Below are 65,000 nucleotides of genomic sequence, written 5' to 3' on the forward strand. Positions count from 1 at the left end.
GAGAGCAGGAAACAGGTGGAGGAGAAGCTCGAGGCATGGAGGTTTGCCCTGGAAAGGAGGGGAATGAAGGTTAGTCGTAGCAAGACGGAGTATCTGTGTGTGAATGGGAGGGACCAAAGTGGAAGAGTGAGGTTACAGGGAGAAGAGACCAAGAAGGTGGAGGAGTTTATGTATATATATTTTTTTCTTTTTCTTTTTTCTGGAGAGCTCAGTATTGTTCATACCGATTTGACATGTCATCATCATTGCTCTTTTTTTTTTTTTTTGTCTGTGGGTTTGTGTACGTGCGTGTGTGTGTGTATTCATTAGTTCACCTAAAACCTATTAAAAAAATCCCAAACCTAAACCGAACACTTCCAGCCAGAGTCGTGAGGCCGTCAGGAGACCCGAGGAAGGACCAAAGAAAAGAAAGGATTGTAAAATCCAGCACCGACTAGACACCACCCACCAGGCCACCAACCAGAGTCCTTCACCAACCCCAGAAACATCTAAAATCCAACAAATCAGGGAGACCTCAAGAGACCAAAGGAGAGACTGAGGAAAGGAAGGAAGGACAGACTAGTTTATGTATTTAGGGTCAACAGTCCAGAGCAATGAAGAGTGTGAAAAAGAAGTGATGAAGTGTGTGCAGAGATGACGATGCTGAGGTTCTCTTTGGGAGTGACCAGGATGGATAGAATCAGGAATGAGTACATCAGAGGGACAGCACGTTAGAGGCTTTGGAGATAAAGTCAGAGAGGCCAGACTGAGATGGTTTGGACATGTCCAGAGGAGAGATAGTGAGTATATTGGCAGAAGGATGCTGAGTTTCCAAATGCCAGGCAAAAGGTCTAGAGGAAGACCAAAGAGGAGTTTTATGGATGTAGTTAAAGAGGACATGAAGGTAGTTGATGTGAGAGCAGAGGATGCAAAGGACAGGGTTAGATGGAGGCAACCGAGTCGCTGATTATTATATATTTTTTTTAATATACTACTAAAATGCATTCAACCTAAGCAGACAATGACAAACGGCTTTTATGTAAATACCACTGACAACGTGTACACTCGAGCAGCAGAGAGCAGATCAGGTCAAATATCGGATTCAAAGGTTTGCGAAAAGTGAGCTCAGGCACTTCTCATTATGACCCTTGGAGGGGCATTTAATCTAGTTTCTGCACCTACAAGGTGAAAGAGTATTGATCCTCGGACACGGCGTGTGTGTTGAACGGGCAGTAATGAAAGTAGCAGTGGGGGCTGAAGCTGTGTATTGTATCAAGGATTGGTCTGTAGGCCTCTATAAAGTGCTTTGTTTGGTACAAAAGCCTAATTAAAGAGCCCCAAACCTTGTTTTATTGCTGCTGCCAAGGTCACGTTTTATGTGTTACATCTCTGCTTGTTCGTTAGTAGGGCTTCACATAGACCCCCCTAAAAAAAGCAATAAACTTTGCTGCAAATCAGGATTCTTTTAACAATGAGAAGCACTTTAAAAAGAAAAAAGAAAAAGAAACATAATTTTACACTGGCAATCTCAATTGTGTATGCTTGGACTGGAGTCTAAAATCAAGTCTGCCAAAAGCCAGAAACATCTCACAAAAAACAGCAATACACACATTTTAGTGTAACGGTTCTTAACAATGATATGACTTAATGACATTAGCTAGTAGCATCAGCACAACGTTATGTAACATTATGATCATGCTAACTGATGTAGTTTCGCTGAACTAAGGGGAAGAGCTTCATTTAGTCAGGTCATAGCTTTGGCTAATAGAAAAAAGTGCTTTGCCGCCATCTTGTGGCATCCGTAGGCAATTACAAACCTTGTTGCGTCGGCGTTAATTCCTTGCCGAGTTTGGCTATTCGAGCCAGAGCTCAATTCACAAGACAGTGGATTCACTAAATGTGTTAACTGTCTTATGTAGAAGGTACAGGTAACACATATTTACAACAAAAGATGATTTTCCGTCCACACAGTGGAGTCCCCACTTTTGGTCAATGTATGACGTGATGCTAGCCAAGTTGAAATAAGTTTCGTGTTTTAGTTTTTTTTGCAAACTCTGGCTAATAACGCCATACCAGATGTGACAATATTGCTATTTCTGTGCTTATTTTGATGCATGCTCCCATAAATTCTGTAAATCCACATATAGCAAGTTTACTTTTTTGTGCTCAAGTTCCTGTGCCATCTTTCATGTCCTGCTGGCACACCGTTTATACACTGCATCAGAGGACATGGAAAATTTGCAACAGATCATTATAAAATATTAAATTGATGTGCTTAACTCCTTGATGTCGCACGAAGCCGCCTCAGAGGAATACCAGATGTTGGACTAATCCAGCTAATTGTTACGAGCTCTGAAGCATCAGCGGTAAATAGGATGCTAAATTTGTGGATAAAGTCGGAGGAAGCTGGCGAAATGGTGCATTGGATGCCTTTAGATGTAAATTATTTTTAGCCAAGCATCAGCCAGATGTCTTGTCTGACGATGTCATCAATCAACAGCGTGACTTTGCGGCATGAAGAAGCTGGGGTGCCATCTTGGGAAAATAACTTAGCATGTGTTGATTATTAATTCTCCTTCGGGGATTTTTTTTTTTCCAAACCAAACACTTTTATGTTCTTTCTGGGTCATAGTTTTGGTATTTTCAGTAAGAAACAACGTATTTTTTTATTTAGCTTCTGTGCCCACGTAGCCGTGGACAGGAAATGGCAAAAATTAACACATCTGCTTTAGCTTACCCTATTAGCAACTTGACACAGCAGTATTATAAAGCACATTTTCAGTAGGTTACCATCCCATGTTGTATCATGCTCTAAATCTAAATAAAAACAATGGAGTGAATATGAATTTGTGAACGTGGAAACATTCTATGCCACGGCTATATGCTATGAGCTACAATATGTCAAATCATCTTATATATGCGTGAAAGAATGCTAATATGAAATGAAAATGACAATGTAATTTCAGCATTCAGAATTCAGCAATCCGCTACCAGAAATGACTCACTTTGTCTTTCAGAAAAAGAGCCTCAAACAGAAAGTGTAATGTAATCTGTGGAATCTTTTGGAATTTGATTGATGTTATTATTTATCATTATTCTACATTTGGGTTCACCTACCAATCTGTATTTGGTATTTCATCTAATGTAAAAGTGGAAATTACTTCTTTTTTTTTTAAAGTTCCGATTATCGTTAATGTTTTTATTGAAAAGGACATTTTGTTTTTAATTTGACACTTTGATTGCATAAGGCCTGACTGGCCTCAATACAGTATATTGACCTTTGACTCATTGAAAAATATTTGTTGCCCCTTAAGATTTTTGTTCAGACCATATTGAAATAAAATGTATAAACAATACCATTACTAAAAGTCAAAATTTAGCAATTTACAAAATTATGCTCCTCCGTCATTCGTCCTTCCGTCATTTTTTCAGATCAAACCAAAGTCTAATTATAAGTCCATTTTATTTTAACCACACTTCCGTCATCATTATTTTAGGACCGACACACTGAGGTGGGCATTCCGTCAGTCGTCAACAAAACAGGCGTCCGTCAATGATCGAGAGGACCGTCCGTACTTGACCGGTTAGTGACGAATACACTGACATACGAAAACCCACTTCAGTCAGTTTCTCGTTATTCATTTGCTAAAAATAAGAAATATATTACATAAAATATTTTCACTATGATAGCTTACTCATTTACAATGGTTTAGTAATTTGTAACTATCGGGAGTGCCCTACAGAACAATTAGTCAAGAACAATCATTCCTACCCTCTACTTTAAGATTTAAGACCACTTTTTTATAATCACACTATTTTTCCATCTTGTCTAAAGAAAGAACAGCAGCTTAAATAATCATAAGTTGTTCTTCATTTACAAAGCTGTCATAAGTTTTAAAACTTTTGGAGGAATTGCCATAATCAAGTGTATAATTTAGATCCTTGAGATTAATCAGCACTTTCAAAAAGGAAACTCTTAGAGGATCCAAACTAATTTTAGTTCCATCGCACAGAGTTAATGTTAAATATTTATAGTGCTTGTCAGGAAGGTGATGCAGCCACTGTAATTTTCATAGCCGCTGTGCTGTGTATTGTTTTACCGAGCATTATGTCCGGCGTTCAATATGTTCTCTGTGTGCTTTTAGCGACCTCAAACACAACAGTGGCCACATTCTCACACATAAACATCGAGTGGCAGCATTTTCTCATTTGAAGAGGTAATTTGTGAGATTGCTACGCCAAGGGCAACGTACATTGTTTTGGAGCTGAGCGGTTATTGCAGCAGCAGCAGCAGCAGCAGCAGTGTTTGTTGGCTCTAATTTTTGGCAGCAAAATTACTCATTTGTCTTATGCCTTAAACTTTAATTTTCAAGGCTTTTTTTTTGTGTGTGCCAGAAATATCTCGAGGGGGGGGAAGATGAAACAAAAACTTTCAAGAGCTGTCACTTCATGAAGCTTCACCAAAAACTAAATGTTTTTACAATTATTTTCACAGTTGAGGTAAAGGATGCACCATTTAACCTTGTTTAGCTCAGCAGTCGCAAGTCATCAGGCGAGCGATGGCGGAGATAAATGACAAGCTTAATGATGAGACAAAGCCAGCCGTTTTAGGTGTGCCAAGGTTAAGATTAGCCAGCGTCATTCGTTTCCAGGCCGTCATTTTTCACCGGCAGCAAGCGAAATTTACCGCCCTGCATTAGGAAATAAGTAACCTCGTTTGGATTTTCAGTTGGAATTTGAAGTTCTTTTATGTTTTAGGATAAATGTAAGGTTGATTTGTCAAACATTTGTGCATGGATAAATGGGGTGCGAATGGAACTGTCACGGCACAATAATAAATTGATGGTCCAAAAAAAAAAAAAAGCAAGGTTCACAGTAACAAAGGAACTCAGGGAATAAACTGAAAACTACAGGGAACATTAGACTGGTCATTGTTAACCGTTAGCCGCCAAACATAAAGCGATGAAGGACCAATGAGAAGTATATGATTCCTGTGAACAGCATGCAAAGAAACAAATACAGGAACAGGAACCATCATTGTCCTCCATAGGGGCTTTTACACCGCAAGAACCAATGATGGGGTTGCACAGCCATTAGCCTAACTGCTAGCATACAGTTGTTGTTTCACTGCAAGCGTACAGTATTTACAATATTTACTAGTTATGATGTCCTCAGTCGCAATATTTTTAAAATGGAGAAAAAGCGAATGGATAGGTGGGGACAGAGGTACAGGCTCTTCTAATCATTTGGGTCACCGATTAGATTAGAACTGCACACTTTATTATGAATTGTAATCGCTTTTGCCTCAATCAAACTTAAAAAAAATTAACGCAACTCTACTTAAATCATTGTAGATAGTGATGAGAAAAAAAACACCACATTTAGCATTCTTATCTGTCTTTGAGAAATGCCACTAGCATTGAGCTGTGCAGACTAACAACAGCGGATGTGATAAAGGTCCATTTCCCTTCCATTCGTAACGTTGTTCGATCTAACTCCGTAATAAGACAATCGGGGTATAAATGGGTTTCCCCCTTCTTCTATACCAACAATCTCTTAAGAGTCTGCTGGGGGGGAAAAAAAAAGAGTGTTGGGATTAGGATGACAATGCACTTGCACATTTTAAAGTTTATTAGCTGTATTATTAAAAAATCATTCCTGAATCATGTTTTTTTCTCATCAACCAATGATGTGTAGGTCTTTGATAATGGAATGACTGAGGAATAATAATTTAGAATATGACTTATATAAAGTTTGCCTCTAAAACCTAACCCAAAACTTAAACCGACCACAACTTTAACCAACTCGAAACCTAACCAAGCCTATATTTGACTTACCGTGTGTTTCCATTTACGTCCCCTGGTTGCTCTTGCGATGAGTGCAGCGCCCAACGTGGCCATAAACAAGCCCAACTAAGCATCCAACAAGCCCGCCAGCAGCTCTGTGGGGCCCGCGCTTAGGCACAGTGTGCATTTATTGCATTCCTCGGGGCACCACGGGTATCTGGACTCATCGGTGTAGGCCATCCATCTCGTCTTTGCTGAGATATTTCAGTCGTCACCAAAAGGATTTACAGGTTGAAAAGGCAGACAGGCCGCACTATTGATATAAATAACCGTATACAAGTAATGTCAATTCTAACAGGTCCCGTTGATATATAAATAACCGTATACAAGTAATGTCAATTCTAACAGCCCCCGTTGATATATAAATAACCGTATACAAGTACAGACGCTCCCCTACTTGCGAAGATTCGAGTTACGAACAACGGTACATACGAACATGTCTGCGCGCATGTCAAAAAATGTTCAGAAAGAGATGCTGTAAGTTAGATTTTTTATTGCGCACCTTTTTCCGAGTACTGTAGTGCTTCTTTCCGCCGCTAATACCGACGCTTGGCGCTGTGAGAGCTCACCCAGCATTGGAGGCTCAGCAACGTGTCGAGGAGGAGGAAGAAGAAGAAACGCCTGTCGCTCATAGATAAAGCCATCGCACTCTTCGAGCAGCAAGACTCAAATATTGAACGTTGCACAAAGGTTGCAAATCAATTGAATGATGCCATACAGTGCTACCGCATCATTTATGATGAAAAAAGAAGAAAACTGTGCAATCGTAGTTAGATCGCTTCTTTCGGCCAGTTTCTAGTAAATCCTCCAAGGAAGATACTCATCAACCCTCATCTTCTTCTCCGTGACCCTCAACTTCTTCCTACATTGAAGTTACGGAGGAGGAAGTAACTTTTGAAGCCCATTCCAGCGACGACGAAGAACCTCTCATGATATAAAATCCTCCTCTTCCTCCTCCTCCATCAAATCCTTAACTCTTTGACTGCCAAAAACGTTAAATAACGTTTTGTAAAATCCTATGGAGGAGTGCCAAAGACGTTAAAAGACGTTTTTTTCAAAAGAGGTGAAACTAACCATTTTCTATTGTTGATTACTGAAAAACGGAATAAGGTAGAAACCAACTTTTTTTTTCTGATGAAAGATGAGAGTCCAATCTTTTGGTAGTATGTGTGTTTCCATAGTCCAAACACATAATTTTCTGTGGACCTTGAAAGATCAGTCAAAAATGCTTAAATCGGCTGGCACCCACGGCATCCCTTTTCTGAAAACGTCTGGCAGTCAAAGAGTTAAGCATCGAGTACATCTTCCAAAAGTAAGTTAAACTTCATTTTATTTATCTTATTACGTACATGTACATACTGTGTGTGTCTCTCGCTCTCTCTCTCTCTCTCTAACATACGTAGTACAGTACTGTACATATTCTCTTTAAACATAAATTATAATACAAAATATAGCACTGAAGCAGCTTACGAACAAATTCACCTTACGAACGATCGCTCGGAACGTAACTCGTTCGTAAGTTGGGGAGCGTCTGTAATGTCAATTCTAGCAGGCCCCGATGATATATAAATAACCGTATACAAGTAATGTTCTAATGGGAGTTTGTTTAGAGGTTCTTTTCCCATGTATTGGTTAGTTAACAGTCTCAGTGGTTATGTAACAGTAATGTTGGTAACATATAAATGGTGGCACCTGGTTTGTTTGTTTCGAAGGTGAGATGTGAGCAAGAATATGTACGAAATGTACTCTTGACGTAACTCCCATCAGTTGATCAAACTTGGTTTTGGTTGTGTGTATAGAGGCTTCGAGAGTGGAGCTTTCACACTGTTGTTATTTTTCATACGTATATTTATTTCGTATTACACTCATGAGGATGTATTGTCATAATATAATTCCAACCAGGATAGAAGCTCTTCATGTCCCTCTACAAAAGTGGTATCTCATAACCTGGTATTTGAATGCTAAAAAGCGAGATTTTACAAATCAGGAATTTTTAACGGAGGTTAACGCAGTCATGCAAATGTATTATATTCTTTTGCATTACATTGTTCTAAATAGGTTGATCAGAATTTCAAAATTAAAAAGCGAGATGCTCCAATTTGAAAATGAAAGACCGGTATGCAATAAATTTTCACCAAATTTAATCGCTAATCTTTGGCTATGAAGGGGGGGGGGGGTCTTATTCAACAACCAAGTGGGGTGGGATTAGCAAAATCCGCCGGGACTCGGGACACTTGGCTCAATGTTATAAAACATGACACTAAAGCATCTTGCGAGCAAATCATGCTAGCCTAGAATTATTAGAAAATTAATTTTTCCTAAGAATTTTTGTTTTGTATTAGCATGATATAAAATGTGAATTGAAAAGAAGAAAAAAAAGATGGACTAAGCACTGAAGAAGTGGGTTTTCATCTGTTAGTGTAACCGTCACTAACGAGGTCAAGTACCGACGAACGCCCGTTTTGTTGACGAATGACAGACTGACGGAATGCTCACCTCTGTCTGTCAGTCCTGAAATAGTGGTGACGGAAGCGTGGTTAAGAATTAGTGTTGTTGTCCCCGTAGACAAACAATTTGATGAACGATTCTTTTTAATGAACTGATTCTAAAGATTTAGTTCACTTAAAAGAACGGTCATGCCCATCATTATTACGAATGATGATTACATTTTGGTTCAGGTTGAAAAAAATGACAGACTGACGAAAGTTGATGGACCAGCAATTGATTCATTTTTAGAGCGTATGCTGACCTCAATTTCAATTTTTTTTTTTTTACTGGAACGTAACGATTAATACTTACTAAACATCCAATTCAATCACACATCCGAGTATTGACATTCAATTTAAGTTGTAGTTAACCATTTCCATCTATATATTCAAATGAAAAGTTTTGATCATTGGGTACGTAGCCAGAGTTACATTTATTTAGGAATGAAATGCATATACTGTAAATTGTAATTTTTTTTATTCTGGTATGGTGTTAAAGGAAGGAGCTAACTACTTGTCATCTACCCCTCACTGGGGCAATGTGACTATGTTGTCAAGGTTTACTGTTAACAAGCCACCAAACCATTAACAACATCAACGAGAAGGCCCTTCATTGCAGCACCTGTCTCGTATTCGTCAGCTTTGAGTGTGTGCAATGTGTGTGTCTGTGTTTGTGTGCCTATGTGTCATGATCCACAGCAGCTGCCCCTCCAGCACAATGACAAGAGGGCTCTTTGTGTAAATTGGAATACAATCAAATCTGGGAGCCAAAGCCTATTACTTTTTTTTCATTTTTCACTCACGACAATACTTGCTCCAAATTACGTTAACCAATTTGATTAGCATAAATCATTTGAATTTAAATGTTTGTTCTTAAATGACATTCAGGGGAGGAGGTTTGCGATAAAATTCCCTTTATTAAACGGGTGTCCAGTGTATCTCATTGGCATTTCTTTACACATTTCCCAAAAGGAAGCCAGTGCAGGTCTCGTGGCTGGTGAGCGCAAATGTTAAAATACCGGTCCACGGTGACGGGAATTGGTAGAAGTCTCTCTGATTTAGCGTTCATCCGGAGAGAATATGCTTCACGAAGGAGGCGTAGCTGATGCACCCGTTGGCGTCCTCCTGTCCAGCCATGAGTCTGTCCACTTCGTCTTCAGTCATCCTCTCCCCGAGCGTCGCCAGGACGTGGCGCAGCTCGGCGCCCATGATGGTGCCATTGCCCTCCTTGTCGAACACTCGGAGGCCCTCCACGAAGTCTTCGAAGTTGCCTTTGTCTTTGGCACGGGAAATGTGCTGCAGCATAGGCAGGAAGGTTTCAAAGTCCACCATCTTGCAGCTCATCTCCTCCGGCCGAGGCTTCCCGAGCACCTTGAGCACATCGGCGTTGGTCGGGTTCTGGCCGAGCGCTCGCATCACGTCCCCGCACTGGGCGTACGTGATCTTCATCTCACCCTTCGCTGTTCGGTCGAACAAGGTGAATGCCTCCTTGAAGTCCTCGATTTGATCGGCGGTGAACTCAAGGGTGATGCTCTTGGGATCGAAGTCGGGTTCCTTGGGTTGCTCTGGCAGCAGATCGGGAGTCGGAGCCATCTTGGATGCCAGAGAGGTCTTGGGCTCTGGCTTTTTCAGCTCAGGTTTTTTCGGCTCTATCTTCTTGGGTGCCATATTTTACGGGGACTGAGAGGTGAACTGTGAAACAAGAACGTCTGAAAAGATTGACGAGGGTCTACAGAGCACAGAGGCCCACACAGCCTTGGTCCTCTTTTATATCAGTCTTGTCCAGGGGAGCCACAGCACAATTTTCTCCGGTGCACTATAAAAGGAAGGAACCCTAAATAGATCCCTATAGCAAGTGATGTCAACATTAAGTATTGTTCTCAGCTGTTGTCATCTGGCCGGCGGTGCTATTTGCTGTCATTAGCCAGGGTCCAGTTGCATTAGGCCAAAAATGTTCTGTCTCTCTGATGGACAAAGGGATCAGAGTACGGATAATATATCAAGCCACCAGGGAGAGCGACTAAAATAGCTCTTCTCGGCAACTGTTAAAAGTCTGGGAATCAGGGCATTCTGCTGGAACATTGTTTTTTTTTTCTTCTTCTCCTTTTAGTTTAACTTCTATGGCTGGTAGCATCCTGTTTCAATTAAGCTTCAAATTTATAATGATTGTGTAGTACACCATAATAATCTGCTTAGTGACTTGCTGGTGCTTTTAAAAAATAATATTAAATGCACGGTTCCTATGTTGGCATTAACCTTTATTCCAAATAATTCTGAAAAAAATTGTGGGTTGTCATTTCATTATATTTGCTTTTCGTAAATTTAATACAGATGCAGTTTTTTTTTTTTTTTTACTCAATTACAGAAACAATCCGATGTCATCAGGGAAAGCCCTTTATTGGGGTGAGGTCTTCTTAGTAGCACTAAATAATACTTTATTTTGAGTATATTTCTACAAATGGTTTTACTACAACTCCCTGTAAAGTAGAAACAAAAATGTCTCGTACGTTTGACAAACTGGGAAAAAAAATGTGTTGCTCACAAGCCTGCCAAATCTGAATGATTAAAAATGATGCCAAGTATATAAAATTAGGCTTTGAAATCGTGAAAAGTTAAGCTATCGTTTCTGCTCTCAAACCCTGTGAGAGTGTCCGCAGAATTCTCTGAAAACACACCTGCTCAACTGTTAACTGTCAATCAAACACAACTATGTCTAGCATCTTACTTATGCCCACACAACCCTACATGTTTCAGCTGCGAAAATAAAGTTTATCCACTTAAAGCCTTTGGTGGCTGGGATAAATTCTACAAAGTCGTTGCGGTGGTTTCCACGACCAGATGAGAGGCACTAGCCACTCGCTAGCTCAAACGCTAACAAGGCTTCCAATGTAGGTACCAGATCTGCTTGGGTGATCAGATCAGCTTGGGGGGGAGGGGGGCTGGCTGTGCCTGTTGATCACATCACGCTATAGGATTGGCTGGAAATTGGCCGCATGACGTTGAAGAATATGATTGGTCCAATCTACCATTTTTCGCAGGATCGGATTTCGTCTGAGTTTAAAAATAATAATAATAATTTAATGCTTTATTTAGGAACACAAAAAATTATAGCATATTGATGCAACAGCCAGGGGGAGACAAACAAAAGGTTTCGCCAGAGAAGGATAGAAATTTGGAGAAACTAACAAATTTAAAAGATAAATAAACATTACACTCTCAAAATGCTTCTAAGGCTTCCAAACGTCCTAAAAGGTGCTTCATATAGATTTTTGGTATACAGGGAGTCACGTTCCTAATTTCGACTTAAGTCAGATTTCTCCCGATAAAGTCGATATTTACATCAAAATACTTTGTGCAATATATGTGAAAAAAAAACATATTTGTACGACCCGGAAGATCCGGAACCAATATTGTGTGTTTCCGCACGGACATTGATTGCCGACGGACGGCAGAGCGGAGCTAATTCAAACTTAAACACAGAAATGCGATGCGCCTGATGGCGAGCCAACCTGCTCGATGGACGTCCGTTGCTGGAGGTAACAACAACACAACTTTATATAACTTAAAAATTGCGTAATTACTGCGGGAAATTAACGAAAAAGAAGGTGCTATGGGTGAGGCACGGGCGCTGTAAAGTCTAAAACAACGTAGGTTGTGTACATTTTAGAGTAGCCCAAATAACACATCGCTGCAATTCAGTACCACATTGTTCTCAGTCTATGTACTTCTTCAGCAATTATCTTTAAAAATGTATAATTTATTTAGGAACAAATCTCTGAATTCACTTTACATGGTCTTTAAAATATGCATTTTATTTTTGTAATAAATCAAAAATCATTATGCATTATAAAATGACCAATTAACTTTTTAAAACGTGTATTCCAATGTACTGTATGTATAATGAATATGAAATAATACATTACAAATAATCATGCAAAAGCCCACTGGCTGGTATCCCACAGGGGGGTGGAATGTTTGTGAGTGATTCCTTGCGACAAGAAAAAAAAAACGTTAAAAAATTTAGCGAACGTTTAATGAAAGTTTACCGATTACCGAATCTTGTGACCTTGAATGAATCCTGACCAGAAATCAACATTCGCCACCTTTGCAAACACTCAAACATTTGCCCCCTCAGTGGGTTACGAGCTTATATTTTTCATAAATAACGATGTGAAAAAGTATCTACTTATGTGTCTGGTTAATCGATTAACCCCACCATAAACCTCAGCTTTAGAGATGCCCCTTCTGTTCAGCATGTATACATGTACAGTCATAGCAAATCATTTTTTTGCTTTCAAGGAAAGGAGGCATCTTTTTGGGGTGCAACGTTTAATTATTCAAGTTGAGGACACGTCTGCAGCCAAATCACTATTGCGTGGCATCTATTACAGTGGCCGCTCCTAGTTCTCCAGTCCACAAAACACCATTTCAATTACAGTACAATAAATATTCTGCAGATTAAAAATGACAAACACCTCTTTTTCCAGAGATCTCCAACCGCGAATGAAACTTTCCTTCGTGGTTTGGCATTATTCTGCTCATTTATGTTATCATTTTTATGCCTGCAAATACATCATCCCGGTGTATTGGCTACATGAGACGCCACTTACTGAAGCACTGGAAGCAACTAGTCCACTAAATAGCATTTCTGTCACACAAGCAGAGCTCATCCAGTTATGTGGCCACATCGACAGATGAACACAGTCGCCGACCCTGCAGGAAGAAACCCAAGATCTGTCCTAGAATGGCCTGTGTGTGCTCCCGCTAAAACAGTTGCCCGGCAACAGCCTCGGTCTCATCATGTATGCCCAACCTGATGCGGTGATTTGTGGCGGACCTGCAAATGCGACATTTACGGTCAACAGGCAGCACGGGGCTCTGACTTCTTTCTTTTTAGCGACAAGCATATTCCAGGGATGAATTGTGGCGAATTACAATTTGATAGCCTTGCAGAAATATCAGAATGTGGATGATTTGAACAGTGAACGTTAATTAAATGAGGATGCCTGGGGCTGTTCGATTCCTCCCTGGCATCATTGAGTTCAGGTCAACAAATAGGATAGAAGAAGTTTTACAACTAATGCGGAACTTTTGGATGTGTTTGGGTTGTGGGAACTATTGTACATATAAACTAGACATTTGCTATTCTGGAGAAACTGCGTTTCAGGCTGAAAAACATTAAAGCATGTGGAATTATTTGGAGTGATGTGGAATGATATTGAATTAAAAGGAATGATATACCGGGTCAATGTATGTGGAATTTGTAGATATTTTTTAACTTGTGGCTTTTCAATAATTTGTGATTTTTTTGAATAAAATAATAAATGAAATGGTTTGAATCGGTCAGGTGATGTTGAGGAAGAAGTGAATAATGGTGAATATGTTCTTTTTGGGGGGTTTAAAAATGTTGAATTTTTGGTTTTGGCATGCTGAGAATCATTCCCAAAGGTAAATGAGCTGAATAATTTTCATTCCAAATGGGAACGATGTAAATGTGTAATATTGAACGTGCCATTGGGAATGAATGAGCAACAGCTGCAATGGGAAATTTGGCCTCATTGGAAATGCATGGGAAATATTTGGGTGAGAAATGAAGAATTGAGTAAAAACTGTGAATATTGGGAATTAAAAAAATATATATACTAACCTCCTTGGCATGATTTTTTGGAATGCGTTGAAATTGGAATAAAGTGAATTGGATTAATTATGTGGAAGGAGATACAAGTCAAAAAAGTGGGCCAAATTAACAACAGCAACTAGAAAAATTCCTGCGGAAATTTTGAATGGGACTGCTGACTCTTGTAAATGAGCTGAACAGTTTAAAATTTAAACGACTGGAATCCGTCAAGAAATGTGGAAGTTAACCATAATCAACATCAACTAAAAGTATCTCACTGTCCCTGAAAATGTATTTAAAAAAATGGAAATGAGCTGAACAGTTTAAAATTTAAACGACTGGAATCGGCCAAGAAATGTGGAAGTTAACTATAATCAACATCAACTAAAAGTATCTCACTGTCCCTTTAAGAAAAATGCACTTTCACGCACACACATTTGACTTGGAGACGCCACGCACCCACATTCCATTGATATTGTATGAGAGACGCACACCTTGAACAAAAGCCTCTCACGACCTAACGGTTCAAGATACAGATTCAAGAAATGGCTCGTTAGAACGGCAAGGGTTTGGGGAACACGAGCATGTTCTCATTTTTTTAATCGGATGAAAAATGACCAAATGAGAGCAGGTTGAACTTGACCAATATTCGTTTAAACATAAAGGGTGCCCAGGGCGCTGACAAATGATGGGCCGGCAAAGTTTTGTAATATGGCCACCTGCATATTTCATTGTTATCAAATAAAGAGAGTGATGCTTAAAAAAAGAGTTTCAGCAACCTTCAATGGGAGATCTGCAGCACTGGAATGCAGTTCGAATCCTTAAGTATCAGAAGCTACAAATATTCCGACAAGATGTTGATGCTTTTTTTCCGGACACAATGGAAACAAAATGAGGAAGAGGTCATTTTAGTTTGCTAAAGTTAAAGTTTTTGTGTTATGGCTCAAAGCCCAAAGTTGGTCAAGGCAAAATGTTATGTCCACGTTCTCGGTCTATTTTTTTCAAGCATCAATCATTTGGTTGGATTCTTGTTTGCTCATCAGGACTTATTTTTCTTACCAGTTGTGGGTTCGTGCGAAGTGTATTTTGTGCAGTGGATTAAAAAGCAGTCGAGAGCAGATGCAAAAGTTTAGAGTCTGCATTTTTTTCGGGTGGAAAAGGGGCCTCCGAAGACATGTTTGGTCCACTTTCTCGGGGATTAAGTGTCTGAATTAAACATACTGGCATTCCAGCTGAGAAAATCACCTGGTAAGCTCCAAGGAAAACATCTTCTAAGCCTGTGTGCTGCTGGGATAAACAGGTAAAAGCCATTCGGAGACACGCGCCAAAACAGCATCACAGACGCATCAGAAATAGACCGGTCCGGCTAAACAGGAGAGGATTGGACCACCAAGCCAAGTACTCCAAAGAGAATTGAGGAGTATGAATAGCCTGGAAACTTCTCTAATCTCCCTGTCAGAATTCCAAGTCAAGCTTGGGAGAAATGGGCATAGTGCTCATTCCTAGCCTGGGAGATGAGGCCATTGTGCTGTGTGATCTCCCAGCTATTGTCTGACTCACAACAGGCATGACTACCTCAAAGAATTGATGCCAACCGAGAATAGACAAAAAGTTGATGCCGCGCAAAGGGATCATAAAATTCTTTTTGGCAAGCAGTCACTGTGTACTTGCTCTTTGTATCCATAACAACTGAATACAAGAAGATATAATCAAAGAATAATTGGAAGACAGCAACACTGATCCCTTGTGTTTGGGGAAATAAGTTTTGTGATGACATTCCTATGGGAGGAGTCTCTTTTGTAGTGTGGTTTAACCCAATGAGTATTTATCTTTTCCTAATTGCTGTGAGAAATCATCATGATCACTGACTGTCTTCACATAAATGAATACTGTAACATATAAAGATAATTTGAGCAAATTTCAAAATTGTGTATCAAACTAGAAGACATCCCTTTGCATTATCTCTAAGTATCTCTGAGTTTCAAAAACGTTAGAGACTCCTGACATACACTAAATCACAGGTGTCAAATTCAAGGCTCGGGGGTCAAATTTGGCCCGCCTTTTTTTTTTGTGGTCCGCAAAGGCAATTAATGTTTTGCATATCTACTTCAAGTTTCTTGCTAAAACATCAACATTGCAACTTGTCATGTTGATATATTGCTAGTATATTTATCTACAATTTCGCTTTTAAAATAAATGTTTGTTGTTTACTGGCTTTTTTGTTGCGTATGCAGTATGTAGTAATATGAGGTCATACATTTATATGGGTTGAGACTCATAACGGCCCTCAGAAGATAAACAAAATGACACATAATTACAATATGATGAGTGGGTTTGAAACCCTTGCAAACAATAATACTAGCTAGCAGGAGATTCCTCACTGGTAGCATAGCAACTAACTGTTAGTCAGAGAAAGCGATCAGAACAATTGGCTTTCGGTAAGTTACTTCCTTTAAAAAAAATTTTTTTTTTTTTAAAGTAGAACGTTTTAAGTAACTTGGTCACAAAAACATTTGAGCTTATTTGTAAAACTCAAAAAATTATGAACAATTACATTTTTACTTGGTCCTCTGGCATTATACATCTAACCAACCATAAAACAAATGACAAACCAAATAAACTATTTTTTTTGTTTTTATAAATCACACACACAAATCCTGTATCTGCAACTTCTACATATTTGTACCTAAAGTAAAGGTTCAGGCATCAAATCATTAAAGTAGATAAGTTGAAGAGCAAAAAATGTCAGAACCTACAATCTCTGGAACTGTAAACAAATTTAATTTCATGATCACAAGGATTGCATCACTTCCACTCTGAGTTTTAGAAGACCTTGTGCAGCACTCATCTGCTGTATTGGTATGGGCGGCTGTAATTCATTCTTGCATAAAATTTGGCAGCCAATTTACCAAACAAAGGTGGGAGGCCGTCTTTTGTGGAAACAGTTTTGGAAATGATTACAAAAAATTATAAAAAAATCTCCCTTTAGTGAAAACCCCATGAATTCCATGTTTTTTTCTTTAATTAGCACACACTAGCACACATTTATAAAAAAAAATAAAAAATAAAAAAAATCCACACATTAAGTTACACACGACCGCATTAGCTATTTGATTATCAGCTTAAAGACTACTTACTGTAAACATATGAGAAACAGCCGAGTTAGCATTTTGTCATATGAGTTTGTTAAAAAAAGTTTATTGTGGTCCATTCAGTTCGAAAATGTTCTTGTGAGTTTCAGTAATGCATGTAAGACTCTGGTGCACAACCAAACATAGAGTATGAAGCCTTTGTTTGGGAATCAGAAGTTTCTAAACTTGTAAATAAAACGGAAAATTAAATGTAATGTTCCCTGTTCACTGTCCAGCACGACTAAATGATTATCTCCTCATAATACCAATTGCTGTCCGGTGTCACTGTCCGGCGCTAACATGCAGACATTCACTCGTGCGCTTTTTCTTTTTTTAATCCCAGATCACTTCTATTTTTATTGCTGTATAAATGAAACGCACTAAGAGACTTTCTCTTTAGGGAAAACTTAGGATCGTTATATAATTGTTTAATCCAAACAGTACTTTGCAAGTGGCAGCGTAGCTGAGGTATCAGATATCTAGAGTGGGCATCTAGTAAATGGACAGTTGCTAATTTGACAGCCCCGGTCCACCACAACTGGCCAAGACCCTTGATTACCTGCGATTAAGGGATACTTTTGTAAAGTTAAAAACCTAAGTTGAGTCATCTAATAAATTGTCTTTTTAAAAATTAATTTCTTATTGCTTCTTATTGCATTTTCCTGTTTGTGGGTTTTCGATTTGTAGCGCTGCGAGCAGTGGGGATGATGACAGCCGACTGACTGTGAAGCAGCTGAGGGCAAAGAGTAAAAAGAGCAGAAAACATGGATGTCTGCTGTAATCAAGCAAGTGAAGTATTGGAACAGACAGTGCCTTGGCCAGCTCTAATTCCTCAAACATGGTCTTGATTAAACTGTTTACGCAGTTGTAAACCGTGCAAACTGTTTCCTGGAAGAGTCATCCCATTTGAACAATTCAATAGCATTACTGCTCTACAGTATTAGCCCATTTCTTTTTTGGTTAATTTAAACATTTGTCCTTATTATCAAGTTCTGTGCTGTTGCAGATATAGTGGAATCCTCTCATAACACCCCCACCTCCAAGATTAGATTTTTGTTTATTTTTTTAACATCGTCTTCAGTGATAATAATTGAACATTGTGACCTAAGTGAGACCAATGAAAAATCTGGCTATTTCAAATAGTGTGGATTTTTTTCTCATTACTGCCGGTATAATTTTGCAAGAAAATATCATCCAATATTGGGGGATTTAGGACATGTAGGATTGGAAATGAAATTAATCCAATGCTGTGTCAAACTGTAGAATACGGGCATTTTTAAAGTTAAATCATTTTAACTCAATTATCACTCACAACTATTATTCAAGTGTAGAACGAAGTAAAACTAAAGCTAAATGTCATTGGGGATGGATTGTTGTGGAAGTATTGCTTTCTTTGGCTTTTTGCATCACGGTGTAAATAATTATGTTTTGAAAATTCTGGTTTATGTATGAGGGACTGCACAAATTGGCTCAAAGAGCTACGGTACGATGCAAATGAGTAATGTCATTTGCACATGGTCCCTACTCAGTAAGGATGTAAAGCTATCCAAACTACACAACATGATAATTATGGGTGTGGTAACCAACGAAGTATGTCTGGTTAGAACATGTTTTTTTTCCATGTGAGCAATAATCAGACCAGGTTTTCCCTTTGGACCGTTTCATTTGCTTGTGTGTGGATGTGTGTGTTTAAGGTAGAACAAAAAATAAAAATAAAATAGACATGAACAATTGCATGTAAATATCTTGGCTATTCAATGCTAAGAAGCTGAGGTTATAAATATACATATAGTTCAAATAGAACAGGTAATGTTAACCTCAATGTATATAAAAGACCTCCAATCACTATAACACCTAATAATGAGGCACTTACTTGCTAATGCATGTACACATTGTCAATCAAGTCCATTTGTGGGTGAACTCAAACGTGATATGTTCCCTTTCATCTGGCTATTAGCGTGGGTCTTAAACGTAAGTGGCCAAAACATGCCTAATTAAAATAAACTGCACTAATAAACCAACAGAGGGTTCTGGAACTGCACAAATGGACAAAACCTGTCCTTTTCAATACATGTGCTGCTTTTGTGATAAGACGACGACGATATTGTGGCAATGTTAATTTTGCAATATCACATACTGTACCTACTGCTCAGTGAATGAAATAACCTAATAAGAAAACAAACGCTTTGCCTTAACTAATGATGAATGAGGACAAGTGAACCTAACCACTGAAACATTACAACTTTCCTTCTTATAGTCTATTTTTTTCCACATTATTTTCTAAATATGCCTAGTTAAAGCTATCCCTTCTTTTGGAAGTTTCTTTGAAAAGCCAAAGAACAAGTAAAACTGACAAGTTAATCTTTTGATGCTCACTGAACTTAAGTCGTGCGTGATTGTCAGGCAATTTTTACGGTAACTTTTTGAAGTATATTTTTGGATTGAAATTGAATTTTATTCTACATTTTATCACTTGATTCTTTACATTTCCATTTTTTTTAGGCTCAAGGTCCCGGGAGAAAGCCATGGAGCCGCTGACTGACGTTAGGACATTTAGTGTCTCCCTGTAAAAAACAAAAACAAAACTGAATATTTTGGTGGCTGACCTTGTAGGTCTTTTCGATTTGACTTACATGAGCTTTGGGGCTCCTATTTTAGCAGGTTACCTAAAATCAGACCCGGTCCAGATCCATCAGTGAAATACAACCGCTGTCTCAGTAACAAACCCGTGTTGGCTCGGACCAGACCGTCGGGCCGCCTGCAGCCATTCCCGGTGTTATCTGCCGGATTAAAGTCTGGCCCTCTGTACGCCTCGTCACACAGATATAAACAAACACAGCACAAAGATCTCCACAAAATACACACTCGTTCAGCCATGCATGCAGTGCAAGGCAGCCACTCGCTGAGTCCAAAGGGACTGGCACACATCAGTTGGAGATTTAGTGGTGGGATTTGAATGCCCCACCCCAGCAGCCTTCAAATACTGGATACCTCAGAATAGCACAGAATGCAGACAGCTATACAAAGTACAAATAAAAACTGACTACTAACAGTTCCACTGGATTGTCAGAAAAGTATTTTCACGCTGTGCTACCCCCAGTGGTGAACAAGCTCCAATTTACACCTCTAGACCCTATTTGCAAGCACACTGAGGAGGTATATGTATTACAAAACACCTATTTGTGTCCTTTTTTTTCAAGCTGATTGTTAACGTTTCCTCAAGAATGATAATGTGGACACTTTACAGTGTTTGAATATGAAGAGAACCAAAAAGAAAAGCAATGAGAAAGTGATTGCTTGATTTGAGATTGAGGCAGAGGGAAGTAAAATGTCCTTCCGTTTATTTTCGACAGCACTTTTCTTCAAAAGGGCCACGGGTAAGCTGAAGCCTATCCCAGCTAAATTTGTGCAAGAGGCAGCGTAAACCTGTGGCAATGGGACCTAATTTGCATGTTCTTAGAATGTGGAAGGGAAGCCGAATTACCGGAATGCCAGAAAAAAACCCACATGAGCGTGGGAGAACATCCACAAATCCACACAGGTAGGAGAGTAGATTTTAATTTGTTTGGCCATTTTCTTGTTCATTGGGAATCATTTAAGAAGTTTTTGTGCTATAACAAAAAATAGAATGTTTTTTGGTACACATGACAAGAACAATTTAGCATCTTCAGTCAATCTAGCATGTATGTTTTTGGAATGTGTGAAGAAGCCAGAGTAAGGGGGTACATGCTAACCCCTCATAGCAAGATCAGAAACTGGATTCAAAACCCCAACCTCAGAATTGTGAGACTGTTGTGCTACCCGCTTGTCCATGGTGCTGCCACCAAACAAACAGACAAAAATAAAATATAATTGTACTTAATGATAAATAGCATTTCAACTCAAGTGAGGTAACCACATAACAAAGGAAATCTTAAATGATTTTTAAAAGCACACGTAAATGTCTCTTGCTCTCAGCCAGATGTCTGTCGAAGTTCCAGGATGGACCTGTGAGAGGCAACATAGTGCTACAGGAAGCCCAATTACCAGAAAGTACTCAAAAGAAGAAAGAGTAGTCGTGGAAGAAGAAATAGCATCAGCATTCTATGTGAACTTTTTTGCAGCATTTCTTCATTGTATCTTTCCGCAACACAAGCGTAGCGACTTAGCCATCAGTTTTGCCATGTGACCTCCCAGGTAAACAGAAGGGAGAGATATTGATCTTAAATTAAGGTCAAACACTCTCACGCAGCCACTCTTCAATTACACTGTCCAAGGACTCCAAGCTGGTTTGAGATTGACAGATCTGAGAAGACTAGATTGAGATGGGGAAAAATGATTATCAAGACGACGGATGCCAAAAGCCCTTGCCAGACTTGATAAATATTGAAAGTGTTTTTGTGTGTGTGTGTGCGTGCGTGCTTGGTTGACTATATAACTGTGACATGCAGTCAACTCACATGTTTTTAGTTTACGATAAACATTTCCAATCACCAAGCGATTACATTGCATATCAGTGATAAACAGAGTGTGGAAAAGGAAGTGTGATAATATTTAGACAACTCTGTATTAGACACAAACAAACAAGTAAATTAAGCAAGGGGTGAAAAGTAGCCAATCAATATACCGCTAAATAGATATGGTAAAATTCAGCGAGCTAAACTAGCTAAATAATACGTAGGTGTGTGTGTGTGTGTGTATATATATATATATATATATATATATATATATATATAGATGGATAGATAGATAGAGATTATATAATATTTATATATTATCAAGTATATATAGTGTAATTTAACACAATAGAAATAATGACAATAATTAAACCCTGTAAAGTAGACTGCATACATTTTGGGTTTTGCATGTGAAAATGTGTGCGCCAAATACTCTGAAGCAGACGACCAATTTATTGCATACAATTCCGTAAGTAAAGGTTAGCGTCAATGCTAGTACTACTAACAAAACACATGAAATGTCCTGGATGGCTCACTAAAGTTTGATTTGCTAATGGTAAGGATGCTGTATCAAAAATAGGGATTAGGAATTATGTGTTGTCGTACGCTTTTGTGCTATAATGCAAAACAAGTAGTTCTTGTGTTGGTAACATTTTCTTATTCAAATGGCAGATAAGGACTATACAGTAAAATATCTTACCAAATCTTACTGCCACACAACTACTCGCGTTTATTGGATGTGTCGTCGTAAACACAATGAATAATTGAGACTCCAAAATACGTGCTGGAAAGTGTTGATCTGGTTTTAGGGTTAACCCTAACCCGTCTGAATAAATAATCTCTTATCCTCAATTCAACATACTTGCTTACCCCAAGATGGCGCCAAAGTAATATTTTTATATTGGACATTTCTTTAGCCCAGTGTTTCTCAAACCCTGGTCCTCGCGGCCCACCATCCAGCCTGTTTTCCATGTCTCCCGAATCTCACGCAGGTGAAGATCGTTATCTGGTTTCTCCAGAGTTTGCTGATGAGCTGTCATTGGAATCCGCTGCATGTCGAATAGGGAGACATGGAAAACAGTGGGCTCCGAGGTCCAGGGTTGGGAAACACTGCTTTAGCCCGAGCACAAAACGGGGAAAGATGAGTTTTTCAGCAAATATCAGCGGATAGTTTCCCAAAATAACGTTAAGTACAGCAATCTGGTTTCCAGGCTACACTGCCTTGTTTTAGCAAGAGTTACTGAATAACACTTTTGTCAGTAAGTCAAGTTTTTTTTGCCAAGGTTTCTCTGTCAGGTCTTATCGTCGTTATCTGAATCCAGCCCTACTCTTTGTTTTTGTATTTAAAGACCGTTTCCTAACTCCCATGTCTCGTCTGCATTTAGGTCCTAAATCCGGACTTCACATTACAGTCAATCAAGGAGTTGGCCTTGTGAATCACCAGACCTCAACCACTGAGCATGATTCATGTGTGAAGACGTAAGCACTCTCGTGTCATTCTTCTTTATTTTGCAGCAACCGGTGCGACAGTACAGTTGAGCGCTACAACAGAGATGACCTTTTAGGCCCCACACTCCGGTAGAGCTTGTGTATTTGGGGTTTATATATGGGGATGGTGGGAATTGAGGGGGTTGGTGGGGGAGGTCATTATAGTCCGTCAGCCGTCAGAGTGTGGGTCTCCATCTTGCTGAGTGATTGAGCGATAAGGCAGTCACAAGCCATGCAGGCGAGTCGTACATCAAGCAAATACAAGCCACCTCCGCGAGCCCCGCATTCCCAAGGTGATATTGACTCGGGCTTGATAAAGAAGGGGGCGAGAGAGAAATGTCTGCGCTCGGCATGCTAACGTCATACTTTAATTAATCGAAAGCCCGTCTGAGGCTATAACTGCACTTTTGTGTGCGCCTGCTTACAAATAAAATAGACTATAGTCAATTCACAGAGACTATAGCCTACTGTATTGGATTTATCGGATATCTTAACTCTTTGACCGCCAAAAACGTTTAATAACGTTTAGTAAAATCCAAATGAGTGCCGCCAAAAACGTTAAAAGACGTTGACTATGTTTTTTAAGATGCTTTGTGTGTTTGTTTACACACTAAATTGAGGCTCATCTACAGTTAGAGGGGAATTTGTAAAGTCTCATTTAGTAATATCCCAACTAGTGGGTGCTAATTGCCTGTTCAGTCGCTAACAGATTGCACCCGCTGTTGTCAACCGTAAAAGTGCTGGAGACCGCTGTGTTTAAAAGAAGCTTTTGCGCTTTAGGTAGTACTGATGGTTTTCACCAGAGCCCTGCAAGCGCAAAATGGGCTCAACTCAAATGTATTTATCGAGCACTTTAAAAAAACAGCCACAGCTGAAACTACGTGCTGTAAATAAAATCCAACGTGAAACATAAAACAATTAAATACCTATTTCCACTCAAAGGTTTGCCCTTGTGCTAGGGAGGCTAGCGAGCGGTGGGGCCGAAGTCCCTCGGCAAGCCAGTGACATTTGGTGTGCAGGCATCAATGGGATCCGGAAAACCAAGTGAGGGATAAAAAGTCACGTCCTGGAAGCGCCCCGAGGGGACGATGTTTTGAAGCACAGTAGTTCCACTACAGTTGTAGGTAAGCGCTGTAAACAAATAACAATAATAAAAAGTCTGCCAATACATTTCACGGGAAAAAGTAATAATTGTGTGAATAGTTTAGCAAAACACAATAAACAGTAAAACAAAAGGAAGGGGCGAGGGGATAAAGTTTTTAGTGATGGAATTTAAAGTGTTAGTAGAACACAAACAAACATATAACTGAGTTACAGAGAAGAAATTGATCATGCCGATAATTTCAAGTTCAAAAAAATTAATTAAGAGCTGCTGGCGGCGCACGAGGCGGCCGCCTGCAGTCGCAGCGCTCTGTGATTACGTCTCAGCACATTCAATAGGAGAGATGGAGGCGGAGTGATTTCAGAGGGACTACAGCAAAATACTTTGGCAGACTTTAGTAATGACTTACTTTACTGATTATTTGACTTGAGAGTAACTTAATTACAATACTGAAAGTATTTAAAAGTAACTAAGGTAGATTTCAAGTTACTTTATTACTTACATTCAACAGATGCTGACATCCCTAAAATTAGCAACTGTTAATTTATTTATTTTTTAATTAAAAAATAATATCCAGACAACTGTTTTTGACTTAAAAGTAATGACTTTAAGATATTAGTTTTTCTGGATTTCAATGAACATAAACAGATTACTGGTATTTGATTTGATTTTTAAAAAGTACAATAAAATAGTCTTTGGAAACTTCACTTAAATGTTTTTAAGGCAGTCTGACATATTTAACTGTTTATACTGTCATAACAAAGCAACATTTATAATGTACATTGTTAATAAATATAGTCCAATGATAAAATTTGGGGACATCATACAGGCACACAGCCTTAAAGCTTGAATGTGCTATATCTTTTTTTTGTTTGTTTTTACGTAGCCTACAGGTAAGGTTTTGGAAGCTAGATATCACTTTGTCAACAGCAGAATGTGCATCGTGCCTTAAATATTTTCTTTAGCTGATACAAAATCTAAAAAGTGACTGTCTAGTTGTCGGTTGTATGTTATTCACCTTTATATCCAACAGACAGTCAATATGAGATAACATTATTAATTGCTCTGCAGTAACAAAATGTGACTTTACAAAGAAACTGTACTCAAATTACTCAATTGAGAGAAGTAGCTACTACTACTACTAAATTGTTTTAACTGTCAGTGTAAAATAATTTAACAATTTACAAAGTGTTGTTTTAACTATATCTAGTGTGGATCAAATATACACTTTCAAAGTGTTAAATTTAACTCTTTAGGTGTTGAATTAACACTGCCAATTTTGTTGTGCAGCACCCCATATTTGGCACTGTTGTGTTGTGCCACTGTAATCCTTGTGCTAGAGAGCACCGCGAAAATCAAATGCAGTGTGTAATAAGGGTGTGAATTTCCTAGTACCTGGCGATTCGATCCATAGCATGATTCAAAGGTCACGATTCGATTCGATTCGATACGATTAATCCTGGTAAGAATCTATAAGTTGATTATTGCAAAAAAATACTCAAATTTAGAAAATACTAATCAGTAAACTTGCACATGTACACTGTAAGATTTGTATGAAAATGTATGTATTCATCTGAAACTTCAGGCTTATAACTGTCAGCCACTGTATTTAACAAACAATCTGTTGCGATCAGTTTCATGTTTGAACAACATTGAAATAAAATATTAAAGCTTATTGTATCATTAATATAACATTCTTCCATGGTTAACGTGTGAACTCTAAACTAACAATAAGGAAGATGTTTTGTTGAATATTTCCATTAAAAAAATTATGTTTAAATATCGATTCGGCCGCATATCGAATCGTTTCAAGAATTGTGCGCTGTAATATTGCCGAATCGATTTTTTTTAACACCCCTAGTATGTAAACATCTTTCATTTCTGTAAAGTAAAGATTTTTGATGCAGCTCCTGCATTGGATTTTATTCGATTTTGCTGGTGTACTTTATGAAAATCCAGTGAGCATACATAAATACCGCATATATTGATTTTACGACTCAAATTTCTTATCAGCCGTAGAAGTCAGGATGTGTGCACAAGTGTGTGAATGTGTGTGTGGTCCAAGTTTAATTCCAGCATGCTTGCCAATCAAATTCCTACCCATCCGGACTCTCGGAAACAGATCTAGCCAAACGATGTCCGAGCCTTTGCCACCGTGTTTGTTTGCCTGTAATTGCCTGCTGTCAAAATGTCTTGAGTGAGACGATAGCAGGAAATACGACAGGGCATGCGTGAACCTCATTAACCCGTCACTCAGTGCCGCAGATGTGGCAGACTGAAACACAGAGTTACACGGGAAGATATTAGATGTGTCACTCGTGGGTTTTGATGCTTGATAATAATTGTTCATTTTGACAAACAGAATTGGCTGGGGTAAAAAATAATCACCGGACACTTTGAATAAGAGACAGGCAATGTACTATTTGGGTCCCAGTCTGCACTTTGCTTGTCAGTGTCTGTGTTTCAACAAGCCACAAGTTTTGTTGTTGGATAATAGCTGTTACACGCAATCAACTTCCGCATTGAATAGAACAAGTCGAAGCACTTGCTCCCGTCTCTGGTATAGGTGACAACAGCAAAGCAACTGTAGAAATATTAATCGTCTACACCAGGGGCGGGTTGGGGTGGCCGTCAGCAATATCGCAAGTTTTCAGGTCTGTCGTACCCCCATTCAATGAATAGTAATCGGCGCAGTTTGCCGGTTGATGGGCGCACTTTCAGCCCCTTCGTCTTGTTGATGAATATTTTACCAGACCTAATTTTGTATATAATAATTATTATAATAATAATATAGAATAATAATACAAAAAAGGACAAAATAGCAATATAATAATTTTATGATGTACTCACAATTGAAAATGGGGGTGGAAGGGATAATCTCTAAAAAACAAAAACGTGAAATATCAAGGTACAACCTATGGCTGTGCAATTAATCGAAAATTCAATTGCAATTTCAATCATTACACTTCTCAATTACAAAATCACCATAATAGTAAAAAAATAATAATAATTTAGACCTTTTTAAATTTTAAAACAATTTAATAAATGTGTCATCCAAAAGGAACTAGCATATTTATAGTGTTTCAAAGAATTGTATTTTCTTAATATTTTTTTTTCTTTTTTTTTTCCTTTTTTGGGGAGATTAATAATTTAATTTAATAATTTTTAACGTTTAAACTTTTTCTTGTTTGGTACCAAAAAATAAATGATCGTCTTAATTGTCCTTTCAATCATTATCAAAATAATCGTGATATTTCTTCATAATCTGGCAGCCCTAGTAAAATCTGAGGTAACGCAAGCAATGAATAAATTATGGACCCAAATAAAAATCCGTGATCGAGTGAATGCGCAATAAGTGAACCGAAAAGTAGCAAGGGACCACTTTAATGGCATATACATGCCTTTCTTTTAAATTATTTGTCATTGTTTTGTTTGTTTTTAAGAAATGTTATGTATCTATAGTACTAGTGGTATCGGTACATGGTATTGGTATCAGCTAACTATATTTAAGTAGCCTAGTCGTTGTCTATCTAAATGAATACCTCAGTCAAATATTTTATTTTAAATATGACTGATGATTGAACAAGGATAATCTCATTTTTTGCTTTATTGTGTTCACTTTTTTTTTTATGTTTGTGCTTTTGAGAAAGAAAGAAATGTGTTATGCCTGGTCCTCCATATAAATCTTTATAAAGAGCAGCAATGATTGGTGGTGATGCCACTCAGTGTGTATACATGAACTCATTAGTTTTGTATAAAATGGTTAATTCTACAGGTCAACCCTATGGAGGATTAATGACTGGTGGCGCTGTCACTCAGTGTATATATAGATTTCAATCATTAGTCACTGTTCAATGGCCGGCTTGCAAGTCAGTCATATGGAGCACCAAGTGATCGATCTACGGGGACAGACAGAAATGTTGAGAAGGCATCATGTGAAAGCAAAGTTTTTATTATTATATTTATGTCAAATTATTATATCACTCTGTGTCTCCACAGCAATTGTCCGTTTAGAATACCTGCATGATCTGACTTAACAGTCATTAGCTGTCGTTTCAATCAGTGTTCACCGGTCAAGCTGTTTGTCAATCATTACACAGATTAGCGCTCCCCTCCACTTGTTTTTTTTTCCTTCTTCAACTTGCCACAAAGAAATGAAAGAATTTAAATGTGGGGAAGTTAGGTGTCACCTCATCACCCACAAGTCCAAAGTCAGCCATCAAATTCGAAACCCCGGAGCCACAGTAGCAATTTACGGAGTCGCTGTTATGGCCATGTCGGAATGTGAAATGTGAATCGTGCAGCCTAAATGAGTCCTAGCGAGAAAATGAGATTCTTGGGGAGAGCATTAAAAATACAAAGAATATACAACGAAGGAACCCAGAGGGTGCATATCACTGAGATGTGGGCTATACATAATGCACAAGGCTGAAGATGCCATCTCAAATATGGTAATAAGACACTGGAATTGGGGGGGGGGGGGGGGGGTTTAGCTAATGGATCAGCACTTTGAGTACACTTCTGCGAGATGAAGCAGCATAAAATAAGAGGGTAAATTTGCTGGATTGTTAATGTCGCCAGACTGAGCTATTTGAATTATGCTTCCATTATTTATCAGGAATCTCTTCATCCAAGTCACAAAAGTCATGGAGTTTAATTTACAGTAACTAATTATATGAAAAGATAAGTTGAAGAAAAAATACAAATTAAAAATGAGAGATAATTGAACAAAACGTCAGAACAGAAAGCGTTCCAAATCGCCTTTCCGGTTTTGGTGTGCAGTATTAGCGAGTTGCTGTTGTCAATCACAGCCAGACCACGCCCAACCCTCTCCCCATTCGCAACCCAACGGTCCTCCAGGCAACGCCCCCTTTGAGCGCCAATTTCAAATCTTAGTGAGGGGTGGAAGCAAGAGTCTGACTTCCTGTTGCGTTATCCTTTAACAGGGTATCAGAACGCATGGAACCGCACTGCCACTGAGTGGCCAAATCGTGTACAACATGAACAGCGCTCCCGATAAAGGCACACACACAAACAAAGGCAAGACAGTATTAAATGATTTAAATAAAATCTTGAATCGTACAAAATGAGAATTGCGATTCTTATGAGAATAGATTTTTTGGCACAACCTTAATTATTATTATAGCATAGTATAGTAGTATAGTCGTAGTAGGAGTATAGTGGACCTATACCTCTAGCACTATTGAATCCATAAAATGCCCCCCCCAAAAGCAAACAATGATAGATAGATATATTTTTTTTAAAGACCTATATATCCCAATATAGCATTTGTCTTTAAAATTGCATGAAATGAATGGCAATTTTCTTCTACTTTCCAGTTCCAGCCACAAGAGGGCGGCAGATATTCGTATCGCACTCCGCCGCGAGTACCAATACCTTGAAATAAGGCCTGGTATCTGCCCAATACCTGGTATCTGTACTCGCCCATCCCTAAAATTAACTCATTAATTATTCATGATAATGTTCATGTTTAGAAATGTTATTAACATAAGGTTTGTTATATTTTACTATTTAACAGTTATTTTACATTTTATTATCACTCTTGTACCTAAATTTGCTTATCCAAAATATTACAACCTCCAAGGATCTTATTTAATTGTGCTGGTGTGAATGCATTGAAGTAAAACTTGCATCTTCGAGTGACTTTACATTTGTGAAACGGACTGCAGATGCTTATAATTCTCCCAGGGGGGAGTTTTAGAAACGGCATCACTGTTGATCATAAGGAGTTGAGATGCTGCTAATTGCCTCTGAATTAACACGTTTGCAACTCAAGTGCGGCCAAATGCTAAGAAAGGATGAGCGTTTGTTAAAGCGGAGAATCAATACACTCTTCCTTTTCACAAATCCCTTCTCACCTTTCCTGAGCAGATGGCTTACTCAAGAGAGAGAGAGCGAGCGACAAAAAAAAAAAGAAAAAAAAGATGCCAACCAGCAATCATATGTGCAATAAATGGTGCTGGTTATGTTCCTGTGGAGTGACGACAGATGGCGTGGTGATGGTCCTGCTTCGGAGTGCGTATGCCCATTTTAGAGACACCCTCACGTTGCCCCTGATGGGGACTTGTTAAGCACAGTGGTTGTCACCACCTATCGCCAAGGCAACTATCCAAAAATCACACTGAAAGTGTCTTTCATTGACATCTAATTTTCTTGGCGTGCAGATGCTATCTGGTGAGAGTTAAAGCCAGTTAAAAATTAAAGTAAACAACGTCGACCTCGGAATTAGTTTGCCGTTCGCTCCGACGATTTGTCTGGTGTTCGGCGATTAGAATTGATCATGTGAGTGGTGGTCTCGACTGGCTCATGTTTGAAAACATAGTTGAACAAAAATCCTATAATAAAGTCAAAGCCGGTCTGTTAATGAGATTTTCAAACATTTTATTTAGCACCAAACACAAAGGAGTAGGGACGAGTGCTTCCGTATAAAAATTTGGACAGACAAATATATTCACAGTTTTCTCTGTTTAAGTCAGGAGGGAGGGTTCCTCTCCGCCTCGGAATTCAAATGGTAGAGTCCTTTTAGTCTCATCCTAATTGTCTATCGACATTTATATTAACTGTACATTTAAAGAATAGCAACCGTAAACTAATCTGTCTTTTGTTTCTTACAGTCAATGGCAATTAAAATCACTACTTACACACTATAGCAAGCAAACAACATGGCTGAGAAATCTTTGTTAAATAATAAATACCATACACAGTCATGGCTTCATGCAATAAAATACACACATTTACTAGTCCTTCCCAACACCCACTCATAATACAAGCAGGAACAAACTTAAGTTAAAAAAAAAAAAAAAAAAAAAAACTTTTTGTGTATTCTTTTGGATATGATTTGAATGAATGAGTCATCAATCACAGTATGCAAAAAGGTGCCGGCCGTCTTTGACAACTCACACTGATTGGTGGTTAACTCGCGAATCTGTAATGCAAGTACACTATGAGAAGTAAGTACGGTAAGCAAATAAATGGCATTATCTAGTAAATTAAGCTCAGCAAAATGTTGCTATTTACTGTTCCTGTATTATGAGTGTGTGTGATGGTATGAAAAACAATGACTTCTCTGTCATGTTGTTTGCTTGCAGCAACTGAGATGTGAGCAATGAAGACGCCATCTTGGAAATTTTTGAATTATCAAAATGTTGGCACCGTATCCTGTCATTGTACAAATTGGATGCAACATTGTTTTACATGGCCTCAAATACTTCAAAAATCATGAGATATGTTGATATAAAAAATAAAAAAAAGTACCAAAACATTTCAACGCTTTTTCATTGTGCATATGAGAAACATCCAAGTACTTCATGCAAATCAAAAGCATGGCATTAGAGGGAATTGCATTGTATGTCATATACAACACACTCCCTTTCAAGATGTCGATGGCGACGCTAAGCGATTGACTAAAAAGTAGAGGTGTCAGGCAATTAAATTTTTTATTCGGAATTAAACTTTTAATAGTTAAGTCATGATTAATCGCACATATATCTTTTCCAATGTACAATAAAATATTTTTATTTTAAACACAACTCAATTTAAACCATCATATCCTGTCTGTCAAAAATAACACGTTAAAAAAAGGCATGAAAACCCAGTCACAAGTGTTAATTGTAACTGCAATGAAGCATGCTGGGTAATGTCTCAGACTTGTTAACATAAAAGTGGAAAAAATGGTAAACAAATAGAAATATTAGTGCATATTTTAGTAATAGATTCATTAATTTCATAATAATTCATAACATTGAGTTAAAATTAAAAAGAAGTACTGTAAAAAATAAGTGTGATGTTGATTTGTGTTGGTCATTTTTAAGACTGTGACAGCTCAGTGCATTTTTATGTTAATATGAAGAGCTATCTAATCTTTAACATAAAGCAACTTGTGAAATTCTGCATTTTTAAAATTGTAAAATACAACTTGACCCCACTCTCCACAAATGTATGCATTATTCTTAAATTTATTATTCCTAAATTTGGATGTGGACTGTGTCTGCTGTGTTGCGACTGGAATTCCCCAAGTACAGGATTTTCAGAGTTAAGGTTAATCATGCCTTAAGAAAATTTGTGGCGCTAAAGGAACTTTAAATTAATCAATGTCAATGCATTAGATAAGCTTTATAAAAGGCATGTGTTGTCACATTTTTGTTTATAATTGAATTTTCTGGATACGTATAATTGGCCCACTTCAAAACAAACACCTACACTTTTTTTGGGTTGAATGCAGATTGGAATCACTCCTGAGTTTGGACTGGTTCATTTATAGCCGTTGGCCTTATATGTGATATGATCATAGCAATCATTTAAACACAGAATGCCGGATAAGTTGAGCACATCCATTAGCTGATTGGCATCAGCAGTTCCATTCAAGGCCCACAATCAGCGGCTCATTGTTTAGTCGCTTGGCTACCAGCTAGTCATCATCGGTCATACCTGTACCAGTGCGATCCCACCTTCACAAATAGAACACAGCACGCTTTAATGCCAGACAAAGGCGGCTTGCCATGATTAAATAGCCTCGTTTCTGACACCTTACATTGTGTTGCCTGCCAGCCAAATCTGTGGCCCAAAGGAATCGTGACTCAAGTTGTGTTGATCACATATGCTTCACCCGCTTGTTTTTTTTCATGTGGATCACACGTCCAACTGTGTGCAAACATATGGGAGTGCTTGTGTCTCAGATTGTGTGAAGTCTTGCTTCTTTGTTTCTGCCTCTCGACTCAAATGACGATCTGCCAGACAACAGGCAGGATAAACATCCAATATAATAAATTTAGGACAAAAAACGTCCGCTTACGTGAACAATACTGAACTACTGTAAGAAAAATTAAAAGGATGAATTGACACAAAGTGCCAATTCCGATTAGTGTGCCTAGTATTTTTTCCTAGCATTTCTTTGGCCTGACCATCTTGTTACACCTACACGTCATGAAACTTCAGTAGGCCATTATTTTATATTCATATATATAGCACTGACTGCACTTCCTGAAAGTGTCACAAAAAGTAGCAAAAATTGTTTTTTTGGTTTTTTTTACACATTTATTTTGTCAATATCCTGAAAGCGAGGGAACAGACGGAAGCATCACAAAGCTTCCTAGCGGACGTACGTGTAACCAAACTAATGGAGTGACAGTCATTCAAGAACCTGCTTCTAGCCCCAATTGACCCCTTCAGTGAAGAAAGCTCCTACTCTTGATCGCGTCCCGGTGTGTCCAGGGTCCAACTCCCGGTAAAGTGCACACATTCAGTCAAATAATAAGCACCTAAATAGGCTTAACTGTCGTGTCCTGGCAGAGGGTAGTCAGTAACGACATGCTATTCATGTTTAAAATAGATTTGATCAAAAAAACATCAACTTTCCAACTTTGAAATGGTCCAAATCTGCGCTTCCCCAGTTAGACTCCATTAGTTTTCAATGACAGGCTACCAGCCAGACTACCCATGATGCACCGCGCTGTAGAGACGCGCACTTCACTTATGGGGTAGATGCCACGGACTTCCGACTTTTAATCATAAGTGCCGTTTCTGGCCACTGCGCCCCCGCTCATCAGCGGGAGGGCATCTCTGCTATCTTTGGACACTGAGGCAGACACTACACACGCGCAGCCTCTCACCTGTCGACGGGAACGCACAGCCGAGGGGCACAAATGCAGAAGCGCAAGTACTGGGACGCGGCCCACACGTCACAAACCGGAAACGTAAACAGAATTGATGGGTGAAAACCCGGAAGTCAGAAGTCCCGCCTCCTCCGTGGCATATAGTCCATAGTGGACGTCGTGATACGAGCAAAGAGGGACAAAACGTGCAAATGAGCACACTATACTTAAGTGCACTGATCTCCTAACGCATAACATACAGAAGAGAACACATTTCTGTAGTTAAACGGTGTTTTAGATCCTTAATTAGTTACGTAGCGAACTTCAACGAGGTACTCAACGAGCTGTCAATCAAATCGGCGTCGACGCTTAATAAACCACACAACGACAAAACGCACGGTAGTGAGACAAATAAACACAATACAACGTAAACTAAAACACTATCTAGTGAACTCACTTTTGGTCAAAGACGCACACAATTACCACAACTCACCGCATCTTGTCAAGGTTGCGTCCAACTGCACAAAACCCGCTGCGCAAAAAAGTAATGGACCCAGAATGCAATGCGCTCATCACGAGAGGTTAATATAATAAGGTCACTCTAAACTCTTAACAGGAAAATAGACAAATATAATAATAATGACCATTAATATTTGGAACCTTTCTAACAAACTATGTGTTACTTACTCTATTTGCTAATATACGTGACACGAATGTACTGATTTTTACTATTTTTAAATAAGCATTTACATAGTGACTGTCTGTGTAAACGCTTGTGGATATAAATACATTAAATTAATATTTCACACAATTGAGGTTAGCATCCTGCCTTGCTAAAGAAAAACCTGTCTTGGTCACACACTTGACAGATTATGTTATCAGTTAAAAAAAAGAAAGAAATTTATCCATGGACATATTTGGTCTCTATACCAAAGAAGTTACAACTGCCATAACCTGTACTAAAGGGTGCAACTCGTTCCCACTCTCCCATCTCAGCCAGAGTGTGGATCGATTGCGGATCGATGCTCTGCGGGTAATTTGACAAGTGCTTTCATCTGGATGCGGCCCAGGCTTCTGCTTTGTGTCGTCATTACCGATTAAGTCGATGCCCCCAGAAGCTGACCCGCAATGGAAGGATTCAATGACAACCTGAACTACAGACAATTCCCCTATTATCTCCCAATCTCTTCCCTGTCTTACCGCAAGTTGATGTCCCTAACTGATTCATCATTTTCTCCGCTTCAGCTCCCGGGTCTTTTATTTTCATTTGAAATGTCCAATTTCATGAACTGATGGTGATCGGATGTCCAAGGTGTGTGGACATTAGAGATGGGAAGTGTAACTTGCACCACATTATCTCAATTCTACCAACACCAATATAGCGATAAACCCTTGTATATTGTGTACAGCAGCAAAAGAGAGACCACATCCTGGGTCAGTCAATCACAATGCACTGACGTAACCATTCACGCTTACATTCACACCAATAGACAATTTAGGACTAGGGTTCAGATCTAACAAAAAAAAAATGTTTTGGGAATGTTGACCAAATGCACCAAAATCGCGTTACACCACCTGCGCCAAACAATAGACCTCCTTTTAGTAAGTCAAGAATTCGGTCTACTTTTGGTCACCAAATTTCCAGATCCGCTAAAACGCCGCGGGGGGCGTTGTGTGTCTACTAAATTCACAAATATGCTAAACTAGATTTGCCCCGGCATGAAAATTAAGATGTGCCCGTTTTTAGGTTGAGTGCAAAAATAGAAAATAGAGCCTTTGAAGTTATGTGATAAAAGATGACCTAAAGAAAGATAAATTATTTTTTTAAATGATGATAGAAAATAAATGAATGTGTCCGCATTTTTATTGTGATTTGCGCCAAATTTGGCTGTGTTTTTACTATACCACCTATCCGCTAACTGTTATAGTGTCCTTCCATTTTTCCATGTCGTTCGAACATACTGCAACAAAGGGGTTCAAGTGTGTTAAGTCTTTTGAACGTATTGATAAAGTGGTTTGAACGTATTGTTAAAATGTAGGATACATGCTAGCATGTTTTCCCCATAATCTCACAAGGCATTTTCAATACAATATGGAACAAAAAAAATTTGCTTTTACTATTTTACCGGTATTTCAACATTCCGACAGTTGCTGTATATGAAAAAGCAAAATACATTTTAGCTTCAGCCTACATTGCAGTAATATTCAGGCTATACAGCTTCCACCCTCCAAAGCAGCTAGTTTATTATTCTTTGCATGTCCTTAGAGAAAACACTTCTGCCTGCTCCAAGGTCAAAGCTGAAAACTTGCGGTGACTAAGCAATTATATTGCTGTTTCTACATCTTTCAAAACAAAGGTTATTCCTGCTTCACTGTTGCTTGCCGTGGCCTTTTCTTGATCTTGTGGATTTGTAAACAACAACTATTTTAAAACATTCTCACCCGTGAATGAGAAGTGATGATCTTTGAGAGCTTTTAGGTTGTTTTGAGAATAATAAAGATTAAATGCTATCCATCATCAGGTCATTCAATGCATGTCTGTTTATGCATTTGTGAGTATTTTCTATATGCAACTACTGTATGTTACCAGAGAATACATTTATTCTATTTAACACATTTATATGTTTAACACACTGTATGTGTGCTTTGCTCTGTTTGCATTTTCAAAGCTTTTTAGTTGATTTTTCATTGTTACAAAACTCATATTTTAATTCATTTTCATTCGTCTCTGTATTGGTTACTGGGGGGGGCAACTGAATATTTAGTGTCCCCGGCGTGCTCAGTTCTCATGTAATTCTTTTCATTCTCATCCCTGTCCAATAGCAACCAACAAATGCTTGTGTTGTCATGTAAGTTACAGGCATTAACATTTCTGACAATAATAATGTCTTAGACATATTTGTTTGTCTTAAATGTTTAACAGATGTGTTTATTTTTGCAATACATTATACCCATCATTTCTAGAATGTAAATATGGACTGATTGTATCATTAAAAGAGCTTTTAAAACACTGATCAACAATTAGAAGTTACTATCATATATTTAAAAAAGCATTTATATATACCTGCGTTAAAGGGGAGGTCAACTCAAAAAAAAAAAAAAAAATTACAATGACATGTTTGATGCAGACCAAACTAGTCTACAGTATTCTGATTAATATTGCATTAGGAGGCAAAATCCACCCATTTTTACCCAGTCAGTGGGCGGCCATTTTGCCACTTGTTGCCTGAAAATGACATTACAGTTGCTCAAGGCTCAGGTAATCACCGTTCACCTGTTTAATTGAAAAGCTGAGCTTTGTCATATCGTGTCAAATTTCCTCTCATCATATAATTTTTTTCTAGCGATCTTCTGTTTATTATATTTGTGTTTCAACTTTATCCTTGTAACTTAGATTTTTTTTTTCCCCAGAGTAAAAGTCTATGAAGAAGCTTTCTTTATATCTGCAGCTTCTCATGGACACACTTCATGTAATTAAATCAAAGTTTGGTCCATAAGTTTCCAGTACGAGTTTTCTGGCCGGGGCATCCTGGTCCATCTGTCAGTCCGTGTTGTGTCTGTCAGAGCTTTTTGTCTCTTGCTCTACTGGCTCTGTTAGAGCGTCTGCCTGCATGACACAGTCTGTCAGCCGGTCACTTGCCTTAATGGCGGCCCCTGTCAGATCAGTCCCAGTGTACGTCGTCGGGCTCCTCTCCCATCTGTCAGCTCCGTCTTCATCCGACTAACTCCATCTCCTTACGAGCGTAACAAGAGCATCTGATGATAATGGGGCTCCCGAATGTGCTGTTAACCCAAATAGAGCAGGCGGAAGAAGAAAGTCATCTTCTATGCACAAGCTACTGCAATTAAAGAAAGCAGTGGCTGACTATGCGTCTGTAGTCAGCAGAAACGCACGCTTTGGTGGTATACACTATCAAAAATATATCATTTCCACTATAGTCACCTAAATTACATTTTATACAACCACCATCTGGTTGGAACTGTATTACAACACTGTCATTTGTTTAAACTTGTTAATCTTCGTTGGAAGACATAAAAAAGGACACTAGTTTATTACGGCAGTTCCATTTTAATGCCGCATTACGACTACAACTGGGAGTAGATTAATTAAGATGCAAAGCATAAAAAACAGACCTGTGGCAGAAACCTTTCAAGTAAGTGGTCTCCCAAGCCCATGTCCTTACAAGTATACATACTTTTAGTAGCCTATACATACTGTACAGATTATTGGCTACATCGTCTGAAAAATATGACTTCATAAATTCACATTGTCACAAGTACGCACCTTTACAAGGACAAAAACTTTCAAGTAAATTGTTCCAAGGACACATTCTCACAAATACATAATATACAAGGTACGTCAGAAAGTTCGAGGACTGGTGTCACAAATGATATATTTCAAAGCCAAAGGTCAAACAACACTTGTACGCATTGTAATCATTCTGGAGTACAGTGTATACTGGAGCTGTGAACTCAGCTCTTTACAGTCATTGAACTTTAAAAAAACAAAACAAAAAAAACATACATGCTTTTATATTCATATCCTCTGTCAGGTCAACAAAGCTGTGAACTCAGCTCTTTACAGTCATTGAAATTTAAAAAAACAAAACAAAAAAAACATACATGCTTTTATATTCATATCCTCTGTCAGGTCAACAAGCAGTCAGAAGAGTGATTGACGATGAAACCTCATGTCCATCTTTGTTGACTTGACAATGGAGATGTGGAGTACCCCGGAAAAAATTATTTCTGGAATGCATGAAGGTATGGCTGAGAAGCAGGTAAAGTGTGCTGGATCGAGAATTACTGTGAAAGGAAAAACTAAACTGGAACTTTTCTGACACAACTTGTAGGCTACATCATCTCAAGTACCTTCACATCTGAAGGATGTCAGTAAGGTGGGGGCTTTAGGACCCAGATGCGGGAAGGCAGAGCAAGGAGGCAGAGGTGCAGTCCAAAAAAGAGGTTTTAATTTCTAATCAAAAAGCTAACTTCAAAGTGCAAAATAAACGGAACTAACAAAACATGAAGCTAAACATGTCAAAACAACTTAGGCAAAACTAACAGCATGACATGGATCCTGATAAGGCAAAAAGGTCAGCGTGACGTGGCGAATGACTTACGACAGTGGCAACAACAAAACATGAACTTGAACTATGACTTGGAAGGGAACAAATAACAGGCAGCATGACATGAGGAAAGACGTACAAATCACAATGAACCGACACAGACAGGGGGGAGACAACCGACTAAATACACCAACACTAATGACATAACAAGACACACCTGGCTGAGGGCACTGATTGGATGACACATGAGGGTAATGGGGAAAGGTGGACACAATCAGGGTTGACAAAGACACCAAACAAGGAAGGGCAAGTGACCTGAAACGAGAGGAGTCAGACTTTTCACAATAAAACGGGAAATGACAAGACAAGGGGAAAACACAAGGAAAACAGAAGCTAAACATGACAGGGAGTAAACAAGACTGAAAATAAACATGACAAAGGACACATCCAAACAAGTTCACATCATCATAAGTACTGTTGAGGGTCTTCTGCTCAGATTTAGTTATAACTGTTTTGATTTAGTTATAACTGTTTAGATTTAGTCATAACTGTTTTAATTTCCTCAGTAGAGCTTGGTGAGTGTATTGAATGAGGTCTGGGGAGGGGGCCTCGTCTGTTTCCACATCAATGGGCCAGTCAGGGCTGGGGGCTGTTTTCTTCCGGCTGTCATCATGTGTATTGAACTCAGGACTGGGGGCTGTTTCCTGGGGGGGGTTTCAAGATAGTATAAGAATGCTGTGAGTCTGCTGTAACGACACACTAGCGAGAGGAACTGCAGCCATTTGTCTGTAAACTTGCTTGTGTCCAGAATATTATGTTAAATAAATCCTTCGAAGGACCTGTTCACCGATCTCCAGTCTGTATTCAGAAAATCAACAATCTCTCTTCCCGAACAACAACGAACACGCGGAAGACAAAGATAGTCTTCTAACAGTACACATTTTTTTAAGCTACATTCGTCTTCACAAATACATATCACATTACAAATACATTGGACACATGCTCTGAAGCACACTTTCTCACAACAAAACATTTTAGACTAGATGCTCTCAAGTGCACACTCTTTTAGAATCATCATCATCTCAAGCATACCTCTTTCACAAGTACACACATACTCTTAAGTACACATTTGAGAAGGATGCATTTTCACCACTGCACATCAAAGGCAGCATCTTCTCAAGCACAAATCCTTAGAAGGACACATGTTCAATTTTTTACAACTACACTTTATAGGCCACATCCTTTTGTATGTTTTATTTGTTTGGATGTGAACTGCCTCCCAAGACCGATAGATCTTTTTCTAGTCAACCGACCAGGAAAAAGACTTAAATGCCTACTAATATATTTTAATTCCTAATGTGCAAAGAATAATAACAGTACAGTTTTTAGTTCCACTGGCCAGTAAATTTGTAGGGGTGGCGCCATTGATGTCAGGACGAGGACGGAGACCACCTTTTATGCTCATAGCAACCAAAGATGCAGAGATATTCTTTACAGCATAAGTTATTGCGCAATCCTGGATGGTCAAAAATGATAGCAGGGACAGTGGGGAGATAGTGGAGTCATGTTTTGAGCCAAAATCATGGAGAGAGAGCTGGGTGGTCAATTTCAGGTCCCTGAAGGTGTGAAAATAAACTTTTTTAAACTTAAAGTAAAACTTAAACAAAGTCATCTTTATGCACGACATTACTCCAAATGAAGTCCTAAGAAATTCCTCTGCATCAGGTACGCAGTAGCAAAATATTTATAAGGTTGTGAGGAAGGTTAAAATCCAAACTGACATCCTGGAAAGAAATGTAAACAAATGCTATCTAAAAACTCACAAGTTAAAAGAATCATGAAACTTCTATCAAATAAGAGGTTCTATGCTGTGCATGAAATAATTTGGAACAGTTCAGTAACAAAAACAACAACATCAGTTTTGTTTTAAAAAGTTTTGTTTAAAAAAAAAAATACATTCTCATTATTCTCTAACTGGTGATGACTTGAAAATTATACTGAGTGCCATCAGCATTATAAACTATTATAAAAATCAGAGAAAACATCATTTGTATAACAATTTGGAACACAGTGTAGTAGCCTTTGCTATTCTTCTAAGGCTAAATCCTCCCAAGTACAGATTATTAAATGGATAATATCAACTGGCTTCAAGTGCAACTGTGAGAACGGGCCGGCTCCACCAAGTTTTTTTTCCCGCAGAAGCAAGCAGTTTGGCATAGATAGAAATGGGTTGTTTGTACTGTTATGGGCGTGAAACAGCTGAAAAGCTTGAAAAGTGTCTTGCCAAATTCCAAAACACAGCAAACTAGACTTGCCCTGGCAAGCTGCACTGTCTACTAATGTAGATCCTTTTGAGTCTAAGTGTAATTTAGGGTTTAATCATGCAATCAGGTATATGGGAATTAAAAGGCGTTTTTACATAAGGCCTGTTTGATTTGGCAAATACAGACTGAGATGAAAACTGCTTTTTTTTTTTGTATGCTGTATTTTAATTTTGTATATAGTGAATTTTTTGTACAGTACATCTTTTTTTCTTTTTTCTTTGAGTGTGTATGTGTTTGTAATTCTTGATACGGCCCAGACACGCTCACTCTACCTCCAATGGCCTCAAAGGCTCATGCATTAAATCAATTACCTAAGACTAAAACAAAGGAAATGTTCACACTAATTATAGTTTTAGTTATAGTTATAGTTAGTTTTGTAAACATAAAATATAGTTTCAGTTAGTTTTCGATTATTAAAAAGCATTTTCGTTTTTATTTTATTTAGTTAACAAAAATGTTTTTGGAATTTTAGTTTTAGTTATTTAGTTAGTTTTCATTGACTAATATAACCTTGGAATACACACACGCACGCGCGCGCGCACGCACGCACGCACGCACGCACGCACACACACACACACACACACACACACACACACACGCACACACACACACACACACACACACACAAAACGTACAACTAATACAATCTTCTCAATCATTATAACTTTATAACGTTTGAGATGATTTACACGAAACAACCTCGTAAAACATCCCTACCTATTTTTGTCATAAAAAAAAATAATGTTACAGATACGTAGTTGTTACAATAAAAATGCTCTGAAATGCATGCAAAGACAGTATTTATTGACATTAATTTGTAAAAAAAAAAAACAAAAAAACACAGCCGTACGATTCAGGTGCTTGTCCAAAACGGTATTTTGAATAACATTCGTCAGCATTTCCACATCAAAGAAATGTTACAAGCACAAAGCCACAAGGGTATATGCCATATTTTAAAACTGAATACTTAGAAAAACCTTTGTATGTCCTACGTTTTCACTCAAGTATGTTTCCATGGAAACTAGCACAAAAATATTCACTAACTTCAGTGTTGCATTTTTAGGCTCTCTTAAAAGAAGAAGAAAAAAAAAACACAGTGTCCACTGTTATTTTAATTGGTTTAGTACAATGGGCATCCTCTAAATTGATATCACACCCACATATTTTTTCTGCTTTTGTTTGAACATGGCCTACGAAAGCTCCAACTAAAATGCCACTGAAAGGATTTCTTCAGAGCCTTGTCTTATCGCAGGACAGGTTGGCACTAATTTCCTGTCTCTTAAAGCTGTCATTTCCAACTTGTAGTCTAATAGGAAAAAAAGGACTCAGATGATAAACCCTACATTACGTCAAAAGGGCAGACAAATAAAGCCCTGAGATTTGTAAAAAAAGGAAGAAAATGAAAGCCCTAACAATCCTTGATGTCACAATTGGCGGTTTGAAAGGTGACAGGCCTGTTTAGTATACAGAGCAAGTCAGCTTCTTCCCCTCGGTGATGCACGCAGAGTGCAGTGTTGTGTGAAAGCAACTGACATGCCCTGATCACCATCATCCCATCTTATAATCATGTCAAACTCACGGTTTTCTTAAAGGCAGTCTCGGGAAGAAAGTAGAAAGAACTCCCTGAACATCTCTTATCTGTCATTAACAATTTTCAAGTCCTAACAAGTAGTTACTCAATCAGAATGCAAAAGCCAGTCGAGTTATTGCGCTTAAGTTTAAAGACAAAGTTTGAAGCTTTTTTTTTTGGACCTGGAACAAAAAAGTCCATTACCCTTGTCTGTAAATCTTGGGTCATGTTTCAGTCAGATATCACCTAAGGCCGTGCTATCCAAACTTCTTCCTCGAAAGGCGACATATACAAAAATCAAAGGAGGGTCAGGTTGACATTCATTGATTTTCTTTTTTAAAACACGTTAAAAACAATTAACCACATTTATGATCTCAAGTTTGCGCTCATGAGTCAAGGCAAAAAAACAAAAATTGGTCGATTAACTAAGTCAGGTCACCCATATCTTAAGGCACAATGTGCAACCTCAAAAATTATTATTTTTTTTTGGAAAATTACATTCATGTTCGTATGACGCTGTTTCAACTGAGTTAAAAAATTAGAAATGCTGTCAAAAGCATATCACTAACCATTATGTCCGCTAGCTTAGTTACACTGTATTTGCTTACAGACTGGATTCAGATGGCCTTGAAAAAAACACTTGGTGGAGAAACCTTGACTAAAAACCTTGAGTGGGCTGGATGCAGAGAAACCTCCAGTGAGAGAACAGGGCTGCATGGAAAAAACATCGACGTAATGAGAGAAAACGTTGACGTAGTGACAAAAGTGGCACACAGCAACTACCACTAGGAAAAGTTATAATTCTATATGACAGAATAAAGTCCTATATGACAATATGAGAGACCAGACAAATTAAAAATGACTAATACAGGTCAGAACAACATAGCAACTGACAACAGTATCATCATAAGGGACATAGCAACTGCATAGCAAATACAAAATAAGAGTGACTAATCCAGGACTATAGCAACTGCATAGCAACTGATAACATCACCATCATAAGGGACATAGCAACTGCTCTAGCAAATACAAAATAAGAGTGACTGGACAAAATAAGAGTGACTAATAGTGGACTATAGCAACTGCATAGCAACTGACAACATCACCATCATAAGGGACATAGCAACTGCTCTAGCAAATACAAAATAAGTGTGACTGGACAAAATAAGAGTGACTAATAGAGGACTATACCAACTGCATATTAACTGACAACATCATCATCATCATCATAAGGGACATAGCAACTGTATATCATATACAAAAAAGAGTGATTAATACAGGACTATAGCAGCTGCATAGTTACTGACATCACTATCATCATAAGGGACATAGCAACTGCTATAGTAAATACAAAATAAGAGTGACTGGACAAAATAAGAGTGACTAACAGAGGTATATAACAACTACATAGTAACTGACATCATCATTATCATTATAAGGGACATAGGAACTGCATTGAAACAAGAATAAATACATAAAATAAGAGTGACTTATACAGGACCATAGCAACCAACAACATAACATAACACTCCCTTCCCTTTTCTTGTGCTCCATTTGAGTATTCGATACACCATATATTATTACCACTACAAAGTCCTGTACATGCTCCTCATACATTTAAATTCACTTCCCTCAACTACTAAATGTCCAATTTTCATAATGAATAGGGTTGTTGTTTAAATATCAGAAAACAATCACGGGACATCTAAAGCCACCGCAATCAATTGAGAATTGTACCCTCGAAACGATCCACATGAGATTTCTTTGGTAACAGGAGGATGAAGTCGCTGTGACCATTTACGTGGATGATATACTAATTGTCTGTCTTGGTCTTCTTAAAATGTGTCTAATTAACACAATTTACACTCCTTCTTGAGACGTGCCGCTCCGGCAGTAATTGCTACATCCATTATGACTGCTGCTATGAGCTGACAAGGTGCATATTTCTGACGGAAATGAAATCAATGTTGCGGGCTCTGTTCACGGTTACACTATAGAGAGAGCATTGTATCCAAAGTCAAGACCGGCTGCTATAGGAGAGAGACTTTATCGACAATTTAGAACTGTTCTTCTGAATCTTTTGGATGATAGTCCAACTGGGGGAGTAGGTTTTTTTTTTTGTTTTGTTTTTTAAATACAAAATAATTGTGAATGAAGGTGTCATTGCCAGGTAAATTCTATAAGAAAACAGTGGAAGCTGAATTAGTAGTCACTTCCTTGACTTGTCCTGGGGGTTTGCCTAGAAGGAGATGTACGGTATGGTAAGTAGTACAAATTAGTTTACTGCTCAAATTCTTTGTATTTTGGTCTGTCTTTATTTGACACAATCTCTCAGGTTCACATAATAAAATTTTCAAAAGTCTCGCTTTTATCATTGTTTTTTTTCTTTGTTTGTTTGTTGCTGTTGTTGAGCTCAGAGAAGGCAGGGAAAGGTCACCACACACACACACTCACACACAGAGGAATAAAAACTCATATGCTGCCAGACAAAACATGCATGTTTTATCTGTATTGATTCGTTCCAATCTTGCCTTAAACCATATACAGTGATGTCTTGTGATGCACATTTAATGTGTTCAGTGAGCATGCTCGTAACTTGATACACTCCAAATTAGGGGGAAATCGCAACCAATGTTTGTGTTTAAGATATTGGTTAAATTGTTATAGCACCTTGACAACCAATGCTATTTGCTAATCATCTAAAGCGTTTTTCATTTTGTGTTACCATTAAGGAGAGGTGCCCAACTCTTCTTTTATTTCTCTTTGTTTTAGGGTAAGTTTGACAGTAACTTCAACTGGGAATAGCATTCAGCATCTTTTGTGCGTAGATTATTAGACTTTTTCTTTTCTTTTTTACATTATCAAACCATTTTTTGACCAGAACAGTGGGGTCCTTGTGTAATGTTATTTTAATGTTTTGTATTTTAATTGGCGGTTAATGAGGTCTATACCGCTCCAGGTAACGCCAGCATAAATCTTGAGCTCGGAGTCTCTCTCACACAACAACACTCTTTCTGCTTGTACTTTGTGAACGTTCTAATGTGGAATCTAGTCAATTATTGATAAAGATATGAGTGTGCTGTGTGAGACCTAATCAAAATGGTCAGAAAGTGGGAGCCGGGCTCATTAATGGCGCCTTCTTATGGGTGAATAAGTAGAAGCAGCAGGTGTATAATTGAGTATGAGTGGTGCATGACGTGCATGAGAAAGAGCAGAAGTGTGAAGCTGATGTGAATACAAACTCAGCATCCTTTTAAGATGATGCTTGTAATGCCATCTTGCATATACAATTTATAGGATGATACTATACTGTATGTGTAGGAATACATTGCGTGTGACCTCAAAATAAATAAGACAGATACATTTGTAGGTGCTTAACCTTAATCCTTGCTGCATAATAGTCTCTTTAGCATACATTCCCAAATGTACATGATGGGATCCCGTGGTGTTATTTGCAATTAAAAAATGCTCACTTTTGAAAATGACCTTGGCGGATTTGACTTTGATGACTCTCTCCCCATTGTCTGAACCTCTGCACTATCACTAGCTATAAATAGATAGCGGCTTAAATAGGATTTTCTCCTCAGGGGGGGGGTGGCAATAATCCACTTTGTAACGTCAGCTAACGTGACAGGCAAATTTCTCAATTTCCGCTAAGTGACAGTTTATGTTAGCATTTTGTAAACTGACAAGCATTAAGACGTTATCAGTAGTAGTGAAAGTAAGTTTAAAAGATTTTCAATGAAGTACTGCCTATGTTGGGGGGTAAACATTTGACTAGGCTATGTCGTTCAAACGTCCTGCAAAGTGGTTTGAATATTAAGTCATTCAAACGTATTGGTAAAACAAACGCCAAAAACATAACTTTTTTTTTGTTTTGTTTTGTTTGTTTAAATCCACGCAACGGGGTATTGACTTGCACATGCACAATTAGTACAGCAGTACAGCCACTTCACAGGTGGATGGGACAAAGCTTACCAACAGAGAAAGTGTCAAGTCAATAGCCTACCCCTTGGAAAATGCATGTTTTTAGCATATAGCCTATGTTTCGGCAATACGTTTGAATGACTTTATCAAGATATTTTTATTTTTATTTTTATTTTTATTTTTATTTTTATTTTTATTTTTATTTTTATTTTTATTTTTATTTTTATTTTTATTTTTTTTAATTTGTTTTATTTTTCTGCAGAGCTCAGTATTGTTCATTCGGTAATTTTACAGATTTACATTAAAACCATTTTTCAGAACGTTGAAATGACATGGCCACAACCCCCCACCCCCCCAAACACACGCACACTTTTGTTAAACATCTGTCTTTGGTGAGGGTCTGTCTAGATTTTGTCATCCTTTTAGCATGGAGAAATAATCAGGATTTCCCCACACACTTTTTTGTGAAATGATTTGGCCTAATTTGCAAAGGTCTGCACTGGCTACACAGATTTTACTATTAGCATAGAAATATGTGTGTGACTTTTTTGTTTATCATGTTGATTACATATTAGTCTCAAAATGTACAACTTGTTTGATTTCTTACAAAACTTAAAGTCAGTAACACAAGTAAATAAAGTACGGCACTTACAATCAATCAATTAAATGTTTGTTTCCTAACCAGCACCACGCTCGCTGCCTCGTCCCGGAGTAGCGCCTTAACACCAGCCAGCAGTGACATACTGAAGTGGTCGCGGAGGAGAAAAACACGCCATCCATCATAAACGCTCCAGGCGAGGAAAGCCAACCTCACCGTCGCATTCATCTCTCGCTCTTGCATTATCCCCTTCCACTCCTTCCTTCATCCATCCTTCCTTTCTTTCAAGCATTTTTTTGTTGTCCCTTTCCTTTGGCTCGATCACACTTTCTCAAATCCCTGAACTGTAACCTTAATCCAATTTTTCCACGAATCCATCTCCCTGTCTGTCCATCCACTTGCTATGTCACTTAACTGTATCCTCGGAAAATTAAACAATTCAAGGTGACCGAAATACAAAACAGATTGTAGGTTGTGTTATTAAGAAATGTAAGATAAATGCCTTCCAAATAGAGGCATACTTTAGAAAATGAGTAAGTGTGGTTAGCTCAGTAACTCGACACGCGGACATTCAGGTTTAACTGATGAGCCTATTTAAGACAAAACAGCAAGATGGGCTAAAACTGTTACAATGTTTTTTTTTTGGGGTGTGTGTTGGGGAGATTATAATATAAACTAGTAGAATATTTTTTTGCGGGGGGGACTAAAACTGGTAGAACTTTTCTTTTTTGCTAAAATAGGCTAAAACTGGTAGAACATTATTTTGGTTAAAATGGGCTAAAACTAGTAGAATGTTTTTTTTTTGGGGGGGGGGGGCTAAAATGGTGCTAAAACTGGTAGAATATTTTTTTTGGGGGGGGCAAAATTGGCAGAACTTTTCTTTTTTTGCTAAAATCGGCTAAAACTGGTAGAACATTATTTTGGTTAAAATGGGCTAAAAGTAGTAGAATGTTTTTTTTTGTTTTTCTTGTGGCTAATATGGGCTAAAACTGGTAGAATGTTTTTTTGTTTAGTTTTTTTTGTTTGGTTAAATTGGTAGAACTTTTTTTTTTTTGCTTAAATAGGCTAAAAGTAGAACACTTTATTTTTAATCTTGGAAAATTATACCACCTTCTGGGTTATAAATAGATGTGTGAATGTAATCACAAAGCATTTTTGTGTCTTGGTCATTATCTTCTTATTTGAAAGTGTCTGTGAAAATGGACAGGAAGCAAAATAAAACAATGTACCAGTAAGAGCAAAAGATAGCTTGGCCGGTACACGGGCAGCTTCTGAAATAATGACTCTGGGAAAATCACTGCCCCTTTTTTTCCCCAGCAGTGAACAGTTTAATCACATTTTTCATATCATGGGGGTAAGTATTAGAAGGAGGATGCATAGCGAGAGGAAAATGTCTCAAGGACAAAAGCGTGATGCATGCTTTGCACTGTGATGACTGGAGATAGGACCTATCTCCTGGATATCTTTTATTGCTTTTATATTTGCCCCAGTCCTTGGGTTCCTTATGAATTGAAATTTGTTTCCTTGAAGCACATTTCCACCGACAGTGAAGAAAAGAAGCGGCTGACATAGAAAGGATGCAGCTACCGCTGCTCTCTAAAGGCTTCTCGCGGCCATCAACGCTGCCACTGATGCAATTGTCCCCAGCCAAATCTGCTCCATTATGTTAAATATAATGCCAGCGGATTCCATAGGTGCTTCCTTTTTTCTTTTTTTTTTATAGATAATGATTTTCACTTTGAATTAAAAAGGTTTTTTATTTTTGATATTGAATAAGTACTTTTTCCTCAGATTATTGTAAAGGGGCAATGCTCTAAAAATATATATAGTAGTCAATGAATAATATTTTGTCTACTTGAGATCTCAAATTATTATCTGATGAAGATGATATTTGGGTCTTTTCCTCTGGAAAAGATGTCAATCTTGTACTCGTTTTCCATGTAAATTACGTATCAACCAAGTGGAAGGTGCAAAATTGTCTCGCTAAATTCCGTAGTTTATCCACTTTTTTCCCCATCAAGTCTATACTGTGTAGCCAACACAGAATGAGGGGATAGAGTCAACCTGGAAATGTTCCATCTGCTGAGATATCTATAATGCTACCATTGCGAGTATCTTCGGCCGAATATGAAGCATGAGTGAGTCTTCGTCTGACAGTGTATTGATCAATAATCGGGTCAAGTCCCGACAGACCTCTCAATCCGTTGTAGCGGGACAGATTAACCCTTCCGACACTTTAACCCGGGGGCTAGAGCGTCCTAGGACAGATTAACTCTCGAGGGTTAAAGTGTCCTCGGACATAATAATCCTCAGGGGGTTAAAGTGTCCTAAAGTGTCCTAGGACAGATTAATCCCCTCTAGGAGATATTAACCCCTCCCTAATATTTACATTTTAAATAAATTTAAACTAATCTTAAACAAACATAGGGAAAAAACATGAATAACATTCCTTAAAGGTCATAGCTATAGTTTATTTATAGAAATGTACAATAGAAAAATAACATATCTGGAGAACGTAATTGCTGAATATTGTGGGGGTGGGGGGTGTAATCTATTTTAGAGGGTTATAATCTATCATAGGACCCTTCAATCTGTCCTAGGACGCTTTAATCCCCGTGCTAAAGCGCTGGGGGTTGGGTTGGTGGCGGTTGTGGATCTGTCCTGTTCCATAGGTGTCAAACGCCGGTCCTCAAGGGCCGCACTCCTGCAGGTTTTGGAGGTTTCCCTCTTCCAACACAAGCTGATTCCAATCAGCAGGATCGTTATCAGGTTTATGCAGATCTTGCTGATGAGCTGATCATTTATCAGCCGTGTTGGAGAACGAAAACATCCAAAACCTGCAGGACCAAAGCCCTCCTGGACCGGAGTTTGACACCCATGTGTTTTCTTTTGTTGACGATTGACACATGATGGGACGGCCACCTCTGTCTGTCGGTCCTAAAATGATGGTGAGAAAGTGATGACATGAGCGTGGTTTAATGAATTAAAATGATTTTATCTCCCCCCCCCCACCAATGCCCACCTGCCCTCGCCCTACCCCCTCCTCGGTATTGTTTATGCAGTTGTAAACCTGCTACCCGCTTCATTCAAAGCTACTTGTTGAAAACCGTGTTGTACCTGACTTTTTTCCTGATTCTTATCTAATTATTTTTCCTCAAATTCCATTTCCCACGATAGCTGCCGGGTATGCATCCTGTTTCCTAGCACCCACCTGTGACAACATGATTTACACTTTAATAAAGATGCTGCATATTGTCCTCACAATATGCCGTGGTTTCATTTTCATTTTATTGAGCGATTGACATGTATGACATGAAATTTTTCGTGGTAACCATGGTTTCCTACACTTCTTTTGCACATTCAGATGATTAATCCTCATCTTTCTATGTCTCTCTATTTCTCTGTTTTACTTCTATATGTTTATCCTGATACTAAACATAAAATTTCAACCTAAAATCTACACTGTTTAAGTTTTATTCTGGTAAATGTACTTGCAACTTCCTTCCCTTTCTTTCTTTCTTTCTTTCTTTCTTTCTTTCTTTCTTTCTTTCTTTCTTTCTTTCTTTCTTCCTTTCTTCCTTCCTTACACCCTCTCCCTCCCTCCCTCCCTCCCTCCCTTCCTTCATTCCTTCCTTCCTTCCCTCCCACCCTCCCTCCCACCCTCCCTCCCTCCCTCCCTCCTTCCTTCCTTCCTAGGGATCAGTTTAACAAGAAAGTTTGTAGCATGCTTCAGATTTTGACAGCAATGTAACTGTACTTCCTTCCTTCCTCCCTTCCTTCCCCCCTCCCTTCCTTCCTTCCTTCCTTCCTTCCTCCTTCCTTCCTTCCTTCCTTCCTAGGGATCAGTTTAACAAGAAAGTTTGTACCATGCTTCAGATTTTGACAGCAATGTAAATGTACTTCCTTCCTTCCCTCCCTCCCTCCTTCCCTCCCTCACTCCTTCCTTCCTTCCCCCCTCCCTTCCTTCCTTCCTCCTTCCTTCCTTCCTTCCTTCCTTCCTAGGGATCAGTTTAACAAGAAAGTTTGTAGCATGCTTCAGATTTTGACAGCAATGTAACTGTACTTCCTTCCTTCAGTCCCTCCCTCCCTCCCTCCCTCCTTCCTTCCTTCCTTGGGATCAGTTTAACAAGAAAGTTTGTAGCATGCTTCAGATTTTGACAGCAATGTAACTGTACTTCCTTCCTTCAGTCCCTCCCTCCCTCCCCCCCTCCTCCCTCCTTCCTTCCTTGCTTCCTTCCTTCCTTCCTAGGGATCAGTTTAACAAGAAAGTTTGGAGCATGCTTCAGATTTTGACAGCAATGTAACTGATTGCTGCTTTTGAACCATTCCCGCCCAGACTATTGTACATAAATAGTCGTAGTAGTAGAAGTATAGAGGATTCATGTAGTATTTTTTATTATATGTTTAAGTGGTGGATTATATTCATATTTTTAGAGATCATTATTTCTAATTTATGTTTAGATATATATTATTTGATTTTTTTTCTATTTCTCAAAACAATGTTCATGCAGTAAATTGACCAAGGTCATAATAACGCAAGCATGCCATAACAATCTAACATTATTATTCCGTTGAACTGCGAGGAGGTGATATGCTGTCACGCTGACAAAAATCATTTCCCTCTGAGCTGATGATGAGGATGGCAAAGCCTTTCAAAATGACGACACCCGCTCCCCCTTCCCGAGCAGTTTCTTGTTCAATTTACTGCAGCAGAATGCACAGCAGTTTGCATTTGCGCTAATGATTTAGCGCGTCTACTTACTCGGCAGGTGCATGCTTTACGGCTCTGTGCGGTCTCATAATTCAAGAGAAGCATAATTATATGCTTTGTAATGCAATCCACGGGCAACGGCATAAAGTAGAACAATGGTCACAGAGAGAAGGACAGGGCTGTTTACAAGGAGGAAAGGTGAGCTCGACGTAATGACCGTTTTTAACTTCCTGATGAGCTTAGTCACAGTGAAAAAATTTACGAGATTAGTTTCATGATATGGTTCGTTTTTTCCAAGTAAGATCTACAATTACAGTATGTCCAATAACAATAGTGGAATGGAAATTAAGAATAGCCCTGGGGCTACCATGGGCTGGGGGACCCTAGGGGAACTGTGCTTGCCTTGTCGGGAAGAGGTCAACAGCTCCCCTCTTTGGTGGTTTTCATGCATGCCAGATCCACCACGCCAACATCTACTGAAACTCAAAAAGAATTAGCTTCTCCCACTGGTCGCTGAATCAGTTTGGCGTTTGTGAATCTCACTCTGCTTCGTCTATTCTTCCTTCTTTCCTTTAGTCCTTCCTCTGGTGTCTTGATGTCTCCCTAATCCTGTAGGAATTCAGATGTATCTACAGTTGGTGAAATATTCAGGATTTGTAACTGTGGGTGGAGGGTGATGCCCAGTTGGTGTTGGATTTCACTTTGCTTCATCTTTCCCTCCTTTGATCCTTCCTCCAGTCTCCTGACCACTTCATGACTCTGGATGTACTCTGAAGTATCCGTTTAAGGTGAAGTGTTTCAGGTGAATTAAAGAGCACGCACGCACGCACACACACTCACACACACACACACACAAACACACACACACACAGACGCATTTGTCTCACTCTGCTTCGTCTATTCTTCCTTCTTTCCTTTAGTCCTTCCTCTGGTGTCTTGATGTCTCCCTAATCCTGTAGGAATTCAGATGTATCTACAGTTGGTGAAATATTCAGGATTTGTAACTGTGGGTGGAGGGTGATGCCCAGTTGGTGTTGGATTTCACTTTGCTTCATCTTTCCCTCCTTTGATCCTTCCTCCAGTCTCCTGACCACTTCATGACTCTGGATGTACTCTGAAGTATCCGGTTAAGGTGAAGTGTTTCAGGTGAATTAAAGAGCACGCACGCACGGACACACACACACACACACACACACAAACACAGACGCATTTGTCTCACTCTGCTTCGTCTATTCTTCCTTCTTTCCTTTAGTCCTTCCTCTGGTGTCTTGATGTCTCCCTAATCCTGTAGGAATTCAGATGTATCTAGGGTTGGGGAAATATTCAGGATTTGTAACTGGTGGAGGGTGATGCCTAGTTGGTGTTGGATTTCACTTTGCTTCATCTTTCCTTCCTTTGATCCTTCCTCCAGTCTCCTGACCACTTCATGACTCTGGATGAACTTTGAAGTATCCGGTTAAGGTGAAGTGTTTCAGGTGAATTAAAGAGCATGCATGCACGCACGCACACACACACACACACACACACACACAAACAAACACACACAGACGCATTTGTCTCACTCTGCTTGGTCTATTCTTCCTTCTTTCCTTTAGTCCTTCCTCTGGTGTCTTGATGTCTCCCTAATCCTGTAGGAATTCAGATGTATCTAGGGTTGGGGAAATATTCAGGATTTGTAACTCTGGGGGTGGAGGGTGATGCCTAGTTGGTGTTGGATTTCACTTTGCTTCATCTTTCCTTCCTTTGATCCTTCCTCCAGTCTCCTGACCACTTCATGACTCTGGATGAACTTTGAAGTATCCGGTTAAGGTGAAGTGTTTCAGGTGAATTAAAGAGCATGCACGCACGCACACACACACACACACACACAAACAAACACACACAGACGCATTTGTCTCACTCTGCTTGGTCTATTCTTCCTTCTTTCCTTTAGTCCTTCCTCTGGTGTCTTGATGTCTCCCTAATCCTGTAGGAATTCAGATGTATCTAGGGTTGGGGAAATATTCAGGATTTGTAACTGGTGGAGGGTGATGCCTAGTTGGTGTTGGATTTCACTTTGCTTCATCTTTCCTTCCTTTGATCCTTCCTCCAGTCTCCTGACCACTTCATGACTCTGGATGTACTCTGAAGTATCCGGTTAAGGTGAAGTGTTTCCGGTGAATTAAAGAGCACGCACACACGCACACACACACACACTCAAACACACAAACACACACACACAATCGCATTTGGTACTGCAGACCAATAGTATTTGGATTGAAAATGTTAAAATGTTAGTTTTCACTGAAAACTCTTTGTCCTTGGCTGTCTTTGTGATTTGCTGATTGCTGTTTTGCTTTTGTCCATTGTCATGCTTGAAAGACGTTCCCCAAAACAAGCTGGTTAACTCCACAGGGTTTTTGCTTATGAATAAAAGCATCAAATCTTTCACTTTCTACATGCAAATACATGTGTGGTCTATGCATGCAAAGTACAACTGCCTGAAAAAACAGTGTCAGATTGCTTCAGACATCCTCGGCCAAAGGAGGCAAATTGTGTTTCTGTGGAGGTTAAGCCCACCGGCTTTCGAATCAATCTAATTGAGAGAAAAGGCCTTTGCTGTCAAGCCCCCGGGGCTCTTTTAAACATCGCTCCAGTGCCAGCATTAAGCAGGCTGCCTCCCTGCCGCCTTCTTTGCGACCGATCCTCGGACAAATCCCTAAGCTGTGCCAATGATCTCGATGCATGGGGGGGCTTTGCAATGAAAGGTCATGGTATTCTCAGACCAGCCGAGAGGTAAGGCTCGGTCACGGCTGAATTATGAGGTGGCACGATGCAGGGCAAGGCAAAATTGCATGGCAGGTCGGTAGAAGCTTTCATTGTTGGAAAGTTCCACGGTTAAAATCTAATCGAAAGCAGCCGCTACAGCATATTACTGCGTCTTATCATTGCAGTTGTGATACAGTTCCATACATGTGCCTGTGCTAGTTATGTAACATGAAATGGAAATCTAAAGCCTCTTTTATAGTACGCCGCTCCCCTCTTGTGTATATCATGAGTACATTCTATGAAAAGTCCACGCTAATTGCAAATCTGAAAGAATAATCAGATCATCAATTCAGTGCACTGTGACAACTGGCGATGGGCTCTTCCAAAGCAATTTTTTTTGGGTGTGCTGTAGTAATTGAAATTACGATTAGAACGATCATTAAATTTTTGGTACAAAACAAGAAAATATTTAAACAAAAAATTATTAAGATAAATAAAATTATTTGAAACACTGCAAGTTACTTTTGGATGAAACTAAATTTATTCAATTAGTTATTTAAAAAAAGATGCAAATTTATACATTTTAAACAACTCAAAACTAGTATTAATAATGTAATGCTGATTTTGTAATTGTGCAGTATACTAATTGAAATTTAATTTTGATTAAATGCACAGCCTTAATGTTAGGCAAGATTGGCAGATTTATTCAATTCACATGCACACAAGGGAAAGTCAAATCAAACAAAAATGGTTTTAATGTGGTTGGTATTTTCCCCCTAAATGTCGAAGTTTAAAGCTAATCTTTTGCTTCTTCCACTGTCACTTCCAGTTCCACCACTTCAAAGGAAATTTTGCATTTCTGGTGCTCTCCCAAATTAATGAAACACAAAATTCTCATTAAATATGGCTTCATCTCCACCACTTTTACACACGTTGCCAACAGTGATCACTCAATTTATCTATTCTATTTCGTTAAAATCTGCCATTTTAGTAGATCACATGTAAGATAGGTGAACTAGCACTAGATTTTTGGGATCTTAATTAATCTGGCCCATTGTGAGGCCCTTTTCCACTTTTTCCCTGGTTGTTTTTATTTCAAATAATATCAGAAAATACACTTTCTGACATGTTCAATTATGTTAGTTGATATCATTAATCTCAATCGGTTGTTATCTGCACTCCTATCTGCTCTCCAAAGCTGCATCTTGATTTAACTGCTATTGCATATCGTGTTGCGTTTGTAACAAATACGGTACAGTCAGGATAAGTCATTTTAAATTATTAACATAAAGTAGAGATTTATATATATTTTTTTAAATAATAAGTTTAAGATACTGGAATGTAATCTTAGTTGAACGTTTCGCATAAGATCTCAAAATCAGGCATGTAAGAAAGGATGCCTGGTATTTTTTTGTATGGCTTTTCAAAGTTTATTTATGCATTAGTTTAGCAATTATGTGCTTTTCTTCTGCAACAATAATCTTTAATTACTGCAGCAGAAACCATCAACTTCATGACAGAAGCTTGAGTGTAAATAGCCGAGGGGATTAGAAATGAAAATTCAGGGGAACCTCACATTTGAGCATCATTTTCTTATGTATTTATATCGGTTTAAAGGTTAACGGTTTTTAATAGGTTTTAGGAGAACTAATGAATACACACACACACTCGCACGCACGCACACACGCATACTCACCCACATACAAAAAAAAAAAGAGAGAGCAATGGTGATGACATGTCAAATCGGTAAAATTACCGAATGAACAATACTGAGCTCTCCAGATAAAAAAATAATAATAAAAAAATAAAGAAATTAGCTGTGTGTAAAATAATAATAAAAAATTATAAAATAAAAAATAATAATAATAAAAAAGAGAGAGCAATGATGATGACATGTCAAATCGGTAAAATTACCGAATGAACAATACTGAGCTCTCCAGATAAAAAATAAAAATAAAAAATAAAGAAATTAGCTGTGTGTAAAATAATAATAATAAAAAAATAAATAAAATAATAATAATAATAAAAAAAGAGAGCAATGATGATGACATGTCAAATTGGTAAAATTACCGAATGAACAATACTGAGCTCTCCAGAAAGAAAAAAACAAAAAACAAAAAAAAACATGGCTTAAATGCAGTTGCTGGCTCCTCCAAAATTATGGGAGCATTAGATTTTTGTAGCTATTTGTTTGCTTGCCTCCTTCCTGTAACTCTTCCAAACTTCATTCTACGCTTACTGTTACCGGCTAAATTTTCCATGGTGAAAACCATCACTTCTATCTAAAGCGCAAAACCATCTTTTGAAAACGCCAGTCTCTTAGGTGCAAAAGTATAAAAAACTTCACCTATTGCCAGCAGTGCAAATCGGTTAGACACAAAATTTACCATCCACTATTTGGGATTTAGTAAATCAGGCCCATTGTGGTTTTAGCAGCTCCAGGGACTGAAAGGTGTTCAGTTTATCCAAAAGTGGCAGTTTGTCTCACAGTTGTGTGAAAATGAATCCTTGGTGTGATTGTGATAATAAATAAAGAATGTGCAATTAAGTGTTCGTCTACAGCTTCACTACAAAACAGCTGGGTTTGGTGGAATCCTATTGCTTAAGCAATGACATATCAGGATTTCATTACCAATCAGTGTTTAAAAAAAAAAAAAAAAAACTATTCACGGTCACCGATCTGATCATAAGATGGCACAATATGTCTATTTAAATAACTTCTTTATATACTGTTTATTTTAAAAATAAATAAAATAAAAAAAGGCTGTATGCGTTCAGGATTTTTGGGGTCAATCAGCGAGTTTTGGGGGAAAAAAAAAATCTCCAATTCAATCAGAAGATGGAGAACTATATTTAGATTAAAAAAACGTGTATATTTACTCTACAGTCTAACCCCTGCCGTAGCACATTTCCACATCTAATTGGCACCCAGTGAAATGCATTGGAGGAAAAAAGTAAACTATCAAATTATATTAACAAAAACGCTGATATACAATAAATATAGTTCTCAGACAAAAATGTAAATGTTTTTTAAAAAAAAAGCATAAACATCGCCAGTCATTCAGGTTTTGCTAAAACTAATGCTATACGCGCTATTGCAATCTTGTTTGAACACGTCCATACGCTCACGTAACTTACCAGCTACGTAGCTTCAGATTTTGTTGCTGCGGTCGAAGCTGGCTGTTTTTGTCCACTATCTGCAAAGGATGCTGTGTGGAAAAAACAGTTCATCTGGTATCCTCGTCTCTGTTTTCCGTGTTTGTTCATACAATGCTCATTTAATCGGTGATTGGCTGAATGTGTGTTCGGCCCGGATGTTGATTGATGAAAAATATTAAAGGGATGTTAAAATTAAATAAATAACACACATACTGTAGTTTTTAATTTTTATTATTATTTTTTTTTCCAGCCCCCCCACACACACAAAAACACACACACACACGAATGCTATTACTTACGCATCCGGTCACGCTAAAAATAGATTAGCTTTTGGGCGCCCATATACACTAGCAGAGTGAACGAGGCTGTTTTTGATGTAATGTCCTATTTTGCGGATCCAATCAATGACGCCATTGATCGATCGGGAAAATTACGACATAACAGGCAGTTAACGATTATGCATAAAATTCCAAAAATTGTCTGATCACGATCAAGCCAATCAGATCGGTGTAAAGTCTAGACATAACCATAACAATGTATTTTGTATGTATATTTTCAATGTATAAAATTCATACATTTAAAAGGCAGGGGATCACTTTCTTATACTCACTTGAGTTTTCTATATATATATATATATATATATATATATATATATATATTATATATCTCGATATTAGTACTTGCCCATCCCTACTAAGAAAAAATAATAATAAATAAAAACATTACACCAAATCTAAACTGTGCAGTGCGCATTTACCTTTATAAGACTGCAAAAAAATCTTACAGCTCACCAAAAAACAAGCTTTAGTATTTAAACGAAGATGACAAGAAAATTCTATTTTATTCCTTTTTTCTGTTAGTAGGCAACTATCCTTCAAGCGGCTTCACCTTCACTGACACTTTTATAGCACCTACAATATGTGCGGCAAACTTTTGGGAGTAAAAAAAAAAAAAATTCTATTTATCTTGACCCCTATGACTCAAAGTGCTAGTAATACAAAGCCCAATATCAGAAATGTCGCTTGCTCCAAGATTGGAGTCTCTGGAGGAGAACACGCAACAGATACACAAGTACTCTTACCGGCATTGAATGTAAAAACTTTTATTAATTTATTTATTTACACTCACAAACACACACACACACGCACACACTAATAACTAGATAAATGCCTTTCTGCGGACACAACTGCTGTGTGTAGTCATCCGTAAAGTTGTTTTAATGCCTCAAATTCCTTTGTCTGCTCCAAGGTAAGCAAAGTGCTCGTGTTATCTGTAAAATAATGAATATTGTAGTTACAGTTTTTGGCTATGGCTTTGAATTGGTTTTCAGAGCTTTTAAGTCATTTTTCACAACTCTAAATACAAAACACAAAACGGTCACTAGCTGTATCATAAGATGGCCAACGGTCAAAACATAGCACTGCGTATTTATTGGTTTATTATGAAAAATCATAGGGGCTAAAATGGGCCCCTAGGCCACCTCTCCAAAAGGGATGCTTTGTCCCTTGTCATCCTGGACAAAAAATTCCCTATCTTAAAGATTTATTGTGGTATTTTCCAGTGTGCTAGTATCCCAATGTGGCCGGGGGGCTGCAAGGTCGAGAAGCGAGCACATACACAATACTGCAAACTACAAACAAATGCAGCAGGTTTCACTTTTTTTGCAGAGAGTTAGCAATGAGTGCATTTCTGGATCGTATCTGGCTGCCATTCAGACAAACAAACAGCAGCGTCGTCAAGGCAAAAATCTAATGCACTTAGGCGAGGACATTAGGAAGACATCCTATTTTATTAATGCGGTCAATACAGTCCATTAGGCCACAGATTTAGCTGCCACAAAGTTCTGGCTCCTCCATTAATATCTTCCAGCTCATGCTAATCTGTTTTTTTTTTTGGGTGGCAGTGAAGAAGGATGAGCTATGTCTTATTAACCAAAGATAAAATCATTATACAGTATAAATATATTTATTTATTTATTTATTTTTATTTCTAGGTCACCTACAGTAACTACTTGGCCCAATGACCTTAGTTATGTACCAAAATGGAGGAAAGGATGCACACAGAATGGTGTGTCAGTTAATCGTTAAAGCTCAAGAGGACAAAGTACAAACATCAATGAACGCCGACCGCCATGTCCTTACAGAAGTCCATATGGAAATGTGGATTGTTCAACATTATACAGTGGCATCTTGAAGGTCAATTCTTTGCCATTTGTATGTTATAGGAAATATTCACCCATCACTTGTCCACATCATTCGGGTCAAAGGTGAGCGGGAGCATATCCCAGCTGATTGCGGGCGTATACACTGGAATGGTCGTCAAACAATTGCATGGCCCATATGAAACAGATGAAATCAAAATAATCCATTACAGGGTCAAACTAATTAAATTTAACCCTGGAGAATCCAAGAACCCTTTTCTTCTTTGGAAAATTATGAGTTTTACATTAAATGACTGCTGTAAGTTCACTGAACACCAAAATATATGTTTTTTCAATTTTAACCCTTTTTTTTAACTAGCTCAGAGTTGCTAATTTATCAAAATATATATATAAAACATACACAATTTTACCATCTGATGGTTTGCTGAGAAGATGGTTTTGTTTGGATTGATTTCCAGCTCAACAAAACAGCATGTTTTGGCTCATGTAAGTGCAATATTCATCCACTAGATGACCCCATGAAGGGGTCAGAAGTGGCACTCTGGACTTTCACTAAATGGAATTCAGTTAAATTTGTAAAAAAAAAAAAAAAAAAGGTCTTTGTTATTTGAGTAGCAGAATTTATAGGGGCCAAATTTGACCACGTGGGTTTTCCAGGGTTTTAAGAGAGGTTTTTTTTGTCTTAATAGCATGTATGTGTTATGAATGTGCTTTTTGTCAAAATACCCCAAGGTTCAAGAATGTTAATGAGTTTTTTATTTAGTTATTTATTATGTAGTTCAAGAATGTTATTCATTTATTTATTATTTTTTATTATAGTGGTTGGTTGGTTGACAAGAAAATAATATTAGCGCAAAATGTGCAGAAAGAAAGTGGGACTGCAATTTAACCTATACTGTAGAACTATGTCTGAAAAGGGGTGGGAAGTTGTACAAGTTATTATAATATATTCTATATTGATATCATTGATTATATTAATTATGGTAGTTTACATGCTCTTGATTTTTGGGGCCACCTGGTTTTTTTACTACAAAAACTTGTGTTCTGTTTTTGGAAAATTCAATAAAATTTAAATAATTTTGATTACTGTGTGTCGGTGGTCACTGGGGGAGTGCACACGGTAGTAAGTGGGATTTATGAATTAATATGGGGTATGGGCGGGGGGGGGGTGACCGGCCAGAAAATGGACCGGCCGTTTGGGAAACTGCTGAAATTCCCGATCAGCAGTCCATCCCTGCTGACGACCGTATGTAGGCTTTTCACCATGGAGTGGCATTTCCTAGTGAAAATACACTGTACTTTCAATCTCACTTTGATTGGTTCATTCAAGGACCACCAACAAAATAGGATGCCTAAAATGCAGATGAATAAACACCATCAGTGAATTAAACCTAACATGACAGAGATTCCATGAGGTGCAGCCAAAGCACAGTAATAATTGTATTTAAAAACCTGGAGAACCCACGGGGTCAAATTTGGCCCCTATAAATTCGGCTACTCAAATAACAAAGAAGAAATAAAAAACTAAATAACATTCTTGAACCTTGGGGTATTTTGACGAAAAGCACATTCATAACACATACATGCTATTAAGACAAAAAAAAAAGTCTCTTAAAACCCTGGAGAACCCACGGGGTCAAATTTGGCCTCTATAAATTCTGCTACTCAAATAACAAAGACCTTTTTTTTTCTTTTCTTTTTTTTACAAATTTAACTTCAAAAGTCCAGAGTGCCACTTCTGACCCCTGCATGGGGCCATCTAGTGGATGAATATTGCACTTACATGAACCAGAGTGGTGGTGACAAGATGGCTGCCAACATGCTGTTTTGTTGAGCTGGAAATCAATCCAAACAAAACCATCTTCTCAGCAAACCATCAGATAGTAAAATTGTGTTGTTTTTTTTTTGTTAATCTATTTCATATCATGTTGCAGAATGCCTAGGAGTATGTTTTATATATATATATATATATATATTAATAAATTAGCAACTCTGAGCTAGTTCAAAAAACAACGGTTAAAATTGAAAAAACATATATTTTGGTGTTCAGTGAACTTATAGCAGTCATTTAATGTACAATTCATAATTTTCCAAAGAAGAAAAGGGTTCTTGGGTTCTCCAGGGTTAAAAAACAACAACAACAACAAAATAAGCTTGAGACTGCTGACCCGTCTCCGTGTCCTGGCGCCACGCTAGCATAACCGTGCGGGTCCACAATACAGCCAAGGTTGTGGAGGCATTTTCCCTCTAAAGTCATGGTTCATGTGTCAGACATTTGACTATGACAGTAATGACTATTTAAAAGCTCAGCGGAAGAGTGCATTTCCTTCGCCACATGACAAGGTCGAGGGAAAAAAAAACGGTTGTCTCGCCCTTGATATCAACACCTCGCTCTATCTCTCTCACAAAAGCGCTACTTTGGTTGAACCCTAACATCACGGCAGCCGTCACCCCCAGAATAAAGTGCATGTTCGAGAATGCGTTTGGTGAGGAGTGAAAGGACGATGAGTTTGTTCCAAGCTGAAATGTACTATTTGGTCAGCTTGTGTCTGCCAGAAGTAATGTGACATTTTTGTGCTGAATGGCGTATTCAGGTAAACACGTACAGTATTTTAATGACAAATGCATATTGAGGGGCGAGCAAAATAGTCCTTGGTTCCACATTCAATGTCCATTCTTCATCTTCTCAGGACATTTTTTTTTCAGAATTTTCACATTTGTTACATATTACAGTAAATATTAGTTTTTTATTTGCATTCCACATACTTTACAAAAAACATAACTTGTTTCATATGAAAGCATTAATGTTTTCTTCATTTCTATGCTTAAAAAAGTATCAGTGTACTATGAAGCAATTTTTAGGGCCTTGCTAATATTTAATTAAAAAATGTGAAAATGAAGTCAAAATGTTACAAGGTCAACAATGAAGTCATAATATAATGGTAATACATTTAATTACAATCACACTATATAATATAATCAGACGTTATATAAGTCAATGAAAATAAATTAAATCAAACTATAAACATGCTTAGATTCCTAGAATAAGGTTGTATTTCAAGAGTAAAATCATCATTTTGGAAGAAAAAAAGTTATAATTTACAAGAATAAAGTCAAAATATGACAGAAATTAAATGCAAATTTTACCAGGATTTTTTTTTAATCTATGATAATGAATAACGTTTTACAACAATGAAGTAACAATAAAGCAATGTTAAAGTCTAAATACGCAAAAATAAAGCTGTATGAGGGGGAAAAAAATAGTACATGCACAAAATGTAAATGTGAAATTAAACTTGAAATATTACACAAATAAAGGCAAAATACTATAATAACGAAGGTGTAATTTTAACAACAAAAAAAAAGTTAGAAGTAAGAATAATGTTGACGTATTACACCAATAAAGAGTAAAAATGATAACTTTACAAAATTTAGTTTTTAATACACTGTATTTTTTCTACAAATCTGCCACTTTATTGACTTGCAAATTTGCTACTTCATTAAAGTCACAAATTTGCCATTTTGCAAAGTCGCAAATTTTCCACTTTATCAACTTGTAGATTTACACGTTTTTTGTCACAAATTGTCTACTTTAGTCGGAAATTTGCGACTTTGCAAAGTGGCAAATTTTCCACTTTATCAACTTGCAGATTTACACGTTTTTTGTCACAAATTGTCTACTTAAGTCGGAAATTTGCCACTTTGCAAAGTGGCAAATTTTCCACTTTATCAACTTGCAGATTTACACGTTTTTTTGTCACAAATTGTCTACTTTAGTCGGAAATTTGCCACTTCACAAAGTGGAAAATTTTCCACTTTATTAACTTGCAGATTTACACGTTTTTTGTCACAAATTGTCTACTTTAGTCGGAAATTTGCCACTTTACAAGAATAAAGTCAAAATATGACAGAAATTAAATGCTAATTTTACCAGGATTTTTTTTTAATCTATGATAATGAATAAAGTTTTACAACAATGAAGTAACAATAAAGCAATGTTTAAGTCTAAATACGCAAAAATAAAGCTGTATGAGGGGGAAAAAAATAGTACATGCACAAAATGTAAATGTGAAATTAAACTTGAAATATTACACAAATAAAGGCAAAATACTATAATAACGAAGGTGTAATTTTAACAACAAAAAAAAAGTTAGAAGTAAGAATAATGTTGACGTATTACACCAATAAAGAGTAAAAATGATAACTTTACAAAATTTAGTTTTTAATACACTGATAATAAAATGAAAATATTGCTTGAGTTGACATTTCATAATTGGAATATGCTTGTTCAGCCACGATTCACCCTTTGTAATGTTCTTCCAGTAGTTTAACAAAAGGGCTCACCGGTGGTGTAAGAGCGTGATGTTATTGCCACCCTTGAAAATGACTGACCTCATGCCTGGCAGCATCGAGGCTGAGATCTCTGGAGATCCACATAGAAGCAGGACTTTTCCAATGAAGGCTTAGCCGCACAGGAAGTCAATATTAGGACTGGAAAGACACTGGGCTGAGAGAGAGAGAAAGAGAGCAAGAGAGAGTTTCCGAGTGTGTTTAACGACTTTGGAACCAAGCAAGAAAGATTGTCCAGTATCACGGCAGTTGACATCTATAACGCAATGAGCCCACAAGGGAAATCACATAATGGAACAACTTTTTTTTTTTTTTCCTGACTTACCTGAACAGTAGTGAGAACAGACCCTTGACTGCGGCCTTTTGAGGCTGGAGATGAGAGTACGGCAATATCAGCTGGGCAAACGGCGAGGCTGCAAGTTGGGAGCCAATTGGCCGGGTGTCATCTGGGAGATGTCAGGGACAGGAAGGGCCAAGATGGGAGCTTTTGGCCAATGGGAAACGGCGTTGGAGGAGAACATTTGGCATCAATTGTAGCGAGCACCGCTTTGACTTAATTGTGCTGAAAATATGTTAGTTACTTTCTTGCAGTTCATTTAGTCCTTTGTCAGTCTGCTTGGTCTTTGATGGCCTGAATATAATGACGCGGAAAAGATGAAAATGTGGAAAGCAAGACATTTTACGCGT

At 38.1% G+C, this 65,000-nt stretch overlaps 1 protein-coding gene and 1 long non-coding RNA gene across 8 annotated transcripts; one reads left to right on the top strand and one right to left on the bottom strand.

The window, feature by feature from the left end:
* Nucleotides 1-9,208: 9,208 nt before the first annotated feature.
* LOC144063992 (myosin light chain 3) lies at nucleotides 9,209-39,071 on the bottom strand. 7 transcript variants are annotated; one of them, XM_077586109.1, is made up of 4 exons: nucleotides 37,982-39,071; nucleotides 37,337-37,479; nucleotides 23,910-24,114; nucleotides 9,209-10,003 (listed from the first exon to the last, which is right to left on the bottom strand). In XM_077586109.1, the coding sequence occupies exon 4, from the start codon at nucleotides 9,977-9,979 to the stop codon at nucleotides 9,377-9,379; it is 603 nt and encodes a 200-aa protein (XP_077442235.1). In that variant the 5' UTR covers nucleotides 9,980-10,003; nucleotides 23,910-24,114; nucleotides 37,337-37,479; nucleotides 37,982-39,071; the 3' UTR covers nucleotides 9,209-9,376. The 7 variants fall into 7 exon arrangements, with proteins under 7 accessions (XP_077442235.1, XP_077442234.1, XP_077442229.1 ...); XM_077586108.1 differs by having other exon boundaries at nucleotides 9,209-10,127; nucleotides 37,982-39,060; XM_077586103.1 differs by having other exon boundaries at nucleotides 9,209-13,148; nucleotides 37,982-39,059.
* LOC144063993 (uncharacterized) lies at nucleotides 38,307-47,645 on the top strand. The gene is made up of 3 exons (XR_013296679.1): nucleotides 38,307-38,460; nucleotides 38,550-38,643; nucleotides 47,272-47,645. It is a non-coding gene; the product is annotated as an uncharacterized LOC144063993 (long non-coding RNA).
* Nucleotides 47,646-65,000: the final 17,355 nt, after the last annotated feature.

Source organism: Vanacampus margaritifer, chromosome 14, assembly GCF_051991255.1.
Source record: "Vanacampus margaritifer isolate UIUO_Vmar chromosome 14, RoL_Vmar_1.0, whole genome shotgun sequence".
Taxonomy (NCBI): domain Eukaryota; kingdom Metazoa; phylum Chordata; class Actinopteri; order Syngnathiformes; family Syngnathidae; genus Vanacampus; species Vanacampus margaritifer.

Coding starts and splice junctions, on each gene's coding strand:
- LOC144063992 (XM_077586109.1), bottom strand. CDS start 9,979: ATGGCACCCAAGAAGATAGAGCCGAAAAAACCTGAGCTGAAAAAGCCA.